The sequence below is a fragment of the Pinus tabuliformis genome, chromosome 9 (assembly GCF_031772625.1).
Source record: "Pinus tabuliformis cultivar Carrire ecotype Pingquan chromosome 9, CPIR1, whole genome shotgun sequence".
NCBI classification, from domain to species: domain Eukaryota; kingdom Viridiplantae; phylum Streptophyta; class Pinopsida; order Pinales; family Pinaceae; genus Pinus; species Pinus tabuliformis.
Window position 1 is genome coordinate 1,444,262,402 of NC_142307.1, and position 60,948 is coordinate 1,444,323,349.

Consider the following 60,948-nt stretch of genomic DNA (forward strand, 5'->3'; position numbering starts at 1 on the left):
CATAAAAGAAAAAATAGAAAATGAAAATAAAATCCCCTCTTCTTGAATTGAACAACCCTAGATCTTGTCCTTTAACCTCCATTCTTTCATACATGATTATAAGGTAACCAAAGTAAATACCACTTCACACTGGCATGAGCTCAAAAGCCATCAAATAGTTAAGGATACCACCTAAAACAATTACTCCTATCCTTACTACTACAACATGCCACCACATTCATATGATATGGCAAATGTGTTGGTGTCCAAGTGTGAATACCTATTCAACTCTTTTCCACATTAATTTATCAATCCGGGTGCGTAATTTGTTTCAAGGCAACGCACAAAATATATGCAGGTAGCAATGCCACAATCAATCACTAATCTTAGATTCAGCAACAGAGTTAACGAAAGAGTCACTATGATAGAAATTAAGAATGAATTGTAGAACTATAAAAAGCATTCACAACAATTAACTAAAATATTGTAACAACAATCAAATTAGCTCAACACATATGAAATAACAACACATGAAAATAATGCAACACCTAATCAGAAGAGTGGGCCCAACTCTCTAACCAGGGCTACGATGGATTCACAGCTTATAGAAAGAACATAAAAATAACTTGCATTCAATTAACTTAAATAGTCTTTTGTTACAATCTCAATCTCTTGCACGGCTAACCCCGATTCACAGCATTGAAACCCTTCTTATACAATACACAGAGAAAATTGTTTCTCAAGATGGCAGCTAATGTTCTATCATTATACAATTGTTACAACGACCAATTAGTTGCCAAGAGAAAGACAAGAAAGGTCTGGAACAGGCCTCAAATCCGTTATGTTGTTACAGCGCTTGCCAATATGATACTGGAAACTCAGAATTTTCTTCTGTGTTTTGCACCCGTAACCTTTGACAACCTGATCTGCGGAAATGGTAATATTAGTAACTCGAATAGGAAAATTATCCATAATTATTACTTCATTAATAAACATTCCATGAAAGAAATCAAAGAGGGTTACCTTATGCATTTAGAGCGATTAGTGAATATAAATGGTACAAAGGAGTGAGAGAGAGAGTATAAAAGTGGAGGGAAAAAGTATGCAAGTTTGGCACCCAACATCTCCCCCCAACTGGTCTTTCTGCATGTCCTCATGTAACTCGTCATCTCTTCAGATCTGGGTTGGACCGACTGTGGTCAGTGTGCAGCTGAGCAAGGTCATATTCTTCGGCCATCTCTATCCTTGGAGGCTTGTATCCTTCTGTCATAAGGACATCCTTCCACCAATCATTACTCACAGTGTATGTTGGACTGTAATGCTCTGCTGGTAGCCAAATGAGGGGAAACTGAAACCTCAGCCCCATCCACCAAACCCCATAGGTCTGAATGCATGCAAAAAATGTGGCACCCTTTCTAGTGCTTGTTCAAAATTGGGTGCCCCAAAAGGCTCCCGGTTTCTGATAACTGATGACAACATCATCCATCTTCTCTGGCAACTGTCAAGGACTTCGTCCTGAAAAGTGACTATCTGTCTGACGTAGATGTCAGTACACCATCTCTATGTTGCCAGCATTTGTTCCTTAGACCCCTCAATCTGTAGAAAGGTAGAGTGCTTGTTATAAATAGTCACTAACTGGCCATTCTCCCTCCTTATTATCAGTGGCTTTGTAGCTTGATTTCCTTCAAAAGTATCACAAGCCTTCCTCCATTTAACCTGGTTAATGGTGTAAGAGGTAAAGGCTCTCAAGTGCACATCTCCTATGAACGGAACCGGGTTGAGCTCTCATCATCCTTTAAGAAATAACCATGCATGTAGAGCTCACACATCAAATGATGGTTCACGATATCATGGATTCTTATAATACGTAGGAATTGTATCAGGTCCTTGATCTCATGGCTGATCTCCTTGTAGATGCTTTCCAGGCAGAAGAAAAAGAACTGCTCATGAAGAAACAAAGCATAACTATGGACATGAGGCTAACAGACCATTACCTACTATGCTAGGGTAAACATATGTTCTTTATCTACCTTCAATACCTGTATCTTCCCTTTTAAATCCCTTATCTTTTTCTGTTGTTTCTCCTGCCTCTGCTTTTCTTTATCCAGCTAGTCTATATACTCGGTGACAATCGCAACAGCCCATTCTCGAACCCTCGCTATCTCCTTCCTTTGTTCATTCACAACAGATTGTCATCTCTGAATTTCAGCCACTAAGAAGAATTCTCGAGCCTCAAACAACTGTTCTATAGGACCAGTCTGTGTAGCAGCAGAAGTTGTGGGAACATCTTCAGTCTGTACAACTACCGAGGAGACCTCGACCTTGGGCCTTATAGCCTTCCATTTATATTTCTTTACCTTCTTTTTCAGCCGAGATACCTACTTTCTCAGCTTCCAAACCTCCATTTTTAACCACATGGTCTCTCCAAACTGAAGTTGATACCTCTCCTTGAGAGGTGGTCTTCTCCTCTCACACTGTTCCACCCACTCTTGTTTAACAGTAAATTCATTTCCCAGCCCTGCAGCTAGTTCAGGAGGTGGTGGATTGTCTTTCGAGGCATCAGTTGGTTCCTTCATCAAGTCTTCCTTACTTGGTTTCCTGTCCTCGGGAGCACTTTCCTCCTCAACTTGTCTCAACTCGGGAATTTCTATCGCCTAGATAGTGCCATTGGTGGTCACTCCTTACTCCAATCCTACTGTCAAAATTCCTTCCTCGACCTGTTCTTCAGGAGGCCCCTACTAGGAATCCTCAAGTAATGAGCCAACAATGGTTGTGCCCTCCTTCGGGCCGACGTACTTCAATATGGGAGGAACAACAATTTCTTTTGTGGAATCTTCGGAGGAATGGACCTTCCTCGCTCCTCTTGGCATTGTGGCCTGAAACAGAGAGTGGGGAATATCCTCCGCTTCGTTGATACCGGTCCTGCCTGCTACTTCTAATTCTCTTTCTTCTTCGCCTTCATCCCTCAATTGGGTCGAGCCTTCTTCATGTGGTGCCTCTTGTCCTACGGTCGACACTGGTTCTTGTGGAATAAGGTCAACCTCAAGATCCACCTCTTCCACATTTTCCTGTCCTGACTGGGTTGGTGGTGGTTCTTGTGTAGCACCCCCACTTATTTCAACATCCACATTTATTTGGGCAAGTGGTGTTGCTCTTGGTGTAACAGCATCACTTGCCATCTCTTTGACTGGAACTTCCTCTCCTTGCACTTCATTAATAAAAGTTGATTCCTGCAAAACAACATCAACTTCATCCATTGCCTTCGTAGCCCCATCGATAGATTCCACAGGTGAGGCTGGTTCTTGTTTAACAACCTCGACTGTGTCACCAATCATCTCCTCGACTTCCATTTCTAAAATCATAGGTTCCACAAACGGGGTTGGTTCTTGTGTGAGAGCCTCGATTGTGTTACCAACCGCTTCTTCCACTTCTACTTCCATGTCTGCAATAACAGGTTCCACAATTTCTTCGACTTCCATCTCTGTACTAACAGGTTTCATGGCTTCTTCCACTTCCATTTTTGTATTAATCGATTCCATAGCCGGGGTTGGTTCTTGTGTGACAGCCTCGATTGTGTTACCAATCACTTCTTCCTCTTCCATTTCCATTTCTTCTGGTTCCTCTTCTTCTTTCTCCATTTCCTCGGGCTCCTCTCCTTCTCCTGTTGTACCAGCAAGAGATGTTGGTTCTTTCTCAGGCTCTTCTTCCTCTCCTACTGTACCAGCAGGAGATGTTGATTCTTGCCCCTCCAATTCCTTGGGCTCTTCCTCTCTAGCAGTTATAATAGCTGCCACTTCCTCCTCCATCATCTCGAGGAATTTTGCCCAAGGTACTTGAAATTGGGTCACTGCGTGCATGACTAGCAGTAGAACCAGTGCATGATTTGTGAGGACCACCAAAACTTGGCATGAGCGCCGAGTGGACTACGCCATAAGCTGAACACTTTTAATCAAGAATAAAGGCATGTTAAGAGAATGAACTTGTGCCCGTGGAAATCAAAGGTGGGCTAGAATTTTGAAGTGGTATTTGAATAGGGTGGTAAACCGCCCCTCGCAGGTTATATATTTCATAACAAAGCCTGCTACTTCACCCCATGGATGCAACAAGGAATTTTAGTCATACCCCCTTCCCTTTAGAACAACGCTTTCTCCAGCCTGCAAAAAAAATTTTGGGGAACGTTCCTTGAGAACCACTTATGCCCCTGCTGTGTTAACCCACTGACTTCTGCAATGGCCTCTTCTGTGACAGGGATTTCTAATCCTCTAACCCGCGAGAAATTATCATCCAAATTCATTGTGAATTCCACCATGATCCCCTCATCAAACCCTTGTAGTCTGTTGAAATAAACATCCCATCCTGCCTCTACAAAGACCCGCCACACATTTGCATTGTTGTGGACCAGGGTTGTATCCTTGGGTTCATGACGCACAGTGAGTCCACCCATCCTGTAGAAACTGTAACAGCACTTTGGATGCAACAAAACGTTGGGTGGAGTGACAATGACCAACTTCTTACAATAACAACGTGGTAAAAAAGAAATTGAATAAGGTGGAACAACAGTAAAAATGTGGGTAATTTCTCGGGAAACGAAGAGAATCATAAGGTGGGTAATTTATGAGGAAACAAAAAGAATCATGGTGGATGCGGTGAATGGTATGGTAATTACTATGTATTAAATGAAAAGGTACATATTTCAAATCCCGACACATACCAATGATTATGTGGAATAATTATGGAGATCATAGAGCATACCATCACACAAGTTTTAATGATGGTAGCGGTTCAATCATTAGTGTGGTTTTAATTACATCGTTGCTTAATTATGACAGCACCCCCTAAACTTATAAATAGCCGCCCATGGCATGTCAATGTCTTGTCCATATAATATTTAATTAAATCCATAAAAGTCAATGGAGACGTACCTGGCGACCTACCTGACAGTTGGAAGAGTAACAGCGGAGTAACAACAATAGCAGAGTAACAGCAACGGCGGAGTAATAGCATCAGCGGAGTAACAACATCGATGGAGTAATAGCAGCGGCAGAGTAACAACATTCAAGGAGTAACAACACCCAAGGAGTAACAACACTCAAGGAGTAACAACACCCAAGGAGTAACAACAACAATGAGTAACAACACTTAATACTTAGAAAATTTCTTAAGAAGATGAGTATTAGTGGAGTGGCTATCCCAATTACTCAAGAAATTTTTCAGCTCCTCCATTATTGCGCCTTGATAGTAGCTCCTGTAAAAAGACAACAAGTGAGTAGTAAGAACATATTATTTATATTTATATGTATGTATATTTTTATTTTTTTTATTTTTTTCAAGGGTGCAGAGGAGGTATCTTCTGCACCAACAATCTTCAATCCATATTTTTCAAAGAGATGTTTGATGAAGGCTTCTCTAGAGGCTGGGCGATGGTAGAGTCTAAGTCGATGTCCATTTACAATGAAAGAAACATGGGAATCATTGATTGTAACCAATCTGACAGTCCCATTTTCAAATACTGCATCAATCTCGTATGGTCCCAACCATTGCAAGCGAATCTTTCCTTTAAAATCCTTAAAGTGGGAATCATACAATAATTCCCAATCCCCTCTGTGAAACACCTTATTTTTAATAAATTTATTATGCCATTTTTCTCTCTACTGCTGTATGGCAGCAGTTCTCTGGACAACCATTAAACGAATTTCATCCAACTCATTCATCTGTTCCAACTAGTGTTTCTAGGCTTCTGAAAGATCCAATCCAACTTCCAGAGTTGTTCTGAGCGTATTGATTTCAAATTCTACCAAGAACAATGGGGATTTTCCATAGATAAGTTCAAATGGTGAAAATCTTGTCGTGTTCTGCCATGTTGTTCTATACGCCCAAAGAGCTTTAGGAAGTTTTTCAGCCCAATCCCGGCGATGATTTGCCACAATCTTGGTGAGAATGTTTTCCAATACTTTGTTTGTGCTCTCCACTTGATCGTTTTCCTGAGGATGATATGGGGTTGTTATCCTATGTTTGATCCCATATTTTTCCATAAGCTTTTCTATCATGTGTGATTTGAACTATACTCCTCCATTTGAAATTATCTCTCTCGAAGTACCATACCTGGCAAAGATTTCTTCGAATAGAAAGTCTGAGACAACCTGCTCTGTCGCTTTTGATACAACCTTGGCTTCCACCCACTTTGTCACATAATCTGTGCAGACTAAAATGTGGACTTTTTGATGTGAAGGTGGGTTAAATGGACCCACAAAATCAATGGACCATCTTTCAAAAGGCTCAAGAACTACCTGTGGCTGTAATGGCATTTTGTCTGACTGACCATGCTAACCCATCTGTTTCCAACTATCGCATCTTCGAAAATAGTTCCGTGCATCATTGAAGATAGATGAATAATAATATCCCATCTCTAACACCTTGTGTCCGGTTTGTTTGTCGATAAAATGTCCCCGACAATGGCCATCATGAGTAGCTCTCAAAACCTCATAGATGTCACTTTCTGCTACACAATGATGGATCTGCTAATCACCCCCTATATAAAAGAGATATCCTGCTATCCATGAGTAACGGGCACTATGATGAATAATCCTTTGTTGTTCCCTGTATGACAAATGTTGAGGTACTTTTCCTGTAGCCAAATAGTTAGCAATATCTGCATACCAAGGGGTATTAGTAGAAATTGCAAACAAATGTTCATCTGGGAAGCTATCTTCTATAGGTTCTCCTTCATTGTTAGCATTTAATCTAGACAGAAAATTAGAAACTATATTATCCTTGCCTGGGTTATCTATAATGGTGATATCAAATTCTTGAAGTAATAACAACCACCTTGTTATACGCCCAAGAGTTACAGGTTTTTTCATCAAATACCTGATTGTTGCATGGTCAGTGTGCACAAAAGTAGGATACCCAATAATATAGTGTCGAAATTTATTAACAGCATAGATAATAGCCAAGAACTCTTTCTCCTTACCGTATAGTTTACCTTAGCATACGTTAAATTCTTGCTAACATAATAGATCGCATACGGCTTCTTCTCCTCTTGTTGTCCCAACACTGCCCCCACAGTCGTTTGAGAGGCATCTGCATGGATATGAAATGGAAGTTCCCAATTGGGACCACGTAAGATTGGAGCTTGGCAGATTAGTTCTTTAATCTTTTCAAAAGCTACTTCACAATCATTTGTTCATAAAAATTCTGCATCTTTAGTTAACAGTTTAAAAAGTGGAAATGCAATTTTAGAAAAAAAATTATAAAATGCCTATAGTAGTGAGCGCAACCAATAAAACTACGTACCTGAGTCGGTGTCTTAGGTACAGGAAAATGCAGAATTACCTTTACCTTGGTAGGATCAACTTGTATCCCAACAACTGAAAGTAAATGTCCTAGCACTACTCCCTCTTCTCTCATCATATGACATTTTATTGTACTCAGAGAAACATGCATTTTTTTACACCTTTTAAGAAATTTCTCCAAGTTTTCCAATCCTTCTTCGAATGACCCCCCATATGGCGTGAAGTCATCCATGTAAATTTCAACACTGTCATTGAGTAAATTAGAAAAAATCCCCAATATTTCCCTCTGAAAGGTGGCAGGTGCATTACAAAGACCAAACGAAAGGACTCGGTAAGAAAATGTCCCCCAAGGGCATGTAAAGGTAGTCTTGTCCTGATCCTCAAGGGCTATTTGGATTTGGTTATACCCTCTAAACCTTGGCTTCCACCCACTTTGTCAGGGTTGCTTTATTCATCTCCCTATAGTCTACACAAATCCTCCATTTACCATTCTTTTTAGGGACAATGACCAATGGGGATACCCACTTGTTGTCTGAGATTGGGTAAATAAATCTTGCATCTTATAACTTCTGAAGCTCCTCCTTGACAATGTTCTTTAAGGCAGGGTTCATCGTTCTTTGAGGTTGTCTTACAAGTCAACAATATTCGTTGATGTAAATATGATGAGTACAAAAATCGGCAGGGATACCTTTCATATTAGTATAATCCCACGCAAAAGCTCATTTATGTTCTCAAAGTATCTTAAGGAGATATTCTGTTTGGGCCGATGAGAGATTCGGGTTGATATTCAATGTCTTCCTTGGCTCAATCTCCACCGATACGCTTTTAGAAAGTGTTGTTACAGGTATGTCTTCACCTTCGGTTTCTGATCCGATAGTTTCCTGTGTCTCACAGCTCATGACTGATTCCAAAAACTATCGAGTTGGATCTGCAACAGCATGAGGGATGCTGATAAAAGTGTTGATAGTGTCATCCTCTATCTCATTCTTAAAGCAGAGGGCTTGCCCCATAGTAAGCACTAGCTGAAGTTCCTGCTGTTCAATTTCGATCCCATCCAAAGGCAAAGAGTTCTGCTTGGGCTTTTTCTGCAAGCTAGGTTCTACGGGGGGATACATAATAATATTTTTTTTCTTTTCCCCATTAGAAATTATCATTTTTCCTTATCAACATCTGATGTAGGCATTAGCAGTTGCAAGCCATGGTCGTCCTAAAATAAGGGAATGACCACCAGCTAGGGATTGTGTATGCAAGACTAGGAGATCAACAGGGTAGTGCTAAGAGTCCACTGAAAATTCATTTCAGGGAAAAGGTTCAATTATGAAAATTGAGGGAGGACCCATTAACCCATCTATATGGAATGAAAAATAATATGTTTACTTTACCAATGTTTTGGCATTATAATTCCATATATGTTTATTATTGCACTATTTATCCTCTTATTTATTTCCGTGTAAATTATACTAGACATTCCATATTTGATTGAAGAAATTTACACGTCCACTATCTTATAGATTGTCACGTTGACACAAACTTGAAATTCAAATCAACCTCAAAACCTCATACTGATTTGTTGTGCACCGACACTAAAATGAGAACAATCGAGTCAGAGTTGAGTGTTTCTAAAATTTTAATTATACCGCTCACTTCTGAGATTTGAAAATATTGTTTGGTTATTAAGTTTGTTCAACTTTTAGTTACACCGTTCACTTATGAGATGGGTATACATTGTTTGCGGGGCATCCTGTGATAACGACCTGACATATCGACCAGTCAAACTGTGTCGGGAGTCAATTACATATATTCTAATCATGCACTCCACAGTAGAGAGAAGGGTTATGGATATGATTATAAGAGGCCCACATAGTTAGCAGGATGTGGTGAGTCTAGGTTAATCTAGTTTGAGGATGTGGTTCAATTGTTAGAAAAAACTTAGGAATATGATTATAAGAGGTTCACACGGATTTTACCTTGGTATTATAATAAGATCAGTGGTGTAGGTTGGTCTAATCCAAGAATATAGTTCAACAGTTAGATGAACAACTTTAGTCCTCATAAGTCTAATGATTCAATCGTACTCCAAACATGATTTCTTCTATTGAAATAAAATTCTCCCCTCGAAAAGAGTGTAGGTCAGCCTGACAATTGCCTTCGCTCGGTGGTAATCCTGACCACTCGGTCTTGGAAGCGGGATATATATTTGGTGGGAAGGCTTACATCATACATAACTTGGAATGAGTGTGTCAGCAATATGAGAAAACTGCTCCGAATTGTGATTGTGGTATGACCACTTCGTGAGTCATGTCCATATATAGATTTCCAGATATAGTGAAATAGAAAAAAGGAAAGCATACATAAGTTCGAATGAGTGCATGAGCAATATGAGAAACTGCTTTGAATTGGAACGTAACTAAACATAGGTAGCATAACAGTGTGCCTTCTGTTATGCCTCCAGGTTGGTCTGTTAAGAACCCCGATGACATTGATTTGGATATTCATACTTAGCTGTTGTATAATGGCTAGATTAATTAAGGGTTTGTACAGTTTGTGGTGGGAGGGTTTGCTGGCTCTCAGCACAGCCAAACCCTCACCGCATTACCAACAGTTCCTATCTTTATCGACTGGATTAATACTATGAGGCCTAGACTGTCTATAATGTTTCTTTTTGGTTATAGCGGATCCGCAGTTTGGCTGCGCGATACCTTATTGTATAAACTCCTTGTTTTTTTTACAGTAAATGAATTTTATGACATATTGTGCTTGACTTGATGATGCTCTGTTTTCGCATTTAAAGTTTACCATTTCCAAAGGCTTGTTTCTAAATTGTTGTTACGACTCGTTGAGTCTCGGCCCTTTTCTTCGGAATAGGCAGAGATTAGAAACGGTCCTTACCGATTTCCTCAGTTTTGTATATATATTCATTTATTTGTGTTAACATTTAGATGGAAGAACCCGTGAGTTCATACTAAAGGTCGTTCATGCATTTGGGGAAATTTTGTTGGTATTTATATTCTTTGATGGTTTTCTCTGTTAAATGCATTATGTTTTAAATGCTCTACTTCGATAGCAGATGTCTGGTAAATAATAGGAGGAGTCAGACTTAAGCCCATAATCTCATAATTATAGTGAACAAAATTTCACGTTTTAGAACTGAAATGAATTTATACTTCATTGTCGGGTTTTTGACTTTCTCTGCTATAATTATAGACAATATTGTTCTCTGGTTCTGTACTTTTGTGGACAGTTAATTACAACTTTCAGATCTATATATCGATATTAACAGAGTCTGTATAATTCCTGCATCTGTCAATGACACTGTATTGTCTTCATCAGACTTAGAAATCGTAACCCTGTATTGCTTTACCCATAATATAATGCTAGGAAATAAAAATGTACTAAAACCTTTCTATAATAGATATAGCAAAATATATAGAAATATTAATCATAATAGTAATTATCTATGTTAAATACAGTAGAGAATACTAATAGACTTAAACATATGTTCCTAATTAAATATGTTTTTCCAGCTGTCAAGTAATAAGCACAGAGTTTGGTTACTTATCTGTTTGTGATTATTTTAGAACTATGCAAATAATATTCTTTCTGGAAGGTCTCACCACCCAGCCATGGACCTGGCAATTACATCCAGTGTCCCCCTCTGAGCACTTCATACTCCTGACAGTCACTAGAATTAACACAGTCTGGTATCTTGGGCTTCAAGACTATTGTCCAGCCTCAAGTCACACACCAATTCGATTGTTTGCCATAGTTTTGTTTTCCCATTGGTTATTCCTTCCTAGCTCCAGGAAAATCCAAGAAACCTTTCCTGCTTCTTTTCCCCAATTTTGGGGAAGAGAGATGACAATTGTCTAACTGTTTAAGGAGTTTGCCATAGTTTTGTTTTCCCATTGGTTATTCCTTCCTAGCTCCAGGAAAATCCAAGCAGCCTTTCCTGCTTCTTTTCACCTCCTTTTGGGGAACAAAGATGACAACTCTCTAACCATTCAAGGAGTTATTATAACTGTTTCTATTCAATTTTATTTAATCAAACACAGTTCAATTTCTTTAAACAAAATATCATGATGTTCTGGCTTTTCCAGCTTTAATTTCTTAACAAATATGTTAAGTAAAATTAAAAGTTTCTAAATTCTAGGTAAAACTTCGTAAAAACAAAAATAAGTATTGTGCAACAAAAAGTGTTACAATTATATTCTAAACATTTGTTTTTATTAACTTATGTATTTTATTTTCCACACAATATTTAAAGTATTTTTTTAAATATTGTTCATGTTCTATTAATTTTGTACTTTGTATGGATTTTTACCATTATTACCCTATAAAAAGTTATTTCTTCATCACACCCTCAGGGATCTCTAGCTACGTGTCATACCTCCAGAACATACATAATAAAAAATTCACCATAGTAAATATTGCATAAAACATGTGTGCAACAATGAATGATTCTAGCCTTGATTAAATTCTGGGAATTATTGTTTTTTTCATGTTAAAGTCTCTGGGTAATTGGGCTTCATTATTCCGTGCGTTAGGGGACCTTATCCCACTGGTCGCTGATAGTCTCATTTACTTTTGCGTTAAGTCTTAGCACGCCGCACCCCAATTAATCATAGACTTGGATTTGGCATTTAATATCTGCTCTACCATGGTAACGTGGCACGAGGAGGCTTGTCCTTCCGCAACTGTTCACCTCGAGTCTCTCATCGCATTGACGGTGGAAGATTTGGGTTCTCAATCCAATGGTCGGGCTTTACTCAGAAGGCTATTTCGCCTCATTTGTTGGAGATATTCCTCATTTCTCTCCTTCGCTCCTTGGTGCCTGTTCCTGCTTTCCTTCTCCTCTCTCTGGCATGTTCCACTTGCAGTCTTAGGGTTTCGTTTCTATCGAATGATTTCAGGAGCAGAGCTGTGGGTTTCCCTCCACTGAGCATTCTATTTCACAATAAGTTGCTCAAATATATATTTTTTTGTTATGTTTCTGCAAAATTTTAGCTGCTTCCTGATATTTAAAGCCCTATCGCTAATGCAGTTTGCTATGTACTCTATCTGCAGATGTAATGGATGTTGGTCCGAGGGCTTCAAGTTGTTTTCAAGTGGAACCCATGGTTCCCCTTTCTGCTTCCAACGCTCGAGGGATTTCGGGTAAGCTTTATCAGTTGCTTTGGTGCTTGTTCAATAGTAAGGGAATACCCGTGTTTGTTTTGTGGCTAAATGCATTAGAGCACAAGAGTTTTGCTAGTTCTTTTGTCTAGATCTGAAACTAGACGGGATTTTGTTCTTAAGTTCATGTCAGTCCTTTTCCATGCAGTTGCCTCCTGTTGCTCAAGGGTCAAGAAGCATGCTTTTCCCTCGACGAGTTAAGGGATTTCTTAAGCGATTGTGGGGCGTGTGACTAAGGCCACACTGGTGTAGTTTTCTTTATGTTTAGATACTGCGAGAGATTCTCAACTCTCTAGTCTTGACCTGATAACTTGTATTAACAGACTTCTCGGGTCTGAAACTATTTAAGTTTCTCTATTTGCTCAATGGAAGCTGGTTCTCTTTGAATGTATTTACAGACTCTCTAAATGCTATGTGTATAATTATGCTTGACATATTTTTATAATGACAATGCTACCTTTTGCTCAGATAGTTTTGCACTGTTTTATGTGGGCTAGAATGTTGTGTGAACAATAGGATGGGGTTCCATTTATTTAAAATGTTTATTGCTTCTTCTAATATGCAACTCTGAGCTAGAATATAGATGGAATTTCCTTGCCCACACAGTGTAGGCTTGCCTCTTCTTATTCTTCCAATGTCGGCTATTCCATACTGCTTACTTTTGGCAGAACAGGGTTTCTATGTCTTTTTGCTTTCTCGATTATATATGTTAATTCTTTATTTAGCTATTTGAGACTTCTGAAATAATCCTTGTGGGTGTTTTCTACAAATTTATATATATATATATATATATATATATATATATATATATATATATATATATATATATATATATATATATATATATATATATATATATATATATATATATATATATATATCTTAAACCGTTTATGTGTCCAGCTAAGTTCAGATTTTTCCTAACTCGGATGGTGCTCTACCCATATGTGGTTACATCTCTGTAAAAGGTTACAGGAAAGATCTTACAGAGCTCTTTGAATTTATTTAAACAATCTTCTCCTTTAATGTGCTAGCTCAGTTCTACTTTTATGTAATTATACTTATTTTTCTCTGTTATAAAGACCCTTAGTTTTTTTCATTCTTGCAACTGTTCTCTGGGGTTTATCACCGTGCTACTTAACCTATGAATTTAGTCTTTTTCCTTCATTCTTGGTACTAGCATCTCATAGTATTCTTTTTCTTCTTAACTAAAGAACTTGAATAGGTATTTTCTAAGTCTAAATTATATTCACAGCTTTTAAGATGATACAGATCTGACTAAGTAAATAAAATAACTAGTGTTGTATAGATAATAACCCTACTATTAATGATTTTCTAGTAAATAAAATAACCAGTTTTGTACAGATAATAACCCTACTATTAATGATTTTCCAAGTAATATCATTTTGGAGTTAAGTGCTCCAGCTTTGTCTTTTCCAAATTACAATTAAAGACACATAATATAGTTTATTCAACAGAATAGTTCCAGGAAGGTACCACCTACCTGAGTTGTCTTAAGAAGGAAAGAACCTCAATGGTAGGAGTCACCTTTGTTATCTGTTGTTTTTCATCCACCCGACCGTGAGATTTGCCTTCAGGACCAAATCTCCCCCCAAGCTTGCTCGCAAGACCTCTGTCTTCTGCAAGTTTTCGCACTAAGTGCTAATGCTATCTGGTCATCACCAGACTTAGCATTCCCTTACCGTCTGACATTTCAGCACGGTTTTTTCCTCCCCTCACTCCCTTTTCTTTGGAGCATTCATAGCTAGGGGAGGTAGTTAGGGTTTCTGGCAACTGCCTTTTCTAACTTCCTTGTTATGAGAAGTTACAAGATCTGTTAATACTCAAATCATTTCCTATCTTCAATAATTAACAATATTATTCACCTCAAACAAATAATAACAATAATTATCCAGTTTGTTTCTTACTGTGGTAAAATAAAAATATTTACAGTTTTCTGGGGACATTACATCTCCCCCCACTGAAATCAAACATCATCCCAATGTTTTCCGACCACAAATAGCCCTGGATATGCTTCTTTCATGAGTTGTTCATCCTCCCAGGTGGCCTCATCCGGCCCAAAGTGCTGCCATTGCACTTTAACCTGGGTGATAGCTCGTTTCCACAGCATTACTTCTCTCCAATCGAGTATATTCAGCGGCTCGACCAAGAATTCTCCTTCTAGCTTGACCTGAAACAAACAGTACTTAAGTCATTTTTTCTTTAACATCGAAATTAATTAGCCTACCTAAGATACTTCCTTACCTGTATGTCTTGCCAACTGACTATGTGCTTAGGATCATAAACGTATCTTTTTAATACCGACACATGGAAGACATTGTGGACCCGAATATGACTTGGTAGGGCGAGCTAGTATGCCACCGGCCCAACCCTCGCTAAGATTTGAAATGGTCCACAAAACCGGGGTGCCAGCTTAGTACACCCGCTCCATTGTAACGTACTCCTTTTAGCTCGAATTCTCACATATACATGATCTCCTACTTGGTATTCTCTAAAATTCCTCTTCCGATCGGCGAAATTCTTTTGCCTATCTTGGGCTGCCTTTAAGTTGGATCATACCTTCTTGACCATTTCTTCCATCTCTTTTAACATTTCGGGTCCCAGCATCAGCTTGTCCTCTGGTCCCCCCCAACTAGATGGTGTGTGGCATTTTCATCCATACATCACTTCAAACGGGCTCATCTGCAAAGAAGTATGATAGCCGTTGTTGTAAGCAAATTCGACCAAGTGCAGGTAGTCTTCCCATTTAGATGGTTGCTGCATTACATATGATCTTAGCATATCTTCTACTACCTGATTCACCCGTTCTGTTTGTTTGTATGTTTGAGGATGATAGGCGGTACTAAAATTTAATTGAGTCCCTAACCCTTCAAATAGAGTTCTCCAGAAGGCTGATGTAAACTTTACATCGCAGTCAGAAATTATAGTTTTTGGTAACCCATGCAGCCTAAAAATGTTTTGCATAAAAATATTGGCAATCTGTACCGCTCTGAAGGTGGACTGTACTGGTATAAAATGGGTTGATTTGCTTAATTTGTCTACCACCACCATGATGGAGCCATTGTTTCTTTTGGATTTGGGTAATCCTGTGATAAAATCCATAAAGATGGTCTCCCACTTCCATTCCGGAATTGGTAGTGGATGTAATAACCCAGCAGGGTGCTGATGTTCTGTTTTGACTTGCTGGCATTCCAAGCAACATGTCAAATATTCTGCTACATCTTTTTTCATGCCGGGCCAATAGTACTCCTTTCGGAGTGCGGTAATTAGCTTTTGGTACCTTGGGTGTCCTGCATAGGGACTTTTATGAAATTCATCTAAAATCAAACTTTTAATATTATTTTGGTTGGGTACATATAGTCTTTTTTTATAACTCAGCATGCCGGCAGCATCCATCGCATATCCTTGCTGATATTCATAACTGGTTGAATTTTGAACTTGCTATCCTATTTGCTGATATTTCTGATCTTGCTCTGCTGCTTTTTTAATCATCTCGTCGAAAGTAGTCCGCCCTTCACTGTAAGAAATTTCGTAGAGGCAATGTACCTTTCGACTTAAAGCGTTAGCTACCCGGTTCTCTTTCCCCTTCAGATGTTTAATCTCGAAATCAAATCCACTTAGGAAATATACCCACCAAGCCTACCTAGCATTTAAAGTATGCTGATTCAAGTAACTAGTCAATCTGTGATGGTCCGTCATCAACAAAAACTTTTTACCCATCAAATAGTGACGCCACATCTTCAAGGCATGAATGGCAGCTGCCAACTCCAAATCATAAGTGGAATATTTCTGTTCGTGTTCCTTTAATTTCCTAAACTCATAGGCGATTACCTTTCCTTCCTGCATTAGTACTCCTCCTACCCCTTCCTTACTCACATCTGTGCACACCATAGTCCTTACTTGGATCTGATATGCTTAATATAGGCGCAGTGGTGAGCATATGCTTGAGCTGCTCAAAATTTTTTTGACATTCTGTGGTCCTTTTAAAAGTTTTTCCCTTTTTCTGTAGGGAGGTGATAGGATAGTCCACTCTAGAGAATCCTTCCACAAACCGTCTATAGTATCTTGCTAATCCCATGAAAGATCTTATATCTGCTACGTCCTTTGGCACTGGCCACTCCATTATGGTCCTTATCTTCTCGGGATCTACCACGATTCCATCTTTAGTAATAATATGTCCTAAGTACTGAATTTGTTCCTTAAAGAAATTGCACTTGCTATATTTGGCGTACAATTGATGTTCCCGGAGAGTTTGCAATACCAGTCTGAGGTGTTCCTTGTGTTCCTCAATATTCCGGGAATATATTAGTATATCATCAATAAAAATTAACACAAATTTGTCTAAATACTGATGAAATATGTTGTTCATTAAACACATAAAGGTCATGGGGGAGTTGGTTAACCCAAAGGGTAATACTACGAACTCGTAGTGTCCATAGCGAGTCCTAAAGGCAGTTTTAACTATATCTTCCTATTTGATCCTGATCTGGTGGTATCTCGATCGTAAATAAATTTTTGAAAATACGGTTGCCCCTTTTACTTGGTCAAAATGTACATCAATATGGGGCAAATGGTACTTAGTTTTAATTGTCAACTTATTTAGCTAACGGTAGTCCATGCACATATGAAGGGTTCCATCCTTCTTTTTTATGAAAAGCATGGGGGCTCCCCAAGGCGACACAATAGGGTGGATGTAACTTTTATCCAGCAGCTCCTGCAATTGCATTTTCAGTTCTATCAGTTCTGGTGTACTCATACGATAAGGAGCTCGGGACACTGGGGCTGCTCCTGGCACTAGTTCAATACTGAAGTCTATGTCTCTCTTGGGTGGAAGTCCTGGTATTTCTTCAGGGAACAAATTTGCAAATTCTTGAACCACTAGAATACTTTCCAAGGTGGCAGTCTTTTCTTTTGAGTTGGCATAACCAACCTGAATAGCATAAACTTGACATCTTTCCCTGATGCACTTTGCTAGTTGAGAGGCAGTTATTGGCCAAATCTGTACAGGCCTGAGGATGCCTTGCATCTCCTGCTTTTCTCCTTCTTCATTCTTATAACAGATAGTTTTTGTTTTACAGTTTATAATGGTCCAACGTTTTTCCAACCAGTCCATGCCTATCAACACATCATACGATCCAAGGGGAAGTATGTTTAGATCTGCCATCAAAGGCTAACCTACTATTTTCAAAGGACAATTATTGACCTTGGCCAACACACGTCTCTTTGCCCTTGTGACAAGCTATACTAGCCACAAGTTTTTAAACTTGACAGTCTGTAATTTACATTGTTCCACAATCTTAGGACTAACATAACTTAACGTAGCTCCAGGATCAATTAAAACAGATACAGTATGATCAAATATCTTACCTTCAAACTCCACCATAGTTGGCTGGTATTCTGCCTGATGATCTTCAAGAGCAACATTAATTTTCGGAATACTCCGGGCTACGTCGCCTACCGTAGATGCTTCGTGGATCTGTGAAATCTGTTCAGTGCCTTTCTGGTGAGGACAATTTTTAACGTAATGTGGCCCTCCACATCCCCAGCATTGTACTGGAGGTCTCGTTGTCCCTTCGTTTTCAATTTTACCAGATTGCTCACTAGATCTAGGTTCAGGGGGTGGCCTAAATCTGGACTAGTTTTTATGCAGATTTCTGTTGATTTGTCCTTTGGGAAATCCTTTGCTGACACTGCCACGATTTCCCTTATTTCCCACAGAAACCTTATTACCTTTCTTGTCAGCCCATTTCCTTCCCATAATTTCTCCCTTCTGCTTGCTTTGTTGATAGCATATCCTGGCCTTTCGTATAACCTCATCCATCGTTTTTGGGTTATCAAATTCAATTCTTTCTCTCATTGCCAAGGGTAAACTACTGACGAACCGCTGTACCTTAGCCTTTTCCTCTCGTATGTAAGGTACATATCGGAGTAAAGAGGTAAATCAGGTGATAAACTCATCCATTGTTTGCTATCCAAGCCGCAGGTCGTGGAATTATTTTGCTTTCTCGTCGTAAAATCGTTCAGTCAAATATATTTCCTTAAAATATTTTTGGAATTTTTCCCAAGTTATATTTTGTTCACTTACCCCTCGTACAATCTTGACCTCCTCCCACCATAGGGTGGCCTTCCCTTGTAGTTGGAAGATGGCGAGCCGAGCTTTTAGGTTGTGATCATATTCATATAATTGGAAATATTTATTCATGTTAATAAGCCAGGCTTCAGCTACCTCCTCTAGCTCTCCATCGAAGAGTGGCAGTTTTATTTTTCAAAACTCCCCTTGTAATTCTGTCTGTTGCCTTTTTGATGTTGGGTGCTCAGAGGCATTATCCGACTTCTCCTCTCGATTTTCTTCCCCTCCTTCTGTTCCCACATATTCCGTGTGGTAGTCCTGTTCTCCTCACATGTGTTCTTGTTTAGGACTAGGAATCAACTGGCGCGGATTCTGCTTATCAAATAGGCTTTTCATAAAAAAAAATTGTTCAAGCGTTGATCTTTCATTGTCTTCCCATAGGTGGGCCATCTCATTTTTCAATTCTTGAACCATTTGCAATATCGTAAGATTGGTGTTGCGAGCTTCCTCTCCTAACTGCACCCATACTTCAGGATTGTTTTAAGGAAATGTTGCAGGTCCTAGGCCAGCCACATTTTAGTGTGGAACACTGTCTGTTCTTCTCATAATCTGTTGTTGTCCGGTTTCTTGTACTTAACGAGTTAGTGGGTTAACAACAAGTAGGAAACAAAAAAAAAAAAAACTGATTGTTCTCACTAGTATATTTGCCAGAGGCCACATGTTTGGTAACCTTCGCTCTGATACCACTTGTCATACCTCCAAAACATACATAATAAAAATTTCACCATAGTAAATATTACATAAAACATGTGTGCAACAATGAATGATTATAGCCTTGATTAAATTCTGGGAATTATTGGTTTTTTTCATGTTAAAGTCTCCGGGTAATGGGGCTTCATTATACCGTGTGTTAGGGGACCTTATCCCACTAGTCGCTGACAGTCTCATTTACTTTTGCGTTAAGTCTTAGCACGACCGCACCCCAGTTAATCTTACACTTGGATTTGGCATTTAATGTCTGCTTTGCCATGGTAACGTGGCACGGGCAGGCTTGTCCTTCTGCAGTTGTTCACCTCAAGTGTCTCATCACATCGACGGTGGAATATTTGGGTTCTTGATCCAATGGCCGGGCTTTACTCAGAAGGCTATTCCGCCTCGTTTGCTGGAGATATTCCTCATTTCGCTCCTTTGCTCCTTGGCGCATGTTCCTGGTTTCCTTCTCCTCTCTCTGGCATGTTCCGCTTCCAGTCTTAGGGTTTCATTTCTATCGAATGATTTCAGGAGCAGAGCTGTGGGTTTCCTTCCACTGAGCGTTTTATTTCACAGTAAATTGCTCATATATATTTTTTTTGTTATGTTTCTGCAGATGTTTAGCTGCTTCCTGATATTTAAAGCCCTATCGCTAATGTAGTTTGCAATGTACTCTATTTGTAGATGTAATGGATGTTGGTCTGAGGGCTTCAAGTTGTTTTCAAGTGGAACCCATGGTTCCCCTTTCTGCTTTCGACGCTCGAGGGATTCCGGGTAAGCTTTATCAGCTGCTCTGGTGCTTGTTCGATAGTAAGGGAATACCCGTGTTTGTTTTGTGGCTAAATGCATCAGAGCACAAGAGTTTTGCTAGTTCTTTTGTCCAGATCTGAAACTAGATGGGGTTCTGTTGTTAAGTTCATGTCAGTCCCTTTCCATGCGGTTGCCTCCTGTTGCTCAAGGGTCGAGAAGCATGTTTTTCCCTCGACGAGTCAAGGGCTTTCTTAGCCAGCTGTGAGGCCTGTGACTAAGGCCACACCGGCATAGTTTTCTTTATGTTTAGATACTGCGAGAGATTCTCAACTCTCTGGTCTTGACCTGATAACTTGTATTAACAGACTTCTCAGGTCTGAAGCTATTTAAGTTTCTCTATTTGCTAAATCGAAGCTGGTTCTCTTTGAATGTATTTACAGACTCTCTAAATGCTATGTGTATAATTATGCTCGACATTTTTTTATAATGACAATGCTACTTTTTGCTCAGATAGTTTTGTATTGTTTTATGCAGGCTAGAATGCTGTGTGAACAATAGGACGGGGTTCCATTTATTTAAAATATTTATTGCTTCTTCTAATATGCAACTCTGAGCTAGAATATAGATGGAATTTCCTTGCCCACACGGTGTAGGCTTGCCTCTTCTTATTCTTCCAATGTCGGCTATTCCATACTGCTTAGTTTTGGCAGGACAGGGTATCTGTGCCATTTCGCTTTTTCGATTATATATCTTAATTATTTTATTTAGCTATTCGAGACTTCTGAAAGAATCCTCGTGGGTGTTTTCTAGAAATTTATTTATATATCTTAAACTATTTCTATGTCCAGCTAAGTTCAGATTTTTCCTGACTCGGACGGTGCTCTACCCATATGTGGTTACATCTTTGTATAGGGTTACAGGAAATATCTTACACAGCTCTTTGACTTTATTTAAACAGTCTTCTCCTTTAATGTGCTAGCTCAGTTCTGCTTTTATGTAAATATACTTATTTTTCTCTGTTACAAAGACCCTTAGTTTTATTCATTCTTGCAACTGCTCTCTGGGGTTTATCACTGTGCTACTTAACCTGTGAATTTAGTCTTTTTCCTTCATTCTTGGTACTAGCATCTCACAGTATTCTTTTTCTTCTTAACTAAAGAACTTGAACAGGTCTTTTCTAAGTCTAAATTATATTCACAGCTTTTAAGATTATACAGATATGACTAAGTAAATAAAATAACCAGTTCTGTACAGATAATAACCCTACTATTAATGATTTTCCAGTAAATAAAATAACCAGTTCTGTACAGATTATAACCCTACTATTAATGATTTTCCAGTAAATAAAATAACCAGTTTTGTACAGATAATAACCCTACTATTAATGATTTTCCAAGTAATATCATTTCAGAGTTAAGTGCTCCAGCTATGTCTTTTCCAAATTACAATTAAAGACACATAATATAGTTTATTCAACAGAATAGTTCCAGGAAGGTACCACCTACTTGAGTCGTCTTAAGAAGGAAATAACCTCAATGGTAGGAGTCACCTTTGTTATCTATTGTTTTTCATCCACCCGACCATCGGATTTGCCTTCAGGACCAAATCTCCCCCCAAGCTTGCTCGCAAGACCTCTATCTTCTACAAGTTTTCGCACTAAGTGCCAATGCCATCTGTTCATCACTAGACTTAACATTCCCTTACCATCTGACATTTCAGCACGGTTTTTTCCTCCCCTCACTCCCTTTTCTTTGGAGCATTCACAGCTAGGGGAGGTAGTTAGGGTTTCTCGCAGCTACCTTTTCTAACTTCCTTGTTATGAGAAGTTACAAGATTTGCTAATACTCAAATCATTTCCTATCTTCAATAATTAACAATATTATTCACCTCAAACAAATAATAACAATAATTATCTAGTTTGTTTCTTACTGTGGTAAAATAAAAATATTTACAGTTTTCTTGGGACATTACACTACGTGAGCTACCACGCATGTCGACTACTGACCCAATGACCGAAAAGCGGTGAAATAGTTATAGAGGCCAGAAATACATAGATAATAAGGTTGTTTGAGATTGAAGTAAATAAGAAAAGTTCTAGATTCTTTGAAAATAATAATAAAATAATAAAATAAAGTAAGCAGTTGAGTCACTTTTGCAGCTATATCAAGCACACTTTATATGACAATCTTATTGTTGCATGGAACGCATGTGAACAGATATTGAGAGAGAAGTTGTAAGTTATTGTAGACAAGGTTGCACCATTATATATGATGCATGCAGTTTATTTGCATGTTGTGTGTTTGATATGTAAGAGAGAATCGAGTGAGAATAGAGTATATGTCATGGTCATTACAATCGAAGATACCTTGCGGAGAATCATGTCCAGAGTTATTTTTCCTACTAGTATAGATGTTTTTTTGTTGATCATAGTGATTAAGTTGGTTGTGTAATTGGCATGCAATATGATTAGAAATGTGTATAAATATGTAACGCGGGCTAAAAGTTACTGATATAGATGTTGTTTGTTGATCATAGTGATAAGTTTGTTGTGTAATTGCCATGTAATATGATTAGCAATGTGTATAAATATGTAATGGCGGGGAAAAGGGGAAAAGTTACTGATATATGTTGCAAATTCATTGAATGTTTTATTTTTTGGAAAAGTTATTTGCATAAAATTGAAGTATTCGAAAAATCCATATGGTATATATAATTTTTTCATTATAACTCGATTTAATAAGGCATATTATATATGTGTGTGTGTGTGTTTTGAGAGGTATATTTTATAATTTAGTATGAAGATAATGTGTGATTTAGTCTGTGTTTAATATGAAGATTACATGTATTTTTTTTAGAATAAAATAAAAAATATTCTTAAAAAAACAATGTCGGTTACAATAAAAACAAAAAATGAATATACATGTTTGTTTGGAAAGAGACATGGTAAAAATATTTCACTCTCTCTCACAACCATAAATAAAATATTTCCTTATCCATGAAAGTGACATAAACCTTAGAATTTCACTTTTGACTGTGAGTAAGATGTAAAAAATTTATGTTTTTTTTTAATATTTCAATACTACATTTATGAAACAATATATATATATATATATATATATATATATATATATATATATATATATATATATATATATATATATATATATTTGTTTATATAGAGAAAATATTAAAAAAATTAATACTAATTAAACCAAAATACAATATTTTAATGCTAAAAAAAAAACAATTGAAAAAAAAAACATTTACTTCTTAATAAGAATAATAATTAGTTTTATAATTTATTCAATTCTTAATATAACATTAATATGGGGCATTTAAAAAATATTGTTAATAATAAAAATATTTAATACAAGTCATAAATAAAATATTTCAATAGAGATATCAAGTAAAATATTTTCTCTCCACACATTTATATGGTTAAACAAAAAATTATTCATGTATTATATAAAGTAATTGAAAAAAAAAATTACATTTTATTTTTTTATTCTATTGATTTGATATAAAATCAAGTAAAAAAAATTTAAAATTACAAGTAAGAAAAAATAAATCCATTTATACATTTAAAAATATAAATCTTGCCCATGAGTGGCCAGGAAACGGAAGAAGACCGATCTCCTCTGCCCGGGTCTGACAATTATTCATGCGGCTGTTACTTTCCGACAAATCATTGTGTGATGATTACTTTTTCTCAACCTACGAATCATACCGTTTACTTCTGAGATGGGTAGACGTTGTGTGATTATTACGTTTTTTTTCAAACTATTAATTATACCGTTCATTTACCACTCATTTACCAGATTGGTAGAGATTGTTTGCGGGCTTCCTGTGATACCGGCCGGACAGATCGACCCGTCAAACTGCCTCGGCCGGATAATCTCTATTTTTTACATAAAAAATTTATATAAATAATTTGGATATGTTAATAATTTTTATAGTATATATAATTCAACTGATGTAACTAAGGATTTTATTTAAACAGTTTTACTATTTTAAAATTTATGATTGATATGTTTATGAGGTCTTCGACAGATGGTGATCAGGTGTTTTGTTACAATATTCTTTAGTCATTATGGGTGTTTTGTTAAGGGGCATTTTAGTTATTGGTTCAATTTCTCGTCTGGATCAGGATGATATGTTGAACATGATAAATATATAGTCTACCAAACTTAAAAAAAAACTTGCAACCTATAAACCTATATGGTTGTGATAGTACACTATTAATCAAATTTAATTTAAATCTCTTTTAAAAAATTTACAATTTTGAAATATATATATATATATATATATATATGCTCAAATCGTTTAAATTACAAACCATATTATTATATTGTTAAAGTTGTTTGTTTTATTTATTTATTTGTTTTTGTGAATAATCACCATTAAAGTATTACTTATTAAGCTTTAAGAAGGCTAGCCTTAATTAGATTTATTTAATATTTTATTTCTATATTCAAAAAAACATTGTAGTGTAATAAATATTTTGAAAATTAAATGGAATGTAAATATAAGGTGAACAATTTAAAAGAAAGTTCTTTTCCTCTTGAACTCTTTTAAAATTGCACATTCCATGGTGTTTTGTTAATTGATCAACGCCATATTTCATTATAAAAATCATGAAAATTATTTCTTATCTTGTAAATGTTCATTTCCTTGTTGATACTAGTACATAAAGATAATTTTGGTTTTAAAGATCGGTACATCACTTTTTTATATTATCTCATTTTGCTTTTTTCCTCTAACTCTTTATACCACATTATTTCACCTTAAATTTGGAAACATTAATATTTTTAATATTATATGGCAAGAAGATATCCTCCTTTATTCTCCAATGGTCTAGTCAAGACTATGCATCCTTATGCCACCCTTTAGTGTACCAAGAGTGGGGATTTTGAGTAGAGTTAGAAACAAGTTTAGGAAAACTATTGGGTCCACTTTAGATAACTTCTTCTTATACATAAGGTATCTAGTTATAGTTAAGGACGACTTTCTTTAACCAAGAGGATAGGGTAGGGAGAAAGACTTTCTTTAACCAAGAAGATAGAATAGGGAGTATTTTCTTTACTTCTCACGAAGTAGATAATAAACTGCTTTTTGATTTGTTCAATCATCTTGCATGAATCGTGTATAACAACCCGAGACCTCACATCTATATAAAGTACTAAGTGTGGCAAGAATTGTATAGAGGCTTCTTCTTTTTATCTCAAATCCAAAATTTTGTTGACATTCAATTGTTTTCAAACTCATAATAAACTATCAAATATTTATATTAAAAAACTTACTCAAAAACAATTATAATAAATAAAAATGTAATATTTATAATTCTTAAATTTAATTATCTAAATATTAATTTTGTTAAATAATAGTAATAATTATGTATATTTTTTTTATATATGCAAAATATATAAAATAAAAATATCATAAAAAATAACTAAAAAAATATAATGTTGAAAATAAAATAAATTTAAGATAATATCATATGACATACAAAAATATTATGAATATGATGTGTAAATATAAAAGCATTATTATTTTTCTTCCCATTTATATTTAAATGAGTTTTGAATATATATATTTCTTCCCATTTATATTTAAATGAGTTTTGAATGAATATATATATATATATATGTATATATAAATATATATATATTTATATTGATTGTTTATATATAAGTATTGATATTTTTCATTTTCAATATTTTTTTCATTTAAGAAAAATATATAAAATTAATAATTTATATTTAATAATTTAGTAAAATTAGGGATAACTTCTATTTATATAATTCAAAAATATACCTGATAGGTCTCTAATTATTATTGTTTTATTATTAAGAAATTAAACATTAATAAAGAAGATAGATATTTACTTTTATTATATGTATATATATAATGTTTTTAATGAAATTAATAAAGAGTTTAATAATGTATATGATGAAGCATAAAAACGTTAAAAAAAACATTATATGTTTTTTAGTCTTACCACATATTTCCTTAAAAAAACCTAAAAAAAATTAAATTATCCACACAAAGAAGATACCAAAATGGTGGCGGTGGCTCAATATCTTCTTTATATTTTGTGAAATTTAGGTATGCTAAGTTTTTTGCTAGGATAGACACTTTTCATCCAACATCTAAAGTTCTTGAAGGATCTTATTTATGCTGTTAGGTCCCCATAATACTTGTGATTTCCCCATTACTATTGTCATTGTATCCCTTATTGTTATTGTTGTGCCCCTATTGTCCCCATATTGTTATTATTGTGCCCCATAGAATCCCACTATTGTTATTTTTGTGCCTTTATATTATTATTGTTAGGACGGCTTTGGTTATATTGTGTCCCCTTAGACTCCTATATATAGAAAGGAGGTTTTGTCATTTGAATCATCTAAGAATTATTCATTCGTGTAATGCAAAGGAGGTTGCCCCCTCGAAGAGGCTGAATTCTAAGGTGTTGATCTATATTTTTATCTTTTTGTGAGATGGTTTCCTAACATTTGGTATCAGAGCTTTGGATTCTAGGGTTTAGCTGCTCCAAATAGGTCATCGTGACATTTTCTCTATAACTTTTTTCGGCGACATTTCAAAAGTGAAAAAAAAACCCATTTGAGAAGAAGTCGCATTGAACCTCGGGTCCGAATTTCAGAGCTTGTATCACTATATTTTCGGAGATATGATCTGAGGAAGTTAGGGTTTTTGTAAGCTCTGGAATTTAAGCTAAAACAGGTCATCGTGGGATTTTCGATATAACTCTTTTTTTACGAAGTTTCAAAAGCTAAAACAAAAACTCATTTGAGAATAAATCGGTTTGAACCTTGGCATCGAATTTCAGATCCTGTCTCACTATATTTTTAGAGATACAGTCTGAGGAAGTTAGGGTTTTTACATACCCCCAAATTACATTCCAAACAAGTCGTCGTGGGAAAATCATCATAACTGTCTCTATGAGCATTAGATTGAAATTTTGTAAGAATTTACAGAAATAAGACGGACTATAGTTTCTTGTATATATTGTTCAGATCCAAACGTCAAAATAGAGACATGTGACACTTCATACAAGTTCACTCTTTTGAAAAGGTATATAATCAGGTCATCTTGGGAGATTGTGCATAAATATTTCTTAGAGAATCCAATTTCAATCAGACTGGTGGCATTGGAAAGAGGACACAGAGGGCTATGATAGAATTGTGATTTGAGAATTGGAAGAATTGAAATTACAGAAATACATCAGATTCAATATCAGGGTCCTACAAAGTGAAAAAAAAGGTGTGTAGTTTTTTTTTTCAATTTTTGCATAAGCTTGGTTTGAAAAATTAGTTTGAAGGAATTCAAAGGGCATAGTGAAGCATTATTATTGATAATTGATGCCCCGAAGAAAGAAAATGGAAACACTTAGTAAGAAACTTGAAAGCTCTAGCATGACTCATGAAGAAGAGGAAGAAATGCAACATGATATATCAAAATTACAAGATCAAGTACAACAAATGTCACTCGCACAAAAAGTAATAGAAGTTAAGATGGATTATTTAAAGAAAGATGTAGAAGCTAAGATGGATGGTTTAAACAAAGGCATGGAAGCTAATATGGATGGTTTAAAGAGAGGTGTAGAAGCTAAGATGAATGACATGGAAGCTAAGATGGATAGCTTAAAGAAAGACGTAGAAGCTAAGATGAATGGCGTGGAAACTAAGATGGATAGCGTGGAAGCTAAGATGGATGGCATGGAAGCTAAGATGGATGGTGTGGAAACTAAGATGGACGATTTGAAGACAGATTTGAAGACAAATTTGAAGATAGGCATGGAAGATTTGAAGACAGATTTGACAAAGTTTCTACAAGAAATTCTTACTAATGGTGAAAGGGTAGTAAAGGAAACTCATGATGAGAACAAAATAAATGTTAATCATGATTTCATAGACTCTAACGTTGGATCTAAGAACCACCATGTTCCAAAGATCGATATGAGGAAATTTGATGACAAGGATCCCGGAACATGGATACTCCAAATGGAGCAATTTTTTGATCTCCATAATATGCAAAACACACAAAAGGTACGCATTGCAACTTTATATTTGGAACCAAATCAGTTTGTATGGTATCGATGGCTTTGTTCTCGTAAACAAATTGTCACTTGGGCTATTTTTACGAATGAAATGATAGCACATTATGAGGATACCAAAAGCAACATTTTTTTTTAGCCAATTGATAAATCTCAAACAAAAGGGTTCAATGATGGAGCACATTGAGGACTTCCAAAAATTGAATATAAGGGTAAAAGATATTCCAGAGGAGGATAGGATTGATATTTTCATAGGGACTTTAAAATATAACATCCAACATGAGGTTCGATTTTCGGAACCAGATTCATTGGAGAAGGCATTTAGGTTGGCAAGAAAAATGGAAAGCAAAATTATGCCAACAAGGAAGCCTACCACTCACGATCATAGAGATGGAAGTGTTGTTTCCCCTAGCCATCCACAACCTACAAGGTTTACACCACAACAATTGGAAGAAAAAAGAGCAAAAGGGCTTTCTTACAGGTGTGATAGCAAATACACTAAAGGTCATAAGTGTGCCAAGAAGAAATTATTTTACATAGATTGTGAAGAGGAGGAAGAAAAGGAACAAGAAATGTCAAAAGAAGAGGATATACACTAGGAACAAACCCTAGAAAAGGAAGAAATGAATCCCACCATATCTTGTAATACATTGGCTGGAATTACCACTCCTCAAACTATCAAGATAGAATGGCATATCAAGAAGAAAAAGGTAATATTTTTGATTGATTCGGGAAGTACCCATAATTTTATTCATTATAAGATAGCCAAAGAATTGAATTGCTTCCTATATCCAGCACCAAAGTGTCAAGTGATGGTTGCAAGTGGAGGAACCATAAATTGCTCAGGACAGTGCCATAATATCAAGCTATCCATGGGAGAATATGTATTGAATAGCCCAATGCTTTCCATTCCAATGGGTGGTGATGATGTTGTACTAGGAGTCCAATGGCTACAATCCTTGGGTACAATATCTTTTAATTTTCAAGAACCTTTCATGAAATTCTCTTCAGAAGGAAAGGAAATTGAATTAATGGGTATCGCAGGGAAATCGGGAAAGATAATCAACTCTAATGGAATGAAAAATCTTCTAAAGAAAGGACAACGAGGCATAATTACACAATTATGTTCACTAGAGGTTCCCACATCGAAATCATCCATTTCTCAAGATCTCCAAAAAGTCTTGGACAATCATTCCAAGGTACTTGAGATTCCCAAAGTCCTCCCACCTATTCGTGATCATGATCATGCTATCAATTTGATTCCAGGAAGTGTTCCTCCAAACATCAGGCCTTACAGATATCCCTATGTCCAAAAGAGTGAAATTGAACGTATGGTTGTAGAAATTCTAGAGACTGATATAAGTCAACCTAGTCAAAGTTCTTTCTCTGCTCCATTAGTATTGGTTCATAAGAAGTATGGATGATGGCACATATGTCCAGATTATAGGGAGCTCAACAAGCTCACTATTAAAGATAAATTTCCCATTCCTATCATTGATGAATTATTGGATGAATTGCATGGATCAATTTACTTCACCAAGTTGGATCTTCGTTCAAGATATCATGAAATCAGAATGAAGATTAAAGACATTCCAAAAATAGCATTTAGAACTCATGAGGGTTATTATGAATTTTTGGTCATGCCTTTTGGCCTTACTAATGCACCTTCTACATTTCAAGGTTTGATGAATTCCATTTTCAAACCCTTAGAAAATTTTTGTTAGTATTTTTTGATGATATACTAATCTACAGCAAGTCTTGGAAGGATCATGTCCAACATGTTGACATGGTGCTCAAACTATTGGAGGAGAAACAATTATATGCAAAAATGTCCAAATGTTTCTTTGCAGTACAAGAGGTGGAATATCTGGGTCATATTGTATCTCGTGAAGGTGTTAAGGTAAACCCTAGCAAAATTAAAACCATTAAGGAATGGAAAATCTCCACATCCATAAAGCATCTACAAGGATTTCTTGGGTTGATAGGGTATTATCGCAAGTTTGTTAAGAATTATGGGAGAATAGCAGCACCTCTAACAACATTATTGAAGAAAGATGCATTCTCATGGACTCCAGAAGCAATGAAGGCCTTTGAACATCTTAAAGAGGCAATGTGCCAAGCACTAGTCTTAGCTACACCGGACTTCACAAAAACCTTTATTGTGGAATGTGATACCTCAGGAAATGGAATTGGTGTTGTTTTAATGCAAGAGAAAAGACCCATTTCTTTCGAAAGTTGTCCAATCAAAGGAAAGCATTTACATAAAGCTATTTATGAGAAAAAAATGCTGGCAATACTACATGCACTTAATAAATGACGACCCTACCTAATGGGAAGACACTTCAAGGTAAAAACAGATCATGATAGTCTTAAATAGTTTTTGGAACAAAGATTCTCTTCAGAAGAGCAGCAAAAATGGGTCACAAAGATGTTGGGCTATGACTTTGAAATCATCTACAAAAAAGGGAAGCAAAATGTTGTGGCAGATGCACACTCAAGAAAGGATGAGGATGTGGAAGCATTTCTTTGTGCTGTTTCTATTATCTAACCAGATTGGATAAACGAAGCAAGGGATGAATGGAAGAATGACAAGGAAGTGTGGGAACTCATTCAAAAGATACAACAAGATCCTAGTACATCTAGTACATTTAGATCAAAAAATGATTCATTGTGGTACAAGGATCTATTATACCTATGTAAGAATTCCCAACTCAAACAAAAGATTCTTAGGGAATTGCACACCTCTCCCTTAGGAGGGCACTCAGGATTTCTAAAAACCTACCACAGGGTTAAGAAGGATTTTTTTTGGGATGGCCTTAAATTGGATATTCAAAAGTTTGTGGTGGAATGTTTGGTTTGCCAACAAAATAAAGTTGAAACAATTAAGACCTCGAGGCTATTACAACCCTTATCCATTCCAAGTCAACGTTGGGAGGAGGTTTCAATGGATTTTATCACAGGTTTACCCAAGTCCGAAGGAAAGAGTGTTATCATGGTGGTAGTTGACAGACTTACCAGGTATGCACACTTTTGTGCATTATCTCATCCATTTAAAGCAAGTATAGTTTCTACTACATTTATGGAAACAATTCAAAAGCTACATGGAAACCCAAAGATTATTGTAAGCGACAGAGATCCCATTTTCACTAGAAATTTTTGGACATAATTATTTTCTTGTCTTGGGACTCAGTTAGCTCATAACTCATCTTCTCACCCTCAACCTGATGGGAAAACTGAGATAGTAAACAAATTTTTGGAAGTATATCTTCATTGCTTTGTATATGATAAACAGACACAATGGTCAAATGGTTGCCTCTGGCTGAATGGTGGTATAACACTTCCTTCCATACTGCAACAAAAATGACCCCATTTATGGCACTTTATGGATATCGTCCACCATCCATCACATCATATTTAAGAGAAAATTCTAAGGTTCAAGTAGTGGAAGATCACATCGAGCATCAACAACAAGTTCTCCAACTCTTAAAGGATAACCTTAACTTGGTGCAAAATAGAATGAAACAGTAGGCAGATCAACATCATAGCGAAAGAAGTTTTGATGTAGGTTATTGGCTATTCTTACAGCTACAACCATATAAAAAAATGTCCCTCAAGCAAGCTAATAAGGATAATAAATTATTACCAAAGTATTATGGTCTGTACAAGGTGTTACAAAAGATAGGTACTATGGCATACAAATTGGAACTTCATGCAGCTTCCCAAGTGCACCCAGTTTTCCATTTTTCATGCTTAAAGAAGGTTATAGGTGACAAGATTCCAGTTCAAACAATATTTCAAGAACTTGATGAGGAAGGAAAAATCATATTGGAACCTGAAGCAGTCAAAGAAACAAGAACTCGAAAACTACTAAATCGATCAATTTCATAGTATCTCATCAAGTGGAAGAACTTACCCATTGAAGATTCCACATGGGCGGATGAGGATTTTATACAGAAGCACCCAGAACTACTCAAGTGTTGAGGACAACACTTTTTCGAAGGAGAGGGGCATGTTAGGTCCCTATAATACTAGTGATTCCCCCATTACTATTGTCATTATATCCCTTATTGTTATTTTTGTGCCCCTATTGTCCCCATAATGTTATTATTGTGCCCCATAGAATCCCACTATTGTTATTTTTGTGCCTTTATATTATTATTGTTAGGTTGGCTTTGGTTATATTGTGACCCCTTAGACTCCTATATATAGAAAGGAGGTTTTGTCATTTGAATAATCTAAGAATTATTCATTTGTGTAAGGTCGAGGAGGTTTCCCCCTCGAGGAGGCTGAATTCTAAGGCATTGATCTATCTTTTTGTCTTTTTGTGAGCCGATTTCCTAACATATGCATAGTAAAATTTCTTGTTAGGTTTCTGTTCAATCAATCAACACTTTTCCCATAATTGTTTTCAATTGATAGTAGATGTCAATTGTTTGCATGTAATAGGTCTCTTGATATCTTGTGTTATTATTATTGGGAATCCAACTATTAACATTTTCCTCAATTTCTTGATTCGATATGAAATTTATTTCTTTGTGATCCTCCTTATGTGTCTAAGGAATTTCCCTCCTAATTTCAGGAGTGATCACATAGGAATATTGAGTTACATAGCTCTCTACTACCACTTGAGCTTTAGGATGTAAAGAAAATTGGGCCCTCCTACCCCACCTTCTTGAAGGATGATGTGACCTCATCGTGGAGGAAAAGAGTATAGAAGAGTAGGACCAAAGGGAGAGATCTAAGGATCTAAGAGATGGATACAGTAATTTAGAAATCACTAAGGAAGAAAATTCAAAATCCTCACGAAGATCTCCAAGCCTATGAACCAGAGTCGGAATAGAAGAAAGAGGAGAACAATGGGTCCAACAAGCTCACAAATATAACCTAAAAATAAATAGCCCGGTGAAACAAAAAATGGTGACCCACAAAAGAGAGCATAAGTTGTAAGGAACTAAGCTAAGTGAAAAGAGAATATGCCAAAGGAAAATAGAACAATATATAGACCTACACAATCTAGAGATAGAAGAGAAAACAAAATAAGAACTTATAAAAGATGAAACAAACCTCAAGGGAGATGATCCCAGGAGAAAGAGAATCCCCAAGTCAAGGTGATGAGAAACTAAGCCCACATCAAACAAAGTCATGCAACTATTCATGACCATTTATTCACTCTTATTACTCTCTAGGGTTCCCATCTACCTAGGAAATTGACATCATACTAGAGAAAATGCTTCAAAAATTTCCTTAAGAACTTAAACTTCTAGAAGAGACTATAGCATTATAAATGTACTCTTAAGAGACCTTAAGTACAGTGTTGGGAAGCGGGTTCTGACATCGGCTTTGGTGGTCAGCGGTGTGCATCATTTCTCCGGCGAACGAATTCCGATTCCGTATGAATTCTCATTCGCATTCATCCACTCGCATACCATCCATACATCACTCATTTTGAATTTAGAAACCCGCCGTCCCATGTCATACCATCACCCGCATACCATCCATACATCACTCATTTTGAATTTGGAAACCCGCCTAAATACTGACTCGCGCCTTTCTCTGCTCGGCATTTACCTGCAACGATCCATCGTCCTTCTCATGGCGATGGCCATACCTCTCGCACTCATCTATGTCTTCTCCAAGTCCCTACTATTGCTCTTGCGAGAGTCAGAGGAAATAGCCACCGCGGCCGCTATATTCGTCTACGGCCTAATTCCCCAGATATACGCATATGCTGCCAATTTTCCGATCCAGAAGTTCCTGCAGGCTCAGAGCATCGTCATGCCCAGCGCCTTCATATCATTCTGCACGATATTCGTCCACCTGTTGCTCAGCTAGCTCGCCATTTACAAACTCGGCTGGGGAATCTTTGGGGCGGCGTTTGTGCTGAGTCTGTCGTGGTGGATCGTCGTCATTGCTCAGTTTGTATATATCCTAAAAACCCCAAAATGCAAGCACACATGGACAGGCTTCTCACTTCAAGCCTTCTCCGGCCTGCCGTCGTTCTTGAAGCTTTCTATCGCTTCGGCCATCATGTTATGGTAAGATTTACACTCCACCTTCCTACTTATGTTAGCATGAGTCCATTCATTGATCACATTTTTTGGTTTTCTTGAACAGGGTTGTGAATTATGTTATTTTCTAACATTTCTTGATTTTCTTGATTAGGTTTTGTGAATTATGCTATTTTCAACATTGATTTCTGCTTTTGAATTCACGGTTAAAATTTACTGGTTTTATTGATTTAGGTTCATAAATTACGCCATTGCTAGCATTTTAAATATTTTCTTGATTCCTATTTTGAGTTCACATTTCACTGACTGACTGGTTTTCTATGACATTAGTTTGGAGACCTGGTATCTCCAGATATTGGTTCTGTTGGCCGGTCTTCTGGAGAATCCAGAAATTGCATTGGACTCACTATCTATCTGGTATTCTTCGTTTTTAGTTAAATTTCTTTCTATATTTTAAAACAAAATTGCCTTTACCAAATTGGTGCAGATCAATCTACAGACACGATTCTCTTTACCGATCTTTAATAACTTTATCATTACATCATTTTCTTTCTTTACTGTTTAAAGCTTTAAATTTCCTCTCACTGTTTAAAGCTTTAAATTTTTGTGTACAGTATGACAGTATTGGGATTGTTGTTCATGATCTCAGTCGGCTTCAACGCAGCAGCAAGGTCAGTGATCCATGATTCAATCTTCTCCTCTTCACATAAATTTTATGTTGAATACAGTCTTTTGGCATCTGTTAAAGATTTTTTGGGCGAATATACTTGCCATTTTGTTTTGTCCAGTGTTAGAGTAAGCAATGAGCTCGGCGCAGGAAATCCCAGAGCAGCGGCATTTTCAGTGATAGTGGTGACGACAATCTCTTTCATCATCTCGATTATTTTCGCCATTGCCATTCTCTTGCTACGCAACATCATTAGCTATGCATTTACCGAAGGGGAGGAAGTCTCGGATGCTGTGGCAGAACTTTGCCCTTTCTTGGCTGTCTCAGTTATTCTCAATGGCATACAACCCGTGCTTTCAAGTTAATTAAATTTTATTCAAATATATATTTTTTATTAAATTTTGAGAAAATTACAAGGTTTGGCAGTTTTGGATGCTTTTATGTTTGAAATTACTCTACATAATTTAATTTATAATTGGAATTAATTAATTAATTATATATATATATATATATATATATGAGATAAAGATAAAAAGGTTGCTTTATTATAAAACAATATAAGGGTTCGTAGTATGTTTTAAAAGTTTATTTTTTTCAATATAGATTTTGTTGTTTTTACTGATAGTTATAAGTGGTTTGATTTTGATTGTATAAGGATGACAGATTAACCAGCATGTGAGGATAACAATCACTGTCTCCATTACTCATTTGACAACTTATGATAAGTGTTCTTTGTGTAATAAAAAAGGAAAAAAACAACAAAATAATAAAATATTGATCATTTTATTTGAATTATAAATTTTGAAAATATTTTAAAATCAATAAACATACCATTAATATCACTTTTGTTGATTAAATTTAAAAATATTTGAAGCTTTGATGTATGTTTCTTGGCTTATCATGCAGGTGTAGCTGTTGGTTGCGGATCGCAAGCTCTTGTGGCTTACATTAATGTGGGTTGCTACTATATTGTTGGGATTCCTACAGGTCTTTTATTGGGTTTTAAATTTGGATTTGGAGTGAAGGTAAGTTTAATAATTATATAAATTTTAATTATATATATATATATATATATATATATATATATATATATATATATATATATATATATATATATATATATATATATATATATATATATATATATATATTAAAACTTGGTAGGGCTATATTTTCATGTTGAATATATCACACTTTGATCTAGACAAGAAATTGAACGAATGATTTCACATCAAAAAATATTAACACCTAATCCTAACTAGTAAACATTTATATTTTTCATATTAAATAAATTAATTTAAAAAAATAAAATACTAAAATTATAAATAAAAATTTAAATATATATATATATATATATATATATATATATATTAATTTTTTTAATTAAAAATATCTTTTATTAATCTTATTTCAATTTATTTTTACATATTTATTGTTTGATATAACAATAATGTTATTATTCATTTAAAAAATTAAATATTATAAAATAAAAATTAAATGTCTTAAAAATTAAATAATTTTCTTATTTATTTATATTTTTTAAAATAGTTAGTTTAAGTTCTAAAGTGGTTTCAAAATGTACTTTTAAGAAGTGTAAGCATAGCAAGTCATGGCTAGTTCAATTAGCCATTAGAACCAAGATAGAAGTTAGTGAAATGAGTGAGCCATTCTTCCTCAATAAAACGCTCACTTTCAATGCCCTAATGAGAATTCTCTGCCTTGTCCCCTATTTTTTAATTTACCTCTTAGTTTAGATTTATTTTTTAATTTACCAAACACAATTTTTTTGGTATTAGATTTATATTTATGAAAAATAATAATATAGTTTTTATAATTTTAAATTTTAAATTTTATTAAGTATCATACTTAATTCAAATTTTTTTACATATTTTTTTAGTAATAATGAGAATATTTGTATTTTATATTTATATTTTTGAAAATGACAATAGCAATTTCTATAAATTTTAATTTTTGAACTTTATAAAGTTAAATAATATTATAATTAATTAAATATCTATATAATATTAAAATTTATTATTATTTTTTAGCAAAAATGACAATAATTGTATTGATTTCAAATTCTTTGCTAATTTCATAATTTTATATCAAGGTTATAATTCAAATTTGTCATATATTTCAAGGATACCTACTATAATTTGTATCAAAATTATCCTTTGTTTAGGGACGCTAAACTGAGAGAGAAAGAACATGTATTTGGATGTGAAAACATTCCAAAAGGATCCCAAAATAAAGGAAAGAATTCAAAACATCCAACTTATTTGAGAATAAAATCTTTCATTACATTGTACTTTTCGAGATCCATAGGTTTATTTCCCAGATCCATAGGTTTATTCAGATCTAGGGAATTATTTATAGTCAGACCACTTGAGCTAGTAGAATCATTCATGTCCATAACCAAGATGTTACCAACAATATTAGTTCCTCAACCTAATGACATATTTCATCCTCCTTTTTAAATAATTCTTAACAAGGTATTCAGTGGAATTGAAACTTAAGGAACAAAGGACGGTGTTAATTAGTAATCTAACTTTTCTCCAAACTTTAGGATGCAACCTTCATTGGCACATTCATTTGCTTCTTTATTTTTCTCATGTAAAACATGGAAATAATTAATTGAAGGGATTTTTTTTGTGACCTTTATAATTTGATTTAATAGATTTTCCAATATCTTATCCCTTGGAAAGGATCCTTTTAACATGTGTTGAATAGTTAGAAGAGAGGGGACATTATTTTCTTTAGCTATAAGGAGGCCTTGTAGAAGACCATAGGCTTCTTCATGATTATTTGTCATCTTTCCTAATCCCCATAACTACTTCAATACTTTAATTCCATTGGGGCCATAGAGTACCCCTCCTCCTCTTGCCACTATTGGATTCATTTTTGAGGCATCGTCAAAGCTAAGGACAAAGCTTGAGAGATGTGCCTTCCAATCCTTGAAGGCTTCCCAAGAGAGGCAAAGTTTCCATTTTTTTGTGATAGATTTTGTAGCAGCCTTGGGGAAAAATTGATTTCCTTTGGAAGGGAGAGCTTTGAAAGCCAAACAAGTTCCAAGGGATCCAAAAGTTGAGGAGAGGATACTTTACAAGGACTTTGGACCCACAATTAGGAGCACAAATGCAAAGCTTTAATTGTTGTCAATTGAGGATGCACTTGAGTATTGTTAAAAATAAATTCGCTCCTTGCTAATCAAAATTAACAACAAATGAACTTGTGTTAGGCTTCCTAAACTGGTTAAAAAAATTGATTTTGAATGAATCGACCTGAGTATTGAAATTTCCGGGAAGAAAAGAGATATTAGAGCGAACATGGCCATATCAGTTAGTTTTTCAAATGGGTGATAATTGTAATCCATACAATTTTTATATAGGAGCACTCCAAAAAAATGTGTTGGATATATTCTTCACTGTTCTTGCATAATTAGCATCGAGAAGGGCCATGGATTCCCTTTTTCTGAAGATTTTATGTGGTCAAAATCTACTTATGCACCAATAACCAACAAAAGAAATTAATCCTGGGAAGGCTATTAGGATGCCAATTTTTTTCACAACAACATGATTTTGGAGGAGAACCACGTGAGAAAAGAAAATCCCAAACTGTATACACTGAATTATCCCATCCTTGTTCGTTAGGAACATCATGACTCCAATGGGAACATCTAGCGAGAGCATTACAAAGTTTATGAGCAACATGGACCAGGTTGGGGGGTTATGAAATCAAATTTTCTGCCACACCACTTTCCTCTACCATCCTAAGAAGAAATATCGGCGAAGGAGAATTTCCAATTTGCAACAAATACATTCTTGAGTGACATCGAGTCTCTATCCTTTTCTAAAGGAGAATTGTTCATAATCCTTTCTTCACATATATTAATACTTTCTCCATTATTAGGATTCCAAAAAAAATCCCTAATTTCATAATGGGAGTTGAATTCACACTATAGATCCGAGAAGGGAGACAACCAAGTAGGAATCACACCCAAAAGGGAAGTATTTTGAGCACAACACCACCTTCCACCATTCATCTTTTAGGGAGAGAAAGCATGGACAATTTTAGCTCCAATTTCTTTATTCATGAGCACTAGATCTCTAATATTGAGCCCCTTGTGTGCTTAGGTTGTTGAATAGTAGCCCATTTTACTAGATGAAACATTTTAGTGTTGGTTATACCTCCTTCCCATAGGAATTTCAAAAAAAAAATTAGCCACTAAAGAGATGATATTTTGAGGATCCAAGAGCGCATAACACTGATAGAGGGGTAGTGTTGAAAGAACAACCTTAACCAAGACTATACGATTAATAAAATTTAACGAACATGATCCCCATTGAGAAAACTTTGATTTGAATTTTTAAACTATACTCACCAAAGTCTACACATAGTGTCATTTTAGGCATATAAGGATGCCAAGATATTTAGACACTTTCCGAGTTTCCATATGTTGAAATCCTAGAACCTTGCAATCTGCATTTATTTTCTAACACTAATATTCAAAGAATAGATATGTGATTTCCTAGAGTTTATCATGCCCCTTGAGGCCTCCAAAAAATGGTCTAAGATTGACTTAAACCTTCTGGCCATAATGGTAGAATCTCCTCCCATACATAAAGTGTCATCTACAAATTGTGAAGAATTTATAATCTTAATTTCCCTTGCAAATTGAATTCCTAGAAGCCTTTCACTTCTTCTCTCAAAATCCAATCTCGAAATTAGATAATCTGCAACTATGATATATAAAAAATGGGAGATAGGGCAGCCTTGGTGGAGGCCCCTTGAAAGTTTGAAAAATCTAGTATATTTTCCATTAACGAATGGCAAGATCCAAGGAGCTTAAATGCATAGAGATATCCAGTGAATAAATTTGATATCAAAACCAAATTTTGAGAATACCTTAAAGAGAAAGCTATGGTGCATTTTATCAAAGGAATTTACAATATCTAACTTGATACTTTCGTTTATCACCCCTTTTTTGGATGGAATGTATTGCTTCTTGAACCAAAATAATATTGTCAAAGTTTTTTCTTTAAAAGACAAATCCTATGTTTTCTGAAATAATTTTTGGAAGGAGAAGTTTGAGCCTTACAACCAAGATCTTGGAAATGACTTTGTAAGATACACTGTAGAGTAAAGTAGGCCCGAACTATACAAATGATGATGGATTAATAGTCTCTTTCACTAAAAATAGGTTGAGAGGCCATTAAGTCTCGAAGATTTATTTTGATTGAAAGAAAAACGTATGCTCTTGATCTCCTCCTTTGTAATATCCTTTTGTAAGGAATTGTTATCTTCTTACGAAATTATTTCTAAAACATTATCCAACATAATCTCCTTTAAGTCTGCATTTGTGAGGTCCATCACGCTATATAACTTGTGAAAATGATAAATTTCCTCATCTTGGATTAGTCCAAAATCATTGATTTTGTTCCCTCTCATTGTGATCTCTTTGATTTTGTTCTTCAAAGTTCAATTTTGAGCTCAATTATGAAAGACTTTAGAATTTCTATTTCCTTCCTAAAGCGAGAAGTCACAATATTTGAGCCTCCAAAATTCCTCATCTTCTTTCAAAGCAGAGTGAGAGGCTTCAAATTTTTTATTTTCTTTCATAATAATTTCTTGAGTAATTAATCCATGCTCCATAACTCTTTGAAGAGATTCCAAATTAATTTGTAGTTGGGTAATCAAAGCTTGCCTAATTTCCTTTTGTCTTTTAGCCCATGTCTTTATTGCCTCTTTGAAATTTTAACTTGTTTTCTCACAAATGTGAATTGGGATTCTTGTAATCCATTGCCTCCAAACTTGTTTGATCAAATCATAGAAACCCTTTGATCCAATCCAAATCAGGAATAACTTGAAGGGGAGAGGACCATAATTACCTTTCTCCTATATTTCTAACAAGATAGGTAAGTTACATCATGGGAGAATTTTGAAAGAGAACAATAAGTCTTTCTCCAAGAAGGAATCAATAATAAAGAAATGATCAAGACAAGCAACAATGTGACCAAGGATTGATTGCTTATTGCTCAAAGTGAACTTATTTAAATAATTTATATCAAGGAGATTTAGCTTCCTATTTAAATCTTCCATATTTTCTTGGATCTAATCTTTGAATTTATCTCTTCCTTATTTTTGTTTGCTAAGTTGTGTGAGTCCTAAGATGACTGCATGCTTAACCTTTGGCTTGAGAAACCACGATCTAGGGGCATCTAATCTGTCAAAATCAATCGAGGATCACACCAAGCTTGGGCTACAGTAGCCCTTAACATGATTGGATTTTTTCCCATTGAGTTTCAAACCAATGACCTTCACATCACAAAGATCTCTAATAGTACACACCATCATTGTCTATTCTATGCCCCATGGGCTTATCTCCTTTTTTGCCAAGAATAAAAGGGTCATATTAAAGTCGCTCCTAAATATATTGTGTTAGCCAAAAGCCAGACTCCCAAATCCATAAGGGATGAACAACACATGATCATTTTCGTGAAATGAATAGGCATATATACGGAAAATGGGCATATATGGAAGATGTGCGCATATACGGAAACTGGGCATATACGGAAGATGTGCGCATATACGGAAGATGTGCGCATATACGGAAACTGGGCATATACGGAAGATGTGCGCATATACGGAAACTGGGCATATACGGAAGATTTGTGCATATACGGAAACTGGGCATATACGGAAGGTGTGTGCATATACGGAAACTGGGCATATACGGAAGATGTGCGCATATAAGGAAACTGGGCATATACGGAAGATGTGTGCATATACAGAAACTGGGCATATACGGAAGATGTGTGCATATACGGAAACTGGGCATATATGGAAACTGGGCATATACGAAAGATGTGTGCATATACGGAAACTGGGCATATACGGAAGATGTGTGCATATACTGAAGATGTGCGCATATACGGAAACTGGCCATATACGGAAGATGTGGGCATATACGGAAGATGTGTGCATATACGGAAACTGGGCATATACAGAAGATGTGCGCATATACGGAAACTGGGCATATACAGAAGATGTGTGCATATACGGAAACTGGGCATATACGGAAGATGTGTGCATATACGGAAACTGGGCATATACGGAAAGTAGAACCTGGAAGTGCGTGGATAAGGAAGATGTGCGCATATACGGAAACTGGGCATATACGGAAGATGTGTGCATATACGGAAACTGGGCATATACGCACATCTTCTGTATATGCCCAGTTTCCGTATATGCACACATCTTCCGTATATGCCCAGTTTCCGTATATGCGCACATCTTCCTTATCCACGCACTTCCCTCTTGTGCATGTTAACAAACTCATCGGGGTTTGCCTTCCGAGTTGACATGTCCCATGGGGACCGCCCGAAACGCTCCCCATTGGCCATCATTGTTGCCTGTTGGTGCTGACGTATCCCAATGCCCTTTCTCTTGACACTTTCATTTTCATGACCTCCATACCTCCCTTGGGGTCGATCTGTGGGTCGATGTGTCCAATGGAGACCGCTTGGTGATATGTGATTGGTTGTCTCCCTCCGTATATGTCAATTGTCGTGTTTGGTTATTCTACCAACTTTGGCTATGCGCTAAAGGATCCTCCATTCTTGGAAAAACTCAGTCTTGGAAAAAAATCATGTAAACAGTACTCTAAATTAAATGTACCATAAACTAAAGTTTTGAAGAGAAATGATAAAGAGCTGAACATAGTGATTTTATAATCACAGCCCTCAACGCAAATTCTAAATAAACAAATAGTCATTTCATAATTTTTATAATTTAATGTTTTGGAAAGAAATGATAAGGAATTGACAACATTGATTTTAGAATCTTAATGCAATTTTTGAATAAACAAATAGCCATTTCATAATTTAAATTATAAAGCGCTGAACATAGTGATTTTATAATCACAACCCTCAATGCAATTTTTGAATAAACAAATAGTAGTTTCATAATTTCTATAATTTAATGTTTTGGAAATTTTATAATCACAACCCTCAACGCAATTTTTGAATAAACAATAGTCGTTCCATAATTTTTATAATCTAATGTTTTGGAAAAAAATGATTAGGAGCTGAGTACAGTGATTTTACCAACCCTTGGTGATCTTTTTGAATAGGTAAATGGGTGTTTCATAAACTAGTTTCAACCGTCTATAATCAGGAACATGATGTCATTTATATCCCTACGACTGTAAGGCAATGATCAGAAATCAACTGCAAATTATCCGGACGATCACTTCGTTCCGGCGCAGACAACAGCCCAGTCTTCTACTCCTCAAGGAGTCGGTCTATGCTGGCAAGTTATAACACGGAAACCAAAATGCTGGTTATTCAAGAAAAATATATTGCGATTGCGCCATTGGGTATTAAGCATGGTAGTGCAGAAGATAAATCTATGGTTTACAAAAGTCAAGTATTTCTGTTATGTGTCTTCTCTGGCAATAATTTTAATGGGGTGCCTTCCTCTGTTTTCTTGCGGTTATGACAAGAAAATCCCCGCTGGTGGGCAATGGGATTTTTTCACTCCACACGGCTTACAGTTTTCATCGAATGAAGTAGCTATACCTCATGGTGAGACACTTTCATACTCTGTCCGAAATTATCCCCCTTATGACAAAGTGATGTATTTGATTATGGAGGCTTTTCGACAATGGAAGAATTACATTCTGGGGAAGGAAATGGTCATCCACACATACCAACGACCCCTGCATTTCATAGAGACACAAGGAAGTTGGAGAACGATCGTCATCAGAAATGCTCCACATATTTGCAACAATTCCATTTGAACATTAATTATAAGAAGGGAACAACAACAATTTTGCAAACTTCATCAGCTAACCACCGACAATGGAGCTGACCACTGTGCTTGAAACTTGTGGGAATGATACTGTGGGGTGGTCGCATATTTACAAGAGCTATCCAAAATTTGGCAACACACACCAGACACTTCTGGAAGGAAAGAAATTTCCAAAATTTCACCTCCAGGATTCATTTTTAAGCCACCTGGGACACTTTGTGTTCCTTCAAGAGAGCGTGCCAAGATGATTTGGGAGGCACACTACAGCCGGGGTGTTGGACATTTCGGGGTAGAGATAATTATGGTAGTGCTATGGAAGTATTTTTATTAGCCGAAGCTTCAACATGATGTTGGAAAGTACATGAGATGCTGCATTACTCACACTATTTCTAAAGCAAACATCAAGAAGAAAGGCTTATATACTCCTCTTCCTAGTCCTAGTTGACCTTGGGAGTCCATCTCCATGGATTACATGTCAGGCCTTCTTTCTACTAAGCATGGAAATGACTACATTTTCGTGGTCATTGACAAATTCTCTAAGATGGCCATTTTGGTGGCCTACAAGAAGAGTATCACAATAGAAGACACCACTAATCTCTTCTTTGAACGAGTGTGGGTACATTTTGGGATCCCACAGTCCATTCTCTCAGATTGGGAGAGCAGGTTCCTAAGTACATTTTGGTCAAGTCTCTGTTCGATGTTGTTTACCAAGCTCACTAAGTCCACAAATTTCCACCCCCATACTGATGGCCAAATAGAGGTTGTCAACAACAAGATCATACACATTTTGTGTATGTACAATTTGAAGCATCCAAGAACATGGGATGAAAGCCTCACCTATGTCCAACACAACTACAACATAGCTCTCTATAGCTCAACTGGTGACAACCCCTTTCAGGTGGGGTTGGGATTATAGCCACTGTGTCCAATTGATGTGGCCATACCATTTGCAACTACTTAGGCATATTCAACTCATGTCCAGTCTGAAGCTCACAGGGCTAACAACTTCATTGAGCAAATTCATCACATCCACCAACAAGTCCACGAAATCTTGGACAAAGCCAATGCTAAACACAAGTACCGTCATGATCAACATTAGGTGCCACACAAGTTCCAGGTGGGTGACCAATTTTGGTTACATTTGTAGAAGGAACGCCTTTCTTGGTCCCACCACAAGCTTCGCCTGCTACAATATAGACCTTACACCATCACTAAGGTTGTAGGGAATAATGCTTTCGAGCTCAGAATTCCACCAATCCTTAGACTGCACCCAATGTTCAATGTGGACCACCTTTGACAATACTTTCCACCATTACTACACACATATACATTGTTGAACAACTCACACCAACAGAGTTAAACCGAGACTGCATGGAAAAAGCCACAATTGATTGGATCATGGACATGGAAATCAAGAAAAATCACCAGCAGAAGATCCAATTGTATCATGTTTTCAAAGCTAACTAACTCCTACACAAAGGTAAGTGGCTTATCAGGGACCAAGTTTAGCAAAAGTTTTCCCATTTCATGAAGGCACTCAACGCAATGGGTACCATTGCTTCCTTTGGGGGGGGGATTGATCTAGGTGGATATGGGTGGCCACCCACCTATTCCACTTGGGTGACCATTGTTGTTTCCTTTCAGTTTCCTTAGTTGTAACACAACTTACTATTTTTGGAAGTTTTTTGGGTCCTAAAATTCCAGAACCATTTTGAGGGACTAAAAACCGTTTTTAGGGTAAATAGAGAGACTGAAAAAGCTCTAAATTGATTGGCTTAATTATTTTTCGGCTTCCTCTTTGCGATCCTTGAAAATAGCTATTATGATAACCAAATGGAGATTGTATCTCAAAGTTACGACCATGAGAATTTGATGTACCAATTTACTCAAACTAGGCCCACAGTTTTGGTGCTTCATCTCCTAGGGTTAGGTTTTTGGATTTTTATGGTCTTCCATTGTTTCTAAATAATAAATAGGCCTTTGAGCCTCATTGTAACATAGTTTAGAGGCATGTAGCCGCCACATCTCTTCTAAGAGATAAGCTACCATCGCTCAGACTAGTTTATTTCCATTTATGTATGTAAACATATTTCAGTTGTTTGATATTAATGAAATGAAGTTTTATTTCTACTGCATCTCTATGTTTATGTGTATATCTATATTTTGTTGCATTTCTGCATAAGTCTAGGTAACTCTTAAGCTTGAATCTTCAAATCTTGATTTTGGGACAAATCCTTTTGTCACGATCTTTGCTTCGTTCTTCCACTTCTTCTCCCTTTGTTTCCAAAGCCATTGAAAATTGTCAACACGTACCTGCAATCGTCACTAGGAGGCAATCGAAGAACAACTTTTGAGAAGAATGTTAGCTCCCTCTTGATTTTAGCCTTCTTGAATCACCTTCATCCACAATGTCATCATGATGTCATATCTTCCTTACATGAGCTCAGATCTCTATCTGCAGTGGAAACGACCAATTCAAGATTTTGTTGCCTGTTATGGCCTACAAACCCTAGATTTTCAATTTCATAATGAAATGTCAGAATCCTAGAGTCACATGCCTTTCACATATCCAACATTGTCAACAATCAATTGAGAGAGTCCAATGATGATTAGATCTTTCTAAATCAATGTAGCAATACTATTTTGTACATAAGAGCTTGGCCTTCATTTCAGTGTACAACGAATAAGTTCAACATTCTTAAACAGTAGATGGAAGATATATTTCCTATCATCAATACTTTATCTACAATAAATCCTTAGATGTCATGTGCATCCTTGATCTATCATAGTGAAGGGTTTAAAAATGAATTTATCAAGAAATCCTTAGAACTTCTACTATTGAAGAGGGGCCCAACCTTTCCTTCCAAACTCAAGATATTTGAGCCAACTAAGTGACCTTAAAAAATCATCTTTAGATGGAACATATCTTTCTTGGCATCATTACTTTCTTTACAATAAAAACTTTAATGTCTCTAGTCTTTTGTGTCCTTGAACCACCATAGTGTAGGGTTTGCAAATGACATTATCAGGAAAGCATTAGAACTTCTAAGCTTGAAGAGGGGCCCATCCTTTCCTTTTCAACTCAAGATATTTGAGCCAACTAAGTGATCTTTAAAAAATCATCTTTAGATTCTAGTAGTGTTATGAAACCAGCTCACAAAAAGATAGAAAAGATAGATCAACACCTTAGAAATAAGCGTCTTTGAGGGGGAAACCTCCTTTACATTACACAAATGAACAATTCTTCGATGATACAAATGACAAGACCTCCTTTCTATATATAGGAGTCTAAGGGGTTGTAATATAATCAGAGTCGACATAACAATAATAATGTAAGGGCACAATAATAACAATAGTGGACTTCTATGGGGCACAATAATAACAATATGGGGACTACATAGGCACAAAAATATAATAAGTGGGTTGTACTAATAACAATAAGGGGTTACATGAGTAGTATAGGGACCTAACGTGCCCCTCTCCTTCAAAAAGTGTTGTCCTCAATGCTCGAGTAATTCTTGATACTTCTATATAAAACTCTTGTCCCCCCATGTGGAATATTCAATGGGTAAGTTCTTCCACTTGATGAGATGCTCTGAAATTGATCGATTTCGTAGCTGTCGGGTTCTTGTTTTTTTTTTTTTTTTTTTTTTTTTTTTGAGAAACTTTGTGCGAAAGATTTATAGCGCAATTCTGCGATGACCTATTTTAACAAACTCACTTCCCTCTTGTGCATGTTAACAAACTCATCGGGGTTTGCCTTCCGAGTTGACATGTCCCATGGGGACCGCCCGAAACGCTCGCCATTGGCCATCATTGTTGCCTGTTGGTGCTAACGTATCCCAATGCCCTTTCTCTTGACACTTTCATTTTCATGACCTCCATACCTCCCTTGGGGTCGATCTGTGGGTCGATGTGTCCAATGGAGACCGTTTGGTGATATGTGATTGGTTGTCTCCCTCCGTATATGTCAATTGTCGTGTTTGGTTATTCTACCAACTTTGGCTATGCGCTAAAGGATCCTCCATTCTTGGAAAAACTCAGTCTTGGAAAAAAATCATGTAAACAGTACTCTAAATTAGATTTACCATAAACTAAAGTTTTGAAGAGAAATGATAAAGAGCTGAACATAGTGATTTTATAATCACAGCCCTCAACGCAAATTCTAAATAAACAAATAGTCATTTCATAATTTTTATAATTTAATGTTTTGGAAAGAAATGATAAGGAATTGACAACATTGATTTTAGAATCTTAATGCAATTTTTGAATAAACAAATAGCCATTTCATAATTTAAATTATAAAGCGCTGAACATAGTGATTTTATAATCACAACCCTCAACGCAATTTTTGAATAAACAAATAGTAGTTTCATAATTTTTATAATTTAATGTTTTGGAAATTTTATAATCACAACCCTCAACGCAATTTTTGAATAAACAATAGTCGTTTCATAATTTTTATAATCTAATGTTTTGGAAAAAAATGATTAGGAGCTGAGTACAGTGATTTTACAAACCCTTGGTGATCTTTTTGAATAGGTAAATGGGTGTTTCATAAACTAGTTTCAACCGTCTATAATCAAGAACATGATGTCATTTATATCCCTACGACTATAAGGCAATGATCAGAAATCAACTGCAAATTATCCGGACGATCACTTCGTTCCGGCGCAGACAACAGCCCAGTCTTCTACTCCTCAAGGAGTCGGTCTATGCTGGCAAGTTATAACACGGAAACCAGAATGCTGGTTATTCAAGAAAAATATATTGCGATTGCGCCATTGGGTATTAAGCATGGTAGTGCAGAGGATAAATCTATGGTTTACAAAAGTCAAGTATTTCTGTTATGTGTCTTCTCTGGCAATAATTTTAATGGGGTGCCTTCCTCTGTTTTCTTGCAGTTATGACAAGAAAATACCTGCTGGTGGGCAATGGGATTTTTTCACTCCACACGGCTTACAGTTTTCATCGAATGAAGTAGCTATACCTCATGGTCGGCCGCTGCCACCATATATGATGAAAACTGTAAGCTGTGTAGAGTCAGAAGCTCCCATTGCCCACCGGCTGGATTTTTTTGCCATAAGCACATGAGATCGGAGGAATACAGAAATATTGCGCACTTGCAAGTGGTCAACTTAATGCGTCACCCCAGCATGCCTACATACCCACATGCGCACATCTTCCGTATATGCCCAGTTTCCATATATGCACACATCTTCCGTATATGCCCAGTTTCCGTATATGCGCACATCTTTCGTATATGCCCAGTTTCCGTATATGCGCACATCTTCTGTATATGCCCAGTTTCCGTATATGCACACATCTTCCGTATATTCCCACATCTTCCGTATATGCCCAGTTTCCGTATATGTGCACATCTTCAGTATATGCACACATCTTTCGTATATGCCCAGTTTCCGTATATGCACACATCTTCCATATATGCCCAGTTTCCGTATATGCGCACATCTTCCGTATATGCCCAGTTTCCGTATATGCACACATCTTCCGTATATGCCCAGTTTCCGTATATGCACACATCTTCCGTATATGCCCAGTTTTCGTATATGCAGACATCTTCCGTATATGCCCAGTTTCCGTATATGCACACATCTTCCGTATATGCCCAGTTTCCGTATATGCGCACATCTTTCGTATATGCCCAGTTTCTGTATATGCGCACATCTTCCGTATATGCCCAGTTTCCATATATGCGCACATCTTCCGTATATGCGCACATCTTCCGTATATGCCCAGTTTTCGTATATGCGCACATCTTCCGTATATGCCCAGTTTCCGTATATATGCCTATTCATTTCACGAAAATGATCATTTGTTGTTCATCCCTTATGGATTTGGGAGTCTGGGTTTTGGCTAACACAATATATTTAGGAGCGACTTTAATATGACCCTTTTATTCTTGGCAAAAAAAGGAGATAAGCCCATGGGGCATAGAATAGACAATGATGGTGTGTACTATTAGAGATATTTGTGATGTGAAGGTCATTGGTTTGAAACTCAATGGGAAAAAATCCAATCATGTTAAGGGCTAGTGTAGCCCAAGCTAGGTGTGATCCTCGATTGATTTTGACAGATTAGATGCCCCTAGATCGCGGTTTCTCAAGCCAAAGGTTAAGCATGCAGTCATCTTAGGACTCACACAACTTAGCAAACAAAAATAAGGAAGAGATAAATTCAAAGATTAGATCCAAGAAAATATGGAAGATTTAAATAGGAAGCTAAATCTCCTTGATATAAATTATTTAAATAAGTTCACTTTGAGCAATAAGCAATCAATCCTTGGTCACATTGTTGCTTGTCTTGATCATTTCTTTATTATTGATTCCTTCTTGGAGAAAGACTTATTGTTCTCTTTCAAAATTCTCCCATGATGCAACTTACCTATCTTGTTAGAAATATAGGACAAAGGTAATTATGGTCCTCTCCCCTTCAAGTTATTCCTGATTTGGATTGGATCAAAGGGTTTCTATGATTTGATCAAACAAGTTTGGAGGCAATGGATTACAAGAATCCCAATTCACATTTGTGAGAAAAAAAGTTAAAATTTCAAAGAGGCAATAAAGACATGGGCTAAAAGACAAAAGGAAATTAGGCAAGCTTTGATTACCCAACTACAAATTAATCTGGAATCTCTTCAAAGAGTTATGGAGCATGGATTAATTACTCAAGAAATTATTATGAAAGAAAATAAAAAAATTTGAAGCCTCTCACTCTGCTTTGAAAGAAGATGAGGAATTTTGGAGGCTCAAATATTGTGACTTCTCGCTTCAAGAAGGAAATATAAATTCTAAAGTCTTTCATAATTGAGCTCAAAATTGAACTTTGAAGAACAAAATCAAAGAGATCACAATGAGAGGGAACAAAATCAATGATTTTGGACTAATCCAAGATGAGGAAATTTATCATTTTCACAAGTTCTATAGCGTGATGGACCTCACAAATGCAGACTTAAAGGAGATTATGTTGGATAATGTTTTAGAAATAATTTCGTAAGAAGATAACAATTCCTTACAAAAGGATATTACAAAGGAGGAGATCAAGAGCATACGTTTTTCTTTCAATCAAAATAAATCTTCGAGACTTAATGGCCTCTCAACCTATTTTTAGTGAAAGAGACTATTAATCCATCATCATTTGTATAGTTCGGGCCTACTTTACTCTACAGTGTATCTTACAAAGTCATTTCCAACATCTTGGTTGGAAGGCTCAAACTTCTCCTTCCAAAAATTATTTCAGAAAACATAGGATTTGTCTTTTAAAGAAAAAACTTTGACAATATTATTTTGGTTCAAGAAGCAATACATTCCATCCAAAAAAGGGGTGATAAACGAAAGTATCAAGTTAGATATTGTAAATTCCTTTGATAAAATGCACCATAGCTTTCTCTTTAAGGTATTCTCAAAATTTGGTTTTGATAGCAAATTTATTCACTGGATATCTCTATGCATTTAAGCTCCTCGGATCTTGCCATTCGTTAATGGAAAATATACTAGATTTTTCAAACTTTCAAGGGGCCTCCACCAAGGCTGCCCTATCTCCCATTTTTTATATATCATAGTTGCAGATTATCTAATTTCGAGATTGGATTTTGAGAGAAGAAGTGAAAGGCTTCTAGGAATTCAATTTGCAAGGGAAATTAAGATTATAAATTCTTCACAATTTGTAGATGACACTTTATGTATGGGAGGAGATGATACCATTATGGCCAGAAGGTTTAAGTCAATCTTAGACCATTTTTTGGAGGCCTCAAGGGGCATGATAAACTCTAGGAAATCACATATCTATTCTTTGAATATTAGTGTTAGAAAATAAATGCAGATTGCAAGGTTCTAGGATTTCAACATATGGAAACTCGGAAAGTGTTTAAATATCTTGGCATCCTTATATGCCTAAAATGACACTATGTGTAGACTTTGGTGAGTATAGTTTCAAAATTCAAATCAAAGTTTTCTCAATGGGGATCATGTTCGTTAAATTTTATTAATCGTATAGTCTTGGTTAAGGTTGTTCTTTCAACACTACCCCTCTATCAGTGTTATGCGCTCTTGGATCCTCAAAATATCATCTCTTTAGTGGCTAATTTTTTTTTTGAAATTCCTATGGGAAGGAGGTATAACCAACACTAAAATGTTTCATCTAGTAAAATGGGCCACTGTTCAACAACCTAAGCACACGAGGGGCTCAATATTAGAGATCTAGTGCTCATGAATAAAGAAATTGGAGCTAAAATTGTCCATGCTTTCTCTCCCTAAAAGATGAATGGTGGAATGTGGTGTTGTGCTCAAAATACTTCCCTTTTGGGTGTGATTCCTACTTGGTTGTCTCCCTTCTCGGATCTATAGTGTGAATTCAACTCCCATTATGAAATTAGGGATTTTTTTTGGAATCCTAATAATGGAGAAAGTATTAATATATGTGAAGAAAGGCTTATGAACAATTCTCATTTAGAAAAGGATAGAGACTCGATGTCACTCAAGAATGTATTTGTTGCAAATTGGAAATTCTCCTTCGCCGATATTTCTTCTTAGGATGGTAGAGGAAAGTGGTGTGGCAGAAAATTTGATTTCATAACCCCCCAACCTGGTCCATGTTGCTCATAAACTTTGTAATGCTCTCGCTAGATGTTCCCATTGGAGTCATGATGTTCCTAACGAACAAGGATGGGATAATTCGGTGTATACAATTTGGGATTTTATTTTCTCACGTGGTTCTCCTCCAAAATCATGTTGTTGTGAAAAAAATTGGCATCCTAATAGCCTTCCCAAGATTAATTTCTTTTGTTGGTTATTGGTGCATAAGTAGATTTTGACCACATAAAATCTTCAGAAAAAGGGAATCCATGGCCCTTCTCGATGCTAATTATGCAAGAACAGTGAAGAATATATCCAACACATTTTTTTGGAGTGCTCCTATATAAAAATTGTATGGATTACAATTATCACCCATTTGAAAAACTAACTGATATGGCCATGTTCGCTCTAATATCTCTTTTCTTCCCGGAAATTTCAATACTCAGGTCGATTCATTCAAAATCAATTTTTTTAACCAGTTTAGGAAGCCTAACACAAGTTCATTTGTTGTTAATTCTGATTAGCAAGGAGCGAATTTATTTTTAACAATACTCAAGTGCATCCTCAATTGACAACAATTAAAGCTTTGCATTTGTGCTCCTAATTGTGGGTCCAAAGTCCTTGTAAAGTATCCTCTCCTCAACTTTTGGATCCCTTGGAACTTGTTTGGCTTTCAAAGTTCTCCCTTCCAAAGGAAATCAATTTTTCCCAAGGCTGCTACAAAATCTATCACAAAAAAATGGAAACTTTGCCTCTCTTGGGAAGCCTTCAAGGATTGGAAGGCACATCTCTCAAGCTTTGTCCTTAGCTTTGACGATGCCTCAAAAAAGAATCCAATAGTGGCAAGAGGAGGAGGGGTACTCTATGGCCCCAATGGAATTAAAGCATTGAAGTAGTTATGGGGATTAGGAAAGATGACAAATAATCATGAAGAAGCCTATGGTCTTCTACAAGGCCTCCTTATAGCTAAAGAAAATAATGTCCCCTCTCTTCTAACTATTCAACACATGTTAAAAGGATGCTTTCCAAGGGATAAGATATTGGAAAATCTATTAAATCAAATTATAAAGGTCACAAAAAAAATCCCTTCAATTAATTATTTCCATGTTTTACATGAGAAAAATAAAGAAGCAAATGAATGTGCCAATGAAGGTTGCATCCTAAAGTTTGGAGAAAAGTTAGATGACTAATTAACACCGTCCTTTGTTCCTTAAGTTTCAATTCCACTGAATACCTTGTTAAGAATTATTTAAAAAGGAGGATGAAATATGTCATTAGGTTGAGGAACTAATCTTGTTGGTAACATCTTGGTTATGGACATGAATGATTCTACTAGCTCAAGTGGTCTGACTATAAATAATTCCCTAGATCTGAATAAACCTATGGATCTGGGAAATAAACCTATGGATCTCGAAAAGTACAATGTAATGAAAGATTTTATTCTCAAATAAGTTGGATGTTTTGAATTCTTTCCTTTATTTTGGGATCCTTTTGGAATGTTTTCACATCCAAATACATGTTCTTTGTCTCTTAGTTTAGCGTCCCTAAACAAAGGATAATTTCGATACAAATTATACTAGGTATCCTTGAAATATATGACAAATTTGAATTATAACCTTGATATAAAATTACGAAATTAGCAAAGAATTTGAAATCAATACAATTATTGTCATTTTTGCTAAAAAAATAATAATAAATTTTAATATTATATAGATATTTAATTAATTATAATATTATTTAACTTAATAAACTTCAAAAATTAAAATTTATAGAAATTGCTATTATCATTTTCAAAAATATAAATATAAAATACAAATATTCTCATTATTACTAAAAAAAATATGTAAATAAATTTGAATTAAGTATGATACTTAATAAAATTTAAAATTTAAAATTATAAAAACTATATTATTATTTTTCATAAATATAAATCTAATACCAAAAAAATTGTGTTTGGTAAATTAAAAAATAAATCTAAACTAAGAGGTAAATTAAAAAATAGGGGACAAGGCAGAGAATTCTCATTAGGGCATTGAAAGTGAGCGTTTTATTGAGGAAGAATGGCTCACTCATTTCACTAACTTCTATCTTGGTTCTAATGGCTAATTGAACTAGCCATGACTTGCTATGATTACACTTCTTAAAAGTACATTTTGAAACCACTTTAGAACTTAAACTAACTATTTTAAAAAATATAAATAAATAAGAAAATTATTTAATTTTTAAAACATTTAATTTTTTATTTTATAATATTTAATTTTTTAAATGAATAATAACATTATTGTTATATCAAACAATAAATATGTAAAAATAAATTGAAATAAGATTAATAAAAGATATTTTTAATTAAAAAAATTAATATATATATAAAATTTTTATTTATAATTTTAATATTTTATTTTTTTAAATTAATTTATTTAATATGAAAAATATAAATGTTTACTAGTTAGGATTAGGTGTTAATATTTTTTGATGTGAAATCATTCGTTCAATTTCTTGTCTAGATCAAAGTGTGATATATTCAACATGAAAATATAGCCCTACCAAGTTTTAAAATATATATATATATCTATATATATATATATATATATATATATATATATATATATATATATATATATATATATATATAGATATATTATAAATATAATTATTTAAAATTTATATAATTATTAAACTTACCTTCACTCCAAATCCAAATTTAAAACCCAATAAAAGACTTGTAGGAATCCCAACAATATAGTAGCAACCCACATTAATGTAAGCCACAAGAGCTTGCCATCCACAACCAACAGCTACACCTGCATGATAAGCCAAGAAACATACATCAAAGCTTCAAATATTTTGAAATTTAATCGACAAAAGTGATATTAATGGTATGTTTATTGATTTTAAAATATTTTCAAAATTTATAATTCAAATAAAATGATCAATATTTTATTATTGTGTTGTTTTTTTCCTTTTTTATTACACAAAGAACACTTATCATAAGTTGTCAAATGAGTAATGGAGACAGTGATTGTTATCCTCACATGCTGGTTAATCTGTCATCCTTATACAATCAAAATCAAACCACTTATAACTATCAGTAAAAACAACAAAATCTATATTGAAAAAAATAAACTTTTAAAACATACTCCGAACCCTTATATTGTTTTATAATAAAGCAACCTTTTATCTTTATCTCATATATATATATAAAATTAATTAAATAATTCCAATTATAAATTAAATTATGTAGAGTAATTTCAAACATAAAAGCATCCAAAACTGCCAAACCTTGTAATTTTCTCAAAATTTAATAAAAAAATATATATTTGAATAAAATTTAATTAACCTAAAAGCACGGGTTGTATGCCATTGAGAATAACTCAGACAGCTAAGAAAGGGCAAAGTTCTGCCACAGCATCCGAGACTTCCTCCCCTTCGGTAAATGCATAGCTAATGATGTTGTGTAGCAAGAGAATGGCAATGGCAAAAATAATCGAGATGATGAAAGAGATTGTCGTCACCACTATCACTGAAAATGCCGCTGCTCTGGGATTTCTTGCACCGAGCTCATTGCTTGCTCTAACACTGGACAAAACAAAATGGCAAGTATATTCGCCCAAAAAATCTTTAACAGATGCCAAAAGACTGTATTCAACATAAAATTTATGTGAAGAGGAGAAGATTGAATCATTGATCACTGACCTTGCTGCTGCGTTGAAGCCGACTGAGATCATGAACAACAATCCCAATACTGTCATACTGTACACAAAAACTTAAAGCTTTAAACAGTGAGAGGAAATTTAAAGCTTTAAACAGTAAAGAAAGAAAATGATGTAATGATAAAGTTATTAAAGATCGGTAAAGAGAATCGTGTCTGTAGATTGATCTGCACCAATTTGGTAAAGGCAATTTTGTTTTAAAATATAGAAAGAAATTTAACTAAAAAGGAAGAATACCAGATAGATAGTGAGTCCAATGCAATTTCTAGATTCTCTAGAAGACCGGCCAACAGAACCAATATCTGGAGATACCAGGTCTCCAAACTAATGTCATAGAAAACCAGTCGGTCAGTGAAATGTGAACTCAAAATAGGAATCAAGAAAATATTTAAAATGCTAGCAACGGCATAATTTATGAACCTAAATCAATAAAACCAGTAAATTTTAACCGTGAATTCAAAAGCGGAAATCAATGTTGAAAATAGCATAATTCACAAAACCTAATCAAGAAAATCAAGAAATGTTAGAAAATAACATAATTCACAACCCTGTTCAAGAAAACCAAAAAATGTGATCAATGAATGGACTCATGCTAACATAAGTAGGAAGGTGGAGTGTAAATCTTACCATAACATGATGGCCGAAGCGATAGAAAGCTTCAAGAACGACGACAGGCCGGAGAAGGCCTGAAGTGAGAAGCCTGTCCATGTGTGCTTGCATTTTGGGGTTTTTAGGATATATAAAAACTGAGCAATGACGACGATCCACCACGACAGACTCAGCACAAACGCCGCCCCGAAGATTCCCCAGCCGAGTTTGTAAATGGCGAGCCAGCTGAGCAACAGGTGGACGAATATCGTGCAGAATGATATGAAGGCGTTGGGCATGACGATGCTCTGAGCCTGCACGAACTTCTGGATCAGAAAATTGGCGGCATATGTGTATATCTGGGGAATTAGGCCGTAGACGAATATAGCGGCCGCGGTGGCTATTTCCTCCGACTCCCGCAAGAGCAATAGTAGGGACTTGGAGAAGACGTAGATGAGTGTGAGAGGTATGGCCGTCGCCATGAGAAGGACGGTGGATCGTTGCAGGTAAATGCCGAGCAGAGAAAGGCGCGAGTCAGTATTTAGGCGGGTTTCCAAATTCAAAATGAGTGATGTATGGATGGTATGCGGGCGATGGTATGACATGGGACGGCGGGTTTCCAAATTCAAAATGAGTGATGTATGGATGGTATGCGGGTGGATGAATGCGAATGAGAATTCATACGGAATCAGAATTCGTTCGCCGGAGAAATGATGCACACAGCTGACCGCCAAAGCCGATGTCAGAACCCACTTCCCAACACTGTACTTAAGGTCTCTTAAGAGTGCATTTATAATGCTATAGTCCATGAAATAGCACTTGCCCTTGGGGAGTCATGTCCGTATACAGTGAAATAGAAAAAAGGAAAGCAGAAATATCCATACCATTTATTATTTGGGTGGTCCGCGTGGTTTGTGGAAAAATGGATTTGCAGATTCGAGTTGGTAATACATGCTTATAACTGTGGACAATAAAATATGTAGCCTTGAAGGCATGCTCTGCCATTAACAGTCATGGAATCGTTATACACGGTTGTCCTCCAGTGCGTGAAGAGAGTTGAATGATCTGTCAAAACCTTTCAAGGGGCTAACATGGAGGAGCATATATTTACTCTCGAATATTTGAGAGAGATAGAATGTCATATTTACGTATAGTATATTTGAGAGAGATAGAATGTCATTTTATTTTTAATTTTTTTATTGGGTTCAAAAGTTTATTTTACACTAACTTTGTATGTGTTTTTTTAAATAAATAAAAATCAATAAATAAAAAATAAAAAATATTTTTTATATAGAAAAGTAATATTGTTTATAATAAATAAAGAAAATGTATATGCATGTTTAATTAGTGTTAATTAAAAGCATTATAAAATTTCTTATTAGGTTTCTAATCAATCAATACTTTTCCCATAATTATTTTCAATTGATAGTAGATGTCAATTGTTTGCATGTATTAGGTCTCTTGATATCTTGTGATGTTAGTATTGGGAATCCAACTACTAACATTTTCCTCAATGTCTTGATTTGATATGAAATTTCTTTTTTTTTGATCCTCATCCTCTGCCTAAGGAATTTCCCTCCTAATTTCAGGAGGGATCACATAGGAATACCAAGTTGCATAGCTCTCTACTACCACTTGAGCTCTAGGAGGTAAAGAAAATTGGGCCCTCCTACCCCACCTTCTTGAAGGATTATGTCACCTCATCATGGAGGAAAATAATATAGAAGAGTAGGACCAAAGGGAGAGCTCTAAGGATCCAAGAGATGGATAACATATATTAGAAATCCCAAAATCCTCACGAAGATATCCAAGCCTATGAACCATAGTTGGAATAGCAAAAGGAGGAGAACAATGGTTCCACCAAGCTCACAATTACAACCTGATGAAACCAAAAATGGTGACTCACAAAAGAGATTGTAAGTTGTAAGGAACTAAGCTAAGTGAAAAGAGAATATGCTAAAGGAAAATAGAACAATACATAGACCTACACAATCTAAAGATAGAAGAGAAAACAAAATAAGAACTTATAAAAGATGAAACCAACCTCAAAGGATATGATCCTAGGAGAAAGAGAATCCCGAGTCAAGGTGATGAGAAACTGAACCCACATCAAAGAGAGTCATGCAACTAGTCATGACCATGTATTCACCCTTATTACTCTCTAGGATCCCCATCTACCTAGGAAATTGACATCATACTAGAGAAAATGCTTCAAAATTTTCTTTAAGCACTCAAACTTCTAGAAGAGATAAAATAAACCCCAAGCATAAAAAGAAAATAGAAAATGAAAATAAATCTCCTGTCCTTGAATTAAACAACCCTAGATCATGTCCTCTAACCTCCATTCTTTCATACATGATTATGAGGTAACCAAAGTACATACCTCTTCACACTGCCATAAGCTCAAAAGCCATCAAATAGCTAAGGATGCTACCTAAAACTATTACTCCTATTCTTAGTGCTACAAGAGGCCACCCCATTCATATGATATGCCAATTGTATGGGACATTGTACCCCATAGATACGTCAACTATACACATGATGACTCTAGTCATGTTGAGATGTCATCTTCCATTGGGAAGAAAGGTCCTAAGAGGAAATATTCTCACAAAGTTTTTTGAGAGATTGAATTTCCATCTATAACCATGGCATATCCAAAGGAGTTTGAATGATCCAAAGGAGTTTGAATGAAATATTTTCCTTGATTGGATCATTTAATAGCTAATTTATTCCCTTGCCTTCTTGAATCATAATGCACATCGAGAGTTATGCTAATAAAAAATTCACTCTTTCCAATCCACCTTCCAACTTCCAACTATTAGGGAGATTTGACGTAGAAGAACCATTCTATAATTTCTTTGCCATTTTAATTATATTCTAAACCACTACTTGTGCCCTAAATTATAGGGCATAGAACTCCATTGAATTGCTTCTATCAAAGTTCATAAGCCTCTAATATATAAATGATTATTTTATTCTCATTACTAAATGCTCCACCAAAACTAATTGGGCTTAGCTTTCTTATTCCTAGAACTTAAATGTGAAAATCTAACTATATAAATTAATATTTGAAAATTTATCTATATAAATTAATACGTGTATTTTGAAACAATACATACATAAATTTTTTGATTAGTAAATGATAATAAGAAATATTATTACTTAAATAAATATTTAAATTCAAAATAATTTCTTCAATGAATAATTTATACAAAAATAACTAGATAAAATAATGCACTTGGTAAACTTAATTTAATTTTTCAATAGAAATAATCATCTTTAATATTCTTAATGCAAATATTTAATGAGGTTTTTCCAGATTACATGTTAAATTTTCCAAGTCACAACTTTGAAAAGGTTTTAATGGTTACACATTAAAGTTTTATGATCGCTAAAAGGTCCAACAGGGTCAAGCAAATTTGAAAAAGTCCATAAGAATTAGACGTTAATTTTTAAGGATAGTTGAAAATCCCATAAAGGGTCCAACAGGGTTAAGCCAATTTGAAAATGTCAGGGTTAAGCCAATTTGAAAATGTCTTTAAAAATAAGATGTTAAATTTTATGGGTCGTTGAAGCTCAATACAAAGGTCAAGTATTAAATGGTCCATAAATGCATTTGGGTTCAGGGATTTGGAGAAAGTTCAATTATAAAATATGGTACATTAAATGCTAAATTACGCTTCTGAGATTTGGACAAAGAGCAAATATTAAATATTTTACATGGTTCATAAATTCATTTCGGGTAAAAGGTTCAATAATGAAAATTTAAGGAGGACCCATTAGCCCATCTATATGGAATCAAAAATAATATGTGTACTTTACCAATGTTTTGACATTATAATGCCATTATCGGATTATTATTGGACTACTTATCGTCTTCTTTATTTCCATACAAATTATATTATAGACCTTCAATATTTGATTGAAGAAATTTACATAATCCATTATCTTATAGATTGTCAGGTTGACACAAACTTGAATTTCAAATCCGCCTCAAAACCTCATACTGAATTGTTGAGAACAATCCGGTCAGAGTTGCGTGTTTTTAAACTTTTAATTATACCGTTCACTTCTGAGATTTGAAGATATTGTTTGATTATTAAGTTTTTTCAACTTTTAATTACACCCTTCACTTATGAGAAGGGTAGACATTGTTTGCGGGGCATCCTGTGATAACGGCCGACCAGTCAAACTGCGTCGGGAGTCGATTACATATATTTTAATCATGCACTCCACTGTAAAGAGAAAAGGGTTAGGAATATGATTATAAGAGGCCCACATGGTTAGCTGTATGTTACTTCGGCATTATAATAAGGCTTACTGGTGAGTGTTGGCTGGTTTAGTTCGAAAATGTGGTCTATAATTGTTAGATGAGTGAGTGTAAGTTGGCCTTAGATGAGTAAATTTGGTCCCATAAGTCTAATGATTTAATGATGCTCCAAACATAATTTTTTTCGTTGAA

The 60,948-nt window shown here is 35.5% G+C and overlaps 1 protein-coding gene and 1 pseudogene across 1 annotated transcript; one reads left to right on the plus strand and one right to left on the minus strand.

Annotated features, from left to right (window-relative positions):
- The first annotated feature begins 19,421 nt into the window (after positions 1-19,421).
- LOC149153998 (protein DETOXIFICATION 37-like) lies at positions 19,422-48,688 on the plus strand. The gene is given in 11 exon segments (XM_089444005.1): positions 19,422-19,443; positions 19,584-19,859; positions 19,969-20,110; positions 33,421-34,143; positions 34,447-34,533; positions 34,731-34,787; positions 34,905-35,143; positions 35,409-35,417; positions 35,690-35,808; positions 48,227-48,345; positions 48,499-48,688. Coding segments are annotated over 11 exon segments (1,983 nt in total).
- A 39-nt stretch (positions 48,689-48,727) lies between these two features.
- Positions 48,728-57,295, minus strand: LOC149153999 (protein DETOXIFICATION 40-like; annotated as a pseudogene).
- Between the last annotated feature and the right edge of the window lie 3,653 nt (positions 57,296-60,948).